The sequence below is a fragment of the Pyrus communis genome, chromosome 13 (assembly GCF_041283825.1).
Source record: "Pyrus communis isolate YQ-2024b chromosome 13, ASM4128382v1, whole genome shotgun sequence".
Classification (NCBI taxonomy): Eukaryota; Viridiplantae; Streptophyta; class Magnoliopsida; order Rosales; family Rosaceae; genus Pyrus; species Pyrus communis.
In genome coordinates this window covers 1,758,175-1,829,138 of record NC_142577.1, presented here as the reverse complement: position 1 = coordinate 1,829,138, position 70,964 = coordinate 1,758,175, and the positions used below count along the sequence as shown (strand labels likewise).

The 70,964-nt window shown below is 40.1% G+C and overlaps 5 protein-coding genes and 1 pseudogene across 8 annotated transcripts in view; 4 read left to right on the top strand and 2 right to left on the bottom strand.

The window, feature by feature from the left end:
* LOC137737779 (vacuolar protein sorting 38-like) overlaps positions 1-9,395 on the bottom strand; it is a 10,106-nt gene extending 711 nt beyond the window's left edge. The window contains exons 1-5 of one of the 3 annotated variants that reach the window (XM_088682982.1): positions 8,954-9,395; positions 8,241-8,447; positions 7,363-7,543; positions 838-986; positions 422-649 (exon numbers count right to left, since the gene is read on the bottom strand). In XM_088682982.1, the coding sequence (XP_088539108.1) occupies positions 422-649; positions 838-986; positions 7,363-7,543; positions 8,241-8,447; positions 8,954-9,133 (945 nt within the window). In that variant the 5' untranslated portion in view covers positions 9,134-9,395. Of the gene's footprint in view, positions 1-421; positions 650-830; positions 987-7,362; positions 7,544-8,240; positions 8,448-8,953 lie in introns of all 3 variants that reach the window. The other 2 variants (XM_088682983.1, XM_068477332.2) reach the window with 2 other exon arrangements.
* Positions 9,396-12,898: 3,503 nt separating this feature from the next.
* Positions 12,899-14,347, top strand: LOC148691565 (uncharacterized; annotated as a pseudogene).
* Positions 14,348-39,231: 24,884 nt separating this feature from the next.
* LOC148691564 (uncharacterized) lies at positions 39,232-39,906 on the top strand. The gene has a single exon (XM_088682879.1). The coding sequence runs from the start codon at positions 39,232-39,234 to the stop codon at positions 39,904-39,906; it is 675 nt and encodes a 224-aa protein (XP_088539005.1).
* Positions 39,907-42,401: 2,495 nt separating this feature from the next.
* LOC148691563 (uncharacterized) lies at positions 42,402-43,701 on the top strand. The gene is made up of 4 exons (XM_088682878.1): positions 42,402-42,492; positions 42,568-43,067; positions 43,141-43,188; positions 43,462-43,701. Exons 1-4 carry the CDS (start codon positions 42,405-42,407, stop codon positions 43,699-43,701), a joined length of 876 nt encoding a protein of 291 aa, XP_088539004.1. The 5' UTR covers positions 42,402-42,404.
* Positions 43,702-45,420: 1,719 nt separating this feature from the next.
* Positions 45,421-46,638, bottom strand: LOC148691562 (uncharacterized). The gene is made up of 2 exons (XM_088682877.1): positions 46,391-46,638; positions 45,421-46,312 (listed from the first exon to the last, which is right to left on the bottom strand). The coding sequence occupies exons 1-2, from the start codon at positions 46,636-46,638 to the stop codon at positions 45,421-45,423; spliced, it is 1,140 nt and encodes a 379-aa protein (XP_088539003.1).
* A 4,628-nt stretch (positions 46,639-51,266) lies between these two features.
* On the top strand, positions 51,267-59,477 carry LOC137737617 (uncharacterized). Of its 2 annotated transcripts, XM_088682744.1 has the most exons (13): positions 51,267-51,711; positions 52,255-52,402; positions 53,163-53,258; positions 54,264-54,340; positions 54,995-55,074; positions 55,628-55,688; positions 56,216-56,283; positions 56,431-56,512; positions 56,742-56,793; positions 57,632-57,715; positions 57,823-57,900; positions 58,515-58,634; positions 59,106-59,477. In XM_088682744.1, the coding sequence occupies exons 1-12, from the start codon at positions 51,544-51,546 to the stop codon at positions 58,586-58,588; spliced, it is 1,068 nt and encodes a 355-aa protein (XP_088538870.1). In that variant the 5' UTR covers positions 51,267-51,543; the 3' UTR covers positions 58,589-58,634; positions 59,106-59,477. The 2 variants fall into 2 exon arrangements, with proteins under 2 accessions (XP_088538870.1, XP_068333253.2); XM_068477152.2 differs by lacking the exon at positions 56,742-56,793.
* Positions 59,478-70,964: the final 11,487 nt, after the last annotated feature.

The following is a 70,964-nucleotide window of genomic DNA, read 5'->3' as shown; positions in this document are numbered from 1 at the left end:
AACAAAAAAGTCTACTTGTTCTAGTTATGCTCCTCTTCTCTCTAGGAATTGTTCTTAGCGCTCCAAAATTGTCATTGTTCACTTACCTTTATTTTTTCCAATACGGAGGAGCACAGGATAAGTATTTTGGACTGCTAACAACTACTCCATTTCTCCCTCTCTTGTACTCTTTCTTCATCTCTTCTACTTTCTCTCTCTATTCTACATTAATTGGGTATCAGGGTAAACTTTGTTGTAAATAACTTAAGTTACCAAGGTTACCATTACCGAAAAGCCCATTCAAAAGGACAACTTTAGCGCACACAAATGCACGAATGTCAAACAAATGAAAAGATAATAACCACACACCAAATAATAGGAATTACTCTAATCTGAATAGGTGTTATGGACCCCAAGGCAAAAGATATGAACAAATTTGTACCTTGTTTAGTAAGAATAGAGCATATGCGGCTCTCGTTGTGTCTTGGCCATCTAGAAAGAGAGGGAACTCCACATGCTTCACATCCGTTGAAACCACTGTATGTGACGACACATCAGATGAAGTAGGCTCTACGGATGGTCCATAATCAATAATATAGGAATGAGAACCACCCAAACGCAATGGATAACGCAATGGAACTTTTAAGTACGAAGCTATAAGTAAGACAGCCTGCATTCAAAATCAATATAAATAGGGCATTCTTATTTAAAACAACTACGGCTAAACAAACAAAACAAATAGGCCCCTAAGTAATGCACTTGAACATGACAGCATCTTAAAGTAGAAGCTGCCAAATTCATCATGTATGAATTAGTAACTTAATAGTTTGTATCAAGCAAAGAAAGCGTACTACGCACATGACTGACATATCCAAGGGCTGTTGCAGACCTCTGAACCTCCTTTTTGTCAGTGAAAAAACTCATCATTTTAAAAGGCAGCATTGTCAAATGGAGACCTAAAATTGTCAATGTTCCTTGATTTGCAGGTTTAAATCGAGCAGAATTACCTGTAAAATTTGAAGAAGAAACACAAGAAAAATATAATCTGAGTACAGAAGAATACATTACCAAAGGTTATTACCCTTGACATGAAGCACATAATGATTATTTCAAAATAAATTTTCTTCAAGAGAAAATAAAACTGGATATGGATATTTTGATACTGTAGCCAATTAAATCATTAAGAATATATATCTCTATCAAACAAATAGATAAAACATTGCCATAGTAAACAAATATGATGTATGTGAAAAGCTTCAAGAGCAAACATCCGCATTGTGGACAGCCCTATTGTTCGAAAGGTACTGCGTTTTTTAATTTTCATTAAAAGTTTTGTTTATGACTTGATACTTAGTTTATCTTTAAAGTGTACAATAGAGTTTAAGGGTTACAGTTTGTTTAGTTCTAGGGTGTAGGGCATTAGCCCAAACTTAAAATCTTAAACCATGGATGGAAGGGGAAATAACATAAATATTGAATAGCACAGGACATTCCAGTGCTGACATCAGTTGAGAGGCAGCCTCAAGTTCTATTGAAAAAACCCGCCCACTGGACCTTGTTCTTTGATGTAACCAACGACAATAGACTAAACTAGCAAATATAGGAAACTTGGAAACACACAGGACTTATACTGGTTCGGCAGAACTTATGCCTACGTCCAGTTGTGATTTCCCTAGGTAGAGAAATCACCGCTTCTTTGATTAATAATAGAGATTACAGAACTTATGCAAACCCTAGAACTAATCTCAAACACTCACTGCTGTTTGACTGTTTTTTCTCTGCAGAAATCAGTCTTGCCGCACCCTATTTATAGATATAGGGTTGGCTTACATGTCCTTTACAGATTATAATTCCTATTCTAAGTGGAATAGGAAATTAGACTTCCTTTCCAATTCCAAATAGACTTCTAGGATTTCTAATCTAAATTGAATCAGGAAACTAAGATTCTTTCCTAGCCCTTTTAGGAGAAGAATTGGTGCACCCTTTCCCTAAAACAATCCTAAACAGAAAAGGACACAAATTTGACGAGCCAAAAACTAACAATCTCCACCTTGGTGAGTCAAACCAAGTCTTGATCGTTTGCACCCCAGAGTATCTTTGAACCTTCTTGAAGTAGCTCTGGAAAACTTCAAGAGTCTTCACCTTGGCAACCTCCTTCTTGCCTCATTGCACCTCAGGTGAGGAGGTGCTCCACTTTAATCAATCAACGAGATTGATCAAGTTCAAACAATGCTTGAACTTCTTGGCCGGCACTATCTTTGTAAGGAAATCTGCGGCATTGTCATCCGTATGAACCTTTTCAATCCAAATTTCCTTAGACTCCACCCAATCTCTGATTCTGTGATACCTTGCTTCAATGTGCTTTGATCTTCCAGAAAAAACCTGGTTCTTTGCCAAGTGAATGGCACTTTGACTATCACACTTAAGCTTCACACAATCTTGAGTGATTCCCATTTGACTTACCAAGCCACTAAGCCAAATTGCTTCCTTTCCAGCTTCGGCCAATGCAATATACTCTGCCTCTGTGGTTGATAAAGCTGTAATTGGTTGCAGTAGTGCCCTCCAACTGATTGGTCCTCCTGCGCATGTAAACACATAACCAGAAGTTGACCTTCTCTTGTCCAAGTCCCCTGCATAATCGGCATCCACATATCCTAACACCCCTGCATTTTCCTTTTGCTTCTCAAACATAATCCTTTGTCGCCAAGAACCCTTCAAATAACGCAAAATCCACTTGACTACATCCCAATGTTGCTTTCCTGGATTTGCCATGTATCTGGAAACGACACTGATTGCTTGAGCTATGTCAGGACGTGTGCATACCATTGCATACATGAGGCAGCCCACGGCATTAGCATAAGGCACCTTCTTCATTTCTTGTTGCTCTTCCTCGGACGTAGGACACTGTTGTCCACTTAACCTGAAGTGAGCTGCCAAAGGAGTCGAAACTACCTTTGCTTCTTGCATGTTGAACTTCTCAAGAACCTTCTGAATATACTTGGCTTGTGATATCCAAATCCTTCCAGCGGTCCTATCTCTCTGAATTTCCATGCCAAGGATCTTCTGTGCGGCACCTAGATCCTTCATGTCGAACTCCTCGCTCAACATCCTTTTCAAGTCTTGAATTCTAGACTTGTCTTGACAAGCAATTAACATGTCATCCACATATAGCAATAGCAATATGATCATCCCATCTTGGAACACATGATAGTACACACAACAGTCATACAAACACCTTCTAAAATTAATTTTCAGCATGAATGAATCAAACCTCTTGTACCACTGTCTTGGAGACTGTTTCAGGCCATACAGGGACTTCCTTAGCTGACATACTAGGTTTTCTTTCCCATATTCAACAAACCCTTCTGGTTGAGCCATGAATATCGTCTCCTCTAAATCCCCATGAAGAAACGCTGTCTTCACATCCATCTGCTCAATCTCCATGTCATGCTGAGCTGCCATTGCTAAAAGCAATCGGATAGAAGTATGCTTGACTACAGGTGAAAAGATCTCATCATAATCCACCCCTTCCTTTTGCGAGTACCCCTTAGCCACGAGCCTTGCTTTGAATCTCACGGCATCTTGTTCATGTAGTCCTTCCTTTTTCCTAAATACCCACTTGCATCCAACTAGCTTTCTGTCTTTGGGTTTAGGAACCAACTCCCAAACAGAGTTCTTGTAAAGAGACTCCATTTCCTCTGTCATAGCACTTATCCAACTATCTTGCTCATCACTTGCTATAGCTTCTCGATAAGTAGTTGGATCTCCTTGACTAATGTTAAGAGCATAATTAACTTCGTTTTGGTCAAACCCAAACCTGTCAAGTTTCTTCTTGTTCCGCTTAGGTTTGTCCAGTGCTATGCATCTTTGGAATGCAGGTGGATTGTTGGGTGGAGTTTGACTCCTTTGGGATATCTGGCGGATTGGAGTACCTTCAATCTGTCCTGTTTCTTGCTCCACCTGATTCCTAACTGGTGAATGATGCTGATGCTCTTCTTCTTCCTCAAAACCATCAGATTCGGCTTCTTGCTCAATTTGCTCCACCTGAGCTTCTTCTTCATCTGACCTGATTAACGGAATCTTTGTTGCTTCAATTTCAGCATCATCCTTCTTCTCCCTACTGCTCTCGACTTTATTCAGAGGCATGGTTGTCTCATCAAAGACAACATCTCGACTGACAACCTTTTTCCTGTTGTTGAAATCCCAAAGCTTGAAACCCTTCACTCCTTTCTCAAAAACTAGGAATATGCAAGGTATAGACTTCGGTTTTAGCTTGGACCTTTCATCACTTGGAATATGTGCATAAGCACTACAGCCGAACACCCTGAGCTTGGAATAATCCACCGGCTTCTCAAACCATACCTCTTCTGCACTCTTAAAACCGAGAACTGTAGATGGTGATCTGTTAATCAGATAACTAGCATGATTAACAGCCTCTGCCCAAAAACTATCAGGCAATCCTGCATGAAATCGCATGCTCCTTTCTCTCTCCATGAGAGTTCGGTTCATCCTCTCAGCAGCTCCATTTTGTTGGGGATTCTTCTTTACTGTGAAGTGCCTTATGATGCCTTCCTGCTTGCAGTAATCGGTGAACTCATTACTTGTATATTCACCTCCATTGTCACTTCTCAGATACTTGATCTTTCTTCCAATTTGATTCTCGGTTTCTGTTTTCCATTCCTTGAACTTTGCAAAAACCTCGGATTTCTGCTTCATGAAATAAATCCAAACCTTCCTAGAAAAATCATCCATGAAAGTAACAAAATACCTGGCTCCACCATTTGATTTAGTTGGAGCAGGACCCCAAACATCTGAGTGAATATAGCTGAGTTGCTCCTTACTTCGGCTATCTGCACTGCTACTTGCGAATGATACCTTTCTTTGCTTCCCAAGAACACAGTATTCACAAAAGTCCAGTTTGCAAGCTGACACGCCTTCCAACAGGCCTTGCTTGTGTAATTCTTGCAATCCCTTCTGGCTTATGTGCCCGAGCCTATGATGCCATAGTTCAGTCTTGTCTTCTATACTTTGATTTACAGAAACAGCTGCTCCCCCGACTATAGTGGTCCCAATTAACTTATACAACTTATTGGGTTGTAGGTCACCCTGCATTACCACTAGCGATCCTTTGGTTACCCTGAGTCTTCCTTTTTTAGATTTGTACCCATAACCGGCCTCATCTAAAGTACCCAAGGAAATCAAATTCTTTCTTAGTCTAGGGACATACCTGACGTTCCCCAAAGCTCGTATCATCCCATCGAACATTCTGATTCGAACAGTGCCGATTCCTCTTACAGGACAGGAAGAATCATCCCCCATTAAGACTTCCCCGCTGCTGACTTCTTTGTAAGTATCGAACCATTCTTTTACTGCACACATATGAAACGTGCATCCAGTATCCAAAATCCAATTGGAAGCCTTGGAGCCCGATGTTACCGAAAGAAGTTCCCCGTCACTCTCATGTTCGGTGACTGCACTAGCGGAACCTGAGCTTCCTTCCATCTTGGCTTTCTTTTCTTTCCAAATCTTGCAGTTCCTCTTCCAATGATCGGCTGAACCACATTCGAAGCAACCTTCCTTCTTTTCCTTTTTCTTCTTGGATTTTGACCTACCTCTGTTGCCAGTTTTCTCTTCCCTTGTCTTTTCCCGCCCCCTCTCCTTGCCTTTGGCATAAAGGCCTTGAGAGCTTTCAGTTATATCATCTAGTTTAGCATATGACTGAAGAGCTTGAATTACGTCTTCAAGCTTCAAGGACTCTTTTCCAAACATTAGAGTTGTTCGAAAGTGCTTGAAAGACGAAGGTAGAGACCTTAGCAGGATGATAGCCATATCATCATCTTTGTAAGTTTCTTCGACTTTCTGAAGATTAGCTATGCAATTCTGGAACCTGCATACGTGATCTTCAATATCACCTCCTTCTTCTAGTCGAAGCCCGAATAGTTCATCCTTTAGAAAAAGTTTATTGGACACGGTTTTGCCCATATAAACATTCTCCAATTTTTCCCATGCTTCCTGGGCAGACATCTTTTCGGTGATGTGTGACCGAACTGATCTTGTGAGATGGATCTCGATGGAACTCTTGGCCTTCTTAAGAACCTTATTCCATGCTGCTTCTGTCATGCTTTCCGGCTTCTTACCATCAAGTGCATCATCCAAATCCTGCTGTATCAGTACGTTCTTCATCATCCTTTGCCAGTCCGTGAAGTCATCCTTGCCGTCAAAGGGTTTTAACGCAGGCCCTTGATCCGCATTCATCTTCCCTTTTAACATCGTAGAACACCTTGATCCTAGCTCTTGATACCAATTGTTGAAAAAACCCGCCCACTGGACCTTGTTCTTTGATGTAACCAACGACAATAGACTAAACTAGCAAATATAGGAAACTTGGAAGCACACAGGACTTATACTGGTTCGGCAGAACTTATGCCTACGTCCAGTTGTGATTTCCCTAGGTAGAGAAATCACCGCTTCTTTGATTAATAATAGAGATTACAGAACTTATGCAAACCCTAGAACTAATCTCAAACACTCACTGCTGTTTGACTGTTTTTTCTCTGCAGAAATCAGTCTTGCCGCACCCTATTTATAGATATAGGGTTGGCTTACATGTCCTTTACAGATTATAATTCCTATTCTAAGTGGAATAGGAAATTAGACTTCCTTTCCAATTCCAAATAGACTTCTAGGATTTCTAATCTAAATTGAATCAGGAAACTAAGATTCTTTCCTAGCCCTTTTAGGAGAAGAATTGGTGCACCCTTTCCCTAAAACAATCCTAAACAGAAAAGGACACAAATTTGACGAGCCAAAAACTAACACTACTCACATACACGCGCGCGCGCGCGCACACACACACACACACACACACATAATCTACTTCTAAAACATGATCCTGCATTGGAGATTGTGCACCGTCGACCAGCAAGAGATCCTGAGATCCGAGCAAGGAAAAGCTCACAATCCCAATCAGCAACACCATAAAGAATTGCCCATATTTTGAATAGAGATCTAGGTCATGCATTGAGAACTCGAAGAAACAATTTTAATAACAACACATTTATACTCAGACAACATTGACAAGTTAAACAAGCACTTATACAATTTAGGCACAAGAGAAACAAAAATTAAATAAAAATTAATTCAAATGAAAGCCACATTTTATGACAGTTGGGATTAGCAAATTTGCCATGATATCCAGAATTTCATGAATGTGGATAGATAACATAGGAAAGAGTTGTAGTGATTGCTTGAAACATTAGCCTTTCTTTTCCTCAATTGAGCCATATGGGTATTTACTGATTTTTACCTCAGTTACTCTCTTTCAGATTCCACAAATTAAACAAGATATTGTAAGACATAAAACAATATCTCAGTAGCATTTACCTGATCTACTAGTGTTAGGAAATGATTCAAGTTCCTGTTCTTGTGCAGGACCCATAGTGAACTTTACAGGATATAGCAATGAAACTTGTGATATCATATGTTGTTGTCGCCTTCTTAGCATCTTTTGCAAGTTTTTAAGATTAACATACCCCTTGTCACTGGATAGTAGCTGATTTGACTCCTGTAACAAAAGCGTAAATCAGATTTTCCACCAGACTGCTTAAATCAATTACTAAAATGTAACAGTAACTTTTAAACTTGAAAAAGTGCATTGAGAAGAAAAGTTATCGATTTTGCAGAAAAGTATAGCAAGCCAAATTTGGATTTTGTGGAAATGATCATAAAGCAAAAATAACATTAAAAGTGATAAAAAGAATCAGCCATGAAATGAAACAAAAAAATAAAGATAATCAAGCATATGCATGTATATACACAACTACAACTAGTTTTTGAATTCAAAAGTGACCCAATCTAAGTAATTAACAGTGCTTCCTAGTCATATATATATTATTTACTAATGGTAAATCTTAAATTAGTCGCAATGAGATTTTGAAAGAGAATATGCAATAGCAAAAAGTTTTTGTTTTCCAATACACGTCACAACCCAAAAATGTCTAGAGTTTATAATTCTTTTTTTTTTTTAGAAGAAACGATAACACTTTAACAAAATAATAACATGAATTACAAAATAGTGGATAAGAAATCCACCATCTAGCAAAACTAGCTACGACCTCTCAAGTAGATATATTTACAAGTACATAACCTCCACCAAAATCATTTTACTGCTGCTAAGACCTCTCAAGTTTATAATTCATTAGTATACAAACTCTCTTGCGCCCAATGACAGTTTGGTACATAATAATCATAATCAATTTTACCTCCAACCGCTTCCTAGCAACAGATAGAGCTGTCCCAGCAACCAAAAGTGACCTAAGCTCTATACTAAGTTGCTCCTCTTTCTTTTTTGTATCCTCCACAGCAAGCATAGAATACCTTGACATGTTTGCCATCACCATTTTTCTGGCCTCCAGTTTCTGCTGCATCTCCTCAAGCTCATTTGATCGTCTCAATGACTCAGCTTCAACCTGTCAACAACAATGCCGCCCGCTAACCCGCGGGCTAATCAATTAAGGCCCGATCAATCAAGTAACAACACAAGGTGCTAGTGACGAGTCTGATGACTTTGTGCACAATCAGAAAACAATTTCAATTAGTCCTCAATTTTCGTTTCTTACATCCACTCCGCAATCAAGGACAGAAATATTCTTTTATAGAATTAAATTACAACGTCCACAATTTCTACTTTCAGATCCTAATACCAGCAGTTTGGCTGAAACAAGATAAAATTATCAATAATATAATATAATAATCGCCTTCTCATACTAACACCGGAACAGTTCTAACCAATTCCCCAAGTCTGTTAATCCAGCAATCACAACAACCCAGTTATATCCAAATAACCAAGTAAAGAACTATTTAAACTTCAATTTCAAACTCCACAATAAATAAAATAAAACCTCCATAACCCTAATAAACTGCATTTTCTCAGAACATCAAAAGCACGAAAGTTGAGCATGCACTAGAACCCTACCTCAATGAGAGACTCGAGATTCCGCTGAATACTTTGCTTCTTCTCCTGAGCTTCGCTGAGAGCAGAAGAAAGACTCCATAACCTCACAATCTCTTGCTCGAATTCCTCCCATTCGATCACCTTCACATTTTCGAGATCGCTCTTCTTCGGCTCTGCAGGCTGGGCTCGATCTCGTTCCATTAAAAGTTGGAGAGATAGTTTCGATGCGGCTTGAATTTCAGACAAGGCCAGGGGATAGACTTCATCGTCCCAGAATCACCAATTAGGGTTCAGGACACATTTTCTCGGGAAAATGTTTTGGGGTTTTTTTTTTTCTCGGGAAAATTTGTTTTTTTATGGGTCGAATCGAGAAAATTTTGATTAGGATTCTTTGACCAGTTTGAAAGAAGGGTTCGATAAGCAAAGAATGACAAGTGGAAGAGAGACTGGAAGTTGGCGACGATTTGAATGTCAATTTAAGCGGACCAAGCACACTGCTTTCAAAAAAAAACAAAAAAAAAAAAAAGCAGATCGCTGTGCTAGTAATGTGCAGTAGAGAAACTAGCTTTCATACACAACTAATTTAATCACATTATTATCAACATGCTAAAGATATATTTTATAACCGACATCACACACCACTTAAGATGTTTTATAACACTAAAATCACTATTCACAACATCTGATTGAATCACATTATTGCTAGCCTATTATAAGGTACTAATTTTTTTTTCAAAAAAAACTTTACTAATCTATCAACGGCACTACGCACCTCTTAAGATGTTTTGAACACAATATTCATGATTTTTTTTATTTTTTATTATATTTTTGTTTCCCCTTTACGTGGATACCATCAACTTTTACTCATCCTTCCATTTTTTTATCCTTCAATATTATATTTTATGATGACCAAATTACCCCTGCATTATTTGATATATTATAATGGGCTGGTTTTGGATTTTTTTGGTTGAGGGGCAATTTTTTCCTAATATTTTTGTTGAAGCCGTGACACCAAAACTGGCCTCCAACTTTATACATCGATTTTCATACGTTGGTTGCTGAAATAGAAAGAGAGATATGAATGATAAAGGCTGCTTGACTGTGGCCATGAGCAGGACTAAATTTTTTATAATGTTTTTAGGCTCGAAAATGGTGGATAACTGTGGCTTGCTACTAGTTGTCCCCCTTTAGTTAAAAAAAAATGAATGATAAGGGTGAAATGATGAAAATGTCTAAAGTGCTCATGTATAGATGTAATATTGAGGTAGTGTGGATATTGTTGTTACGATGTTCGTGTAGTATTAAGATAATGTACATAATGTTGTAGTCGATTATGTATAGGATACTGAAATATCTTTTAGATAGTTTCCTAGTTGTAATTGTATTACTTGGAGAGCAAGTTTTCTCTCTCCCATATTAGTATAAATAAAGACACAATGCATGAGAAATAATGTGTAGCAAAAATCCTCCGTATTCAATCTTGACAAATTTGTACCTACAAAACAAATAAACACATTTGATCAACGGCCAACGCCACATGTGCCCATGATGTGGGGGGTTTGGTCAATGGATATCTAATGTCTGAGTCAATTTCTCTAAAAAGAGAGAGTTTAGGGATCAATTGTGTAGCCAAAGCTTACCAGAAATTAGTGAAGATGGGATATATATCTATAGGAGCTAGACCGCCTACATATGTGGGTTTTGCCTAGACATGTGTTGGCATTCGATTGGCCAAGTTAAGTCATCTGTAGGATCGATGGGGAAATAATTATCTCAAAAATATTATTTAATAAACAATATCTTAGGATTATGTTGTAGTATCTATGATTGTGATTGCTTGCTCAATTGAGTTGGTCTCCATTTAGGAGAGTAATAAATATAAGATTTTTTTTTTTTTTTGAAAACATAAATATAAGTTTTAGTAATTAGTCATACCTTTAATACTTTTGACTTTTCTCCTTGCCACGGGCAGAAGAGCTTGATGAGGTTGTGACATTTGCTCAAGTCTTAAGGGATGTTGTATTGTGCGTGGATTAAATGTGGCCTTGCCAATTTAATAAGGGTATTCTTGTCTTCTTCGAATCAAAGTCTACATGTTAGTTCCATGATTTTTTGCTCCACAAATGTCCTCACACGGGCTATATTGCGCCCAGGAAAGGGCAGATGGTGTAGAAATCCCAAGTTGAGTGGATAAGCCAAAAGTTGTTTATTGATTTTCCTTAGATTATAAGATTTGACTTGAAGTTTAAGTCTTGTAGAAAAGGAAAACCAACCGCCTCCAAAACTTATTTAAGTCTACCTTAAGTAGAGGGTTAAAGAAATTCAGACAACAATTACTCCTAACAAGAAAGAGAGAAAACTAGGGAAATTGCAGCCCCTCTGTGGAGCCAAAAATAATCAAAAGGCGACACGTGGATTTTTGGACAAAAAGGACAAAATTACCCTTGAGGAGCACCGGAATTCCTATGCGTGAGCAGTGGACAAACATCCCACAATCAAGTCAAAAGTGTCCAAATTGGTATTTATTTTTAAACCTATTTCATCCATCCTTATCAAATCTTCTCTACAAGGTAACCCACAAAACATTTCTTTTAAATTATGTTAATTGGCTAATTAATGCATTTATTACCTAATTAATCTATTAATAGCCAATTAAACCACCAATTACACCCAAAAAATACACAAAAGGCCGGTCACCTTCTCTCCCAAAGGGACCGGCAATGCACTATATATTCAATCTCATTTCCTCTAAAAACCTAGGTCTTGACTCTTGCTAAACACTCAAAAATTGCACAAACACTTTTCTCTCAAAATTCTAACCTTGGCATCGAAGGTTTTTCGGCCAAAGCCCCCCCATTCATCGTGGATGCATGAGGCTCTTGGCCTTGACCATAGGTATTATTTATTTTGTAGGTGCAATTTTGTCCAAGATCAAGGAGGAAGAAATTTGCATCCACAAATTGGTGCTTTCATTGAGAGTTGAGTCACACACTCGCAGAAGACTCTCGCATCCAAGGTTTTCTATTTTCTTGTCCATTTGTAGATTTTTCGTACGTTCTTATTTTTAAAAAAAAATTATTTGCAAAATTTCTTTGATAAAACATAAAAGAGAAGTACAATGGCTAGAAATTTAGAAAATTCAACAAGTGAAAATTCCAATATTCAAGAGATGGGACCACGGCAATCCACAAAGTTAAATGTGACAATAAGTGGAGCGAAACCACCCCCACGAGTTTCCACCACGGGAACCACCGTGATGGCCACCATGGTAGCCACCCGCGGCAAGGTCCATGGTGTAACGCCCCTGCCCCAAAATTTTTTATATTCGGGGAATATTATTGGTGATAGGCCCAAACTAAATACTTGTTTAGTTATCTACCATTAATCCCGATTAAGCACTTTAAATTTATAACCTCACATTCAATTTATAACCAACATTTAATTATCAAAGCATAAGGATAAAACTCAAGTTATTAACCAAATTGCCTTCTCTTAGTACAATTGTTCAACAAAAGATTAATCTTGATTATTCAACTACCACTTAACGTGATACTTCCTTTATAGTCCTTGTCTCCAACTATGATCCATAATTACAATTTCTCAATCAAGTGCACCAAGGCCATGGCTCAAGCCATGTCACTCCAATCCCAACGCGAGCCCAAAGCGTTGTCAAGCCGAGACCATGCCGAGCACCCACGTATGCCACGCGTCGAGCAGCCCATTCCCGTGGCCCAGCCTGCTCCCGCCAAGCAGCTTACTCTCGTGGCCCAGCCTGCTCCCGTCGAGTAGCCCACTCTCATGGCCCAACCTACTCTCGTGGCCCAGCCTGCTCCCGCCAAGTAGCCCACTCCCGTGGCCCAGCCTGCTCCCTCCAAGCAGCCTACTCCCATGGCATAGCCTGCTCTCGTGGCCTTCCAAGTAGCCTAAATCGATCCAAGATTAGTTTTACCATCCTGGCTCTAAATTTCCGGACCAACGATCGAACTGGGAGCATTTTCACCATATTTTTCTGCGGATTTGACATTTCGCAACTCAAATCTCATGCCCAGAGTCTACCACACTTCCATTGCTCAACGAGACACATTCCTTCCAAACTATTCCGACCCAAATGGAGAACAACACTTGTCTCACAGCAGACAACTTTGGTGAACCAACTCTTGCAGCACACCGAGATGCAATGTGCCCCAGACGAGGTGTCCCAAAGTAGGACAAGGGCAGACAAAAAACCTCTCCAGTAGCGTCCTGACAAACATCCACTCGACCATCCACGAACCGAGCGTTTAGGTAATGTACACTCCCAATTAGGCCCCCGACATAGTGTACACTCCCGTTTTAGCATGCGGAGGAGCGTGCAATCTCGACTAGGCCCACGGACGAGCATACATACATGGTTGGGGTCACACTCCGATAGTCAACATGAGCAACCTTCCAGGTGAAGTGTTCATTTGCTGCTAAGCCCTCAAGGAGCATCCTGCACCTCACATCGGAGTAGGTAGCACGACAGACGAAGAGAAACAGTCACTCAATCCGGCTCAAGTTCAACTGGTAGCCTGCGAAGAACTCGCTCACCTGCTAGGAATGCACCATACGTATCACATCCACGACATAGATGAGCCAAACACATGGAAGAGCAGCCTAAACCAGTAAGTCACGACTAGGGACAGCCGAGAGCTCCGCTACCCCAACAAAGGCAAATTCAGGAAAAAGTAGAGAGACTATTGACCAAGCGATTGCGTAATTTCCAACGCAACGAGGTCATCGACAAGGCACTATGACGGAACATGACCAACATAAGCAGGTCACCCTTCACGGACGAGATTGAGTAGGCAGAGCCTCCACACGAGATCAGCATGCCACATTTCACATCTTTCAAAGGGGATGAAGACCCGGAGAGACACTTAAAGCACTACCGAAGTGCAATGATCCTCTATCGAAACAATGACGATCTCATGTGTAAGATACACTCTACAACGTGAAGCGCAAGATTAGTTCTACACCCTGCCATCACAATCTATCCAGAGTTTCAACGAACTTTCTTTGGTTTTCACCAAAGAATATTCATTCTATCGCTCGATCAAAAAGAAGTCGGACCATTTGTTCAATGTCAAAAAGAACCTAAAGGAGTCACTTTGCAACTATGTGAAGAGGTTCCAAGTAAAGAAGGCAAGGCTAGTCGGATGCAACGACTCGATAGCTAGAGTAGCTTTCCAAAAAGGAATTCCAGCAAACCATTCGTTATTCAGAAAATTGATCATGAAAGAAGATCTAACTCTAGCAGACTCTTTTGTTATAGCAGAGAAGCATGCACTTTGGGACGAGGCTCCCCGATGCACATTCAAGGACTTGAAGAAGTACTTGACATCACTTCCCTACTATCCAAACTGGAAGCAGCGGAAGACTTATTCACATGTTTGACGATACCTAAAGCAACAATAAGCTCTACCATAATACGAAAAGAGCTGGGGGCCCGACTACCTCAATTCCATAGTTCAAAAGATAACTTTGGTGATATTTGTTGCAACCCGGAAGCTCAAGTTTTACCTTTAAACACACGCAGTCATCCTCATGACGCACTACTCCACCCAATCCAAACACGTGACGATAAATGCGTAGACCCTGGCGAATGCAAAGTTTTCTGACGAATGCAACAACTTGACCCAAAAGACACGCCAAGGGTAGACGAACATTAGAAGGACACATTCGGAAGCAAGTTTTGTCCTCGTCACCCCAAAAGATTCTACATAGGAGCAACATGTACTGGCAATTGAGCACCATCTCCTGTTGCGCATCACATGGCCTTAGCCTACCCTTGCTTCATAATTTAGCTCTATAGCGGTCCAATACCAGTAGTTGAGCATCTCCTGCTATATGTAACATGGTCCCAGCTCCATGACTCCCTACCACGTATTCACGACGCAACAGAGAAACCCAACGAAGCCCGGAAGGTAGTCGAGCATGCCCTAGCTGTGCCTACTCCACCCGACCCCATAGAGAGTTCTGGCATTTGCATGTCGACGGCGCATCCAACTACAAAGGTTCAAAAACAGGCGTAGTCTTTGTCACCCCAGACGATTCGATACCGGAACAGGTGATCCTTCTAAGCTTTAAAGCATCCAACAACAAAGCAGAGTACAAGACCCTACTAGCAGGCCTTTGAATAACAAAAGACTTAGCGGTGAAAAAGCTCATAATTCATTCTAATTCCCAGCTAATCACTAGCCAGACTACTTGAAGTGTTTCAGACTTACACCTCCACTCAAGTTCCACAGGCAGATAATGCTCACGTGGACGCAGTAATCGGCTTAGCATAGAGGCAAAGCCAACTCAAACGCTCTATTTCGGTGGAGTATCTAGACGAGCCAAGCATAGAGGCAAAGCCAGCAACCGAGGTGTCATAGGTTAATACAACTCCAAACTGACAAGATTTCATTGTAGACTACTTGGTCAATGGCACATTCCCCACAGAAAGATTGGAGTCTAGGAAGCTCCAAATCAAGGCAGTACGCTACTACATGTGGAACAGCATTTTCATCTGAAAATCCTACACCGGACCATATCTTCGCTGCCTAACGCCTCCTGATGTCTTAAAGGTTCTAAGCTCAATCCACGAAGACGTTTGCAGAAATCACTCCAGAGGTCGATCCTTAGCACAGAAGGTTCCTAACGTAGGCTATTATTGGCCTACTATGCACCAAGATGCTAAAGAGTTAGTATAAAAGTGCGACCTTTACCAACACTAAAAGCCTGTACCATCACTGCCTGCCAGCGAGCTACACCCGTAGACGAATCCTTGGCCATACATGCAGTGGGCAATCGACCTGCTATTGGGGGCAAATGCATTATGATCGTGGCAACTGATTACTTCACCAAATTGGTAGAAGCAGAGCCCAAGACGACAACGACTTAGAGGGACATAGAGCACTTCATATGGAGGAACATCATTTGTCGATTTGGCATCCCTCAATCTATCATCACCGATAACGGCTTGCAATTCATGGGCAAAGATGTGGCGAAGTTCTTCCAAAAGTATGGCATCAAGCAGCACATGTCCATGTCGAGATATCCTCAAGGCAATAGGTGGGCCGAAGCATCCAACAAGATGATCCTCGACTGCCTTAAGAAATCCCTCTCCAACAAGAAGGGAAAATGGCCAGACGAACTCCCCGAATGTTTATGGGCATAATGCACCACCAAAAGACAAGCAATCGGTGAGACTCTTTTCTTTTTGGTATTTGGCTCAGAAGCAATCATTCATCTTAATGTCATCAAGCTAAGTATCATCACTCTACTACCAAACATTGAGCAAAACAGTAAGGAGATGGCCACAAGTTTAGATCTGGCAGAGAAGAAGCGTGAGCAGACCATCACCCGCATCGCAGCCTACCAGCAGCAACTCCTCTCCAGCTACAACAAAAGGGCCAATATCCGACAGTTCCAACCCGAAGATCTAGTCCTAAGAAAAGTCTTCATCACTGCCCATAGAGAAGGCTCCAAAAAGATGGATCCCATCTGGGAAGGTCAGTACAAGATCAGTAGAGTATGCGACAAGAGTAATTACACCCTTGCTACCAAAAAATGACAAAAATATAAAAAAACAATGGAACGCCTACAATATAAGGAAGTACCATGTGTGACCTCCCACTACATCAAAGCCCAAAGACTCAAGCAGCTCGACGGGCACCACCTCACAAGCTAGGGATTATCCAGTTGTTATGCAGTTCCTACCTAACAGCTTAGTTCTCATTCGTTGCACTCATTTTTCAATGAGGAATTCAGAAGTAATCATAAATTGGCTTGGCTACATGCTTACAACAACTTATCAATCCTACATTTCAAAAGAAGACCGCACCCTTCTTAAAGACTCATTGCAGGAATTGCGCCCCCCGAGGGACCAACCATGTTCTTCAGTGTGAAAGGGTAAATTAATTGTTCTCCAGTGCGAGATGGTAAACCAATTCCCCGACACCCACATGGGTCAGCTCTCCAAGATGGGAGGAGAAACTCTCCAGTTCGAATATCCAGACGTGGATGAGCCTAGCTGCCTTAGTATAACTAGATGCATGATGGCTTGCACCGGGATTCCTAGAAGTAGCCATAATGGTCGTTTTCAAGGCTTAGCTAACTGAAGGATTTTGGGTCTCTTGGCCTAATCTGCGGAGAACCGGGCCCTAGAGACGGAAGGGGCACATTACTTAGTACGTCCTATAGACGGCTGCCTTAGAACCCTAAAGATGTTACCGAGTGCACGAAGGTAGCCTACGATTTTCGGACGACTGCCTATAGCTTGCCCTTCGAGCCATAAAACCACGCTAAACTCATACAACCGCACATTCTTGTGAAAGGTTAAACAAGCTAACGTGCATATATGAAGCTTTATCCACTGCCGACATGCTACATAGTTGATAAACTTCACTTTTGCTAACCCTATGGCTAAAAACTTTGCAAAGTTCTACACCAACACTTATGACTATATAGGCTACGCGAGCCTGTTTGCTTATAGAAAAGTAGCACGCCTGCCACTGGTCTATAAAGTCTAAAGGTTAAGGCATGAACAAAAAAAGCGAAGATGAAGAAATGTGAAGGAAATATGTTTATAAACAACTAGCAAAGGCCAAAGGAGTTTAAGCAAAACAAGAGCTACAAGGAAAAACAAAGACAATCCTAAAGGTTACCTAAAAGACTACACTTCACTAGCTTGGACATCCCACGGCCACTCGGTCGCCACACCTTAAGCAGCAGCGACATCATCCAGCGTTTCACCCCTGGCTGCCCCATCCTGGGCACCAACTTTTCCAACTATTTCACCAATAGAAGCCTCAAAAGTAAAAGCAAGCATGTCTTCTGGAGAAATAGATAAGGTCTCGAAACCTCGAGCAGACCAACATGGATGCGCTGCAACTCATCCACTTCCTTCTTTAGACTTTCGTTGATCTTCAGTACACCTTGAAGTTCCAACACTTGAGGTTCAAGCCTATCGACGATTCTCTTAAAGTGGATCACTTGATTATAAGTAGCAATCAACTCTTCATTCTTTCCTTAAGCAGCGAAACAAAGCTCAGAAACTGCAAACTCAAGATCTTGAATCGGAGGTATGTAACATCCAATCTCTTTCTCTGCACTTTCATACTTAACTTAGATCGCGTCAAGCCTAGTCTTCAAGTCAACGATCTTTTGGCAAGCGGTCTCAAGCTGCAGACAAGTGGGTGCAGAAATATTAGACCCCTTCAAAGCAACGAGCTCAGAATCCAACCTCTTGATCCCCTCGGCCGAGGAATAAGTTTCAGCTGCCACAGTCTTCGCCACCTCCTTGGCAGCCTTGCTATATCTACATTATAGCAAGTAGAGCAATCCTTCTATATTGGGTCGTATGTTTGGCAAAGGAACTTGGGCAAACAAACTTTTCTAACGCCATCAACAAACTTGACACAAACGTCCATGTCTTCAAGCAGATCTGGTTTTAAGAGCACACAGATCTCAGCAGCCTTCCCAGAAGTAGGCTTAGTAGATTTCTCACAGCTACCCACGCGATCAGTCTCCTTCTTCCCAGCAGGCGAATCAGTCTCAGCAGCAGAGGGAGTGGGCCTTAACACCACTTTAGCAACAGAGTTCACCTTATCGCTCTTCATAATAGCAAGCCTTTCCGAAGGAGAACTGGACTTAGCTCCCATTAGACGTCTTGGCATAGACTTCGGCACTGGAAGCATGACAAGACCTCTACACTGAGCAATACTATCAGTAATCGAATTAGCCATTCTCGACATACCATGCGCCACAAGCTCAGATCTAACAGCCTCATGTTTTTTCCCATTGGAAGAAGCCATGTCAATCACAGGCCTCTCGACAGTAGGTGGACCCTCACGAGCAGCGGAGGAAGTCTTCAGTTTTTTCTTAACCAGCATCTCTTGAGCAGAAGGGGAAGAACTCTTCTTTCCACCTTCATTCATAGTAGGCTCCATGACAGCAATCAGACAAGCCAAAGTATCCATCTTGATCATCTTTACCTTTTCTCTCGGGGGCAACCCACATTTTTTCCGGCGAAGAGAACTATGCAGCCAATGCTATTCACGGTACTTAGTAGGGGAACTCAACCCATACTGGTTTTTTCCTCTTTTTTTTCTCTCAGACCAACAGGCAGGAGGCCTGCATGCCCAGCATTCCAGCAGCCCATAAAGCCCGTGACATTCTCATCTCTCTCAATTGCTGGCCTGGCCCCCGTTAGGTCCAAGAGCCCAAAGGACATAAGCCATGCGGCTCGCCTAGCACTGCACCCCAGCGCCTCAATCTGTGACCCCAGCCGCGCAAGCTGCCCTTGGCTCTAGCCAAGCCGAGCAGCCCAAGCAGTGGTCCCTGCCATAACACCTCATTGGCCCATGACGAGCCAACTCCTGGACCTTGCCAGCTGACGTGCCGCACCACCCCGACGGATGTCCCGTGACAGCACTATCCAAGAAGAAGACAAGGAAAATTAATTTTTTCTTACCTTGGTGCAGCGCGGAGAAAACGAAGAAAGCAACGAAAGACGATCCTTTGCACGGACAAGATGTAGAAGATTGCTAAAGGAGGGCGAACAAATATCCTCTAAACTCTCTCTCTCTCTCTCTTGTAAGGTAGAATAAATCGCTCTAGAAAGTTGATTTAATAACACAATTAAGGTGGACTTAAATAGGCTTTGAGAGAAATTTATTTCTCTTTCCTAGAAGGACCTAATTTCCTATTAAAGAGGGAATCAACATCAAAATAGGAAACAATCCTACGTTTCCTAAAGCAAAAAGATCTCTACACCTATTGCCCTTTCCTAAGAGTAGCCCAACATGTGTGGAGGAATTTGTGGAGCCAAAAATAATCAAGAGGCGACATGTGGATTTTTGGGCAAAAATGACAAAATTACCCTTGAGGAGCACCAGAATTCCTATGCTCGAGCAATGGACAAACATCCCACAATCAAGTCAAAAGTGCCCAAATAGGTATTTATTTTTAAACGTATTTCATCCATTCTCATCAAATCCTCTCCACAAGGTAACCCCCAAAATATTTCTTTTAAATTATATTAATTGGCTAATTATTGGATTTATTACCTAATTAATCTATTAATGGCCAATTAAACCACCAATTACACCAAAAAAATACACAAAAGGCCGGTCACCTTCTTTCCCAAAGGGACCGGCCATGCATTATATATTCAACCTCATTTCCTCTAAAAACCTAGGTCTTGACTCTTGCTAAACACTCAAAAATTCCCCAAACACTTTTCTCTCAAAATTCTAACCTTGGCATCAGAGATTTTTCGGCCAAAGCCCCCCCATTCATCGTGGGTGCGTGAGGCTCTTGGCCTTGACCAAATGTATTATTTGTTTTGTACGTGCAATTTTGTCTAAGATCAAGGAGGAAGAAATTTGCATCCACACCCTCCTCTAGTCTTTTTCTTTATTTGCCCTGGAAAGAGTTGATCGTCCTCGTCTTCTTCTATGTGCCACACCAAAGGTAAGAAAAAATAATTTTCCCTTTCTCTCTTTTGTTTTTTTTTATTTTTTTATTTTTTTATTTTTTTTACGGATGAACTAAAGCCTTAGAGCTACTGGTGTGGCTTGGCATAGAGCCAAGAAGGTGGATGGTGTGGCTGGGAGCCACGATGTTGGAAGATACAACTCAGCTAAGGCCAAGGATGAAGGCATCGTGAGTTGGGTTCGGCTCATGGCTAGCTCGGCCCAGGTGCAGGGTTCGGCTCGGCCTGAGGATTTGTAGTCAAAGCAATTTAGGTTGACGCGACTCTGGGCCTGGCTTGGTACGAGTTGGAATAGCAGCCTGATTGAAGGAAGAGAGGCATGGCTATTGCTGGGCTTGGTGCTGACTAAGAGAGAGAAAAAAGAAGTGTCAAGCTTGCCTCGGGTTGGACCTCGATGAGCCGTGGGGGCCTATTGCTAGGTTCCTGCCACTTTGGGCCTGTGGGCCTAGAGAGGGTGGTTGGGCTGGGCCTAGGCGTGTGTTGTTGCTGCAAAATATTGTACCTCTAGACGTGAGGTGTTGGGTTGCGGCCTAGTGCCTCTTTTTGGCTCTTCCCTCTTTTTTTATTTGTCTCTCAAACAGTCTTCTGAGTAGTTTCCTTATGTATTTGCTCAAGAATTTTTCAACATGTCTTCCACTCAAGGTTCTAAATATGCTAGGCGCTAGTTAGGCGATGGACTAGGCTTATGCGGGAACCTAGGCGGATTTAAGTAAAAAATTTAAGGTAATTTAGGCAAAAATCATAAAAACTTTACTATTTATCCATATATCAATGGCATATTTTTGTTTTGGGCTTAATCAATCATATATTTTTATTAATTAGGTATAGGTCAATGATGGATGCTACATGGGCTTTAAGTCATTACAAATAGTTATAACTTAACTTTTCTATTCTTATCTCTCTATTTGAATGTCATATGGTCTTTAAGCTATTATAAATAGTTAGAACATGAATATTCTGTCACTCTCTCTCTCTCTCTCTCTCTCTCTCTCTTTCTCTCTCTCTCCCATCGTTTACATGAAGCAGTCTACTCAACTCAAGGAAATGGAACTAGGAAACAAACACTACATTGTAGTGTGTGAATCTAAATGTAAAAAATTGAACCACGAACACTGCATTATAGTGTTTGAATCAAAAGATAAAAAAATAGAGCCAGGAAACATACACTGCATTCCAGTGTATGAATCCAAATGTAAAAATTAGGAGTCACACAAGGTGTAAGGCACAAGAGTTGTGAAAGTGATGGGAAAAACAAAACTAGAAAACGGGTACTACAATGCAATGTCTGAATCGAAAAGTAAAAAACAAAACTAGGAAACGGACACTGCATTACAATGTCTAGATTCAAATGCAAAAGAGAACATGTAGGAGGCGTGTGAGTGATGGACAAATAAAACCAGTAAATGGACACTACAACTCAGCGTTTGAATCCAGATGTAAAAAACAGAATAAAAAAACAGACACTGCAACACAGTGTCCAATCCGTATTGACTTATTCCAAAAAATAAAACTATGAGAAAGTGGGTGTTAGTTGAAGTGGGTGCCAACTGTAATGGCAGATTTTGTAATTTTTGTTTATTTTAAATGGATTTAAGTATCACAATACATGATTGACCTATTTATAATTAACATAAATATTGTTAATATTGTAACTTTTTATTGATTTTATACAAAATCACCAAAATTTTTATATATAATATAAATAAGTGATTATTTACACTTAAAAAAAATACTTGTACTTGTTGTAAAATCGATGGTGTGTGCAGTGGAATAAAAGAAACCAGACACAAAATTTACGAGGTTCCTCTACAGTCAGTGTAACTGGAGTACGTTCTCGGGATAGCAGTAGTGCTTTCATATATAATTTGAAATCATAAGATTACAAATCTCTACTCTCTCCTCTCTTCTTCCTCTCTGTCGTGAACCTTGTGGTTTTTTTCTCATTTTTCTGCACTGCCGTGCCTTTCTCTTCTATATTTATAAGAAGCATGATCAAAGCATCTACTTCTTTTTGTAGTGGGATAAAATAGTGGAGGACAACTATTATTCCACATATAGTTGAGTGGACATCAACTTATTCACAACACTCCCCCTTGGAAAGCCACAAGTCTTCGATTGACTCGTTAAAATCTTGATTTGTTTTGGATGCTCCCCCTGATGAGTATCTCCCCTTGATTTCAAATCATTTAGGCTGGTAATTGATCATTCTGCTTCAGTCTCTTAGCGAGAAGAGTTGCCGAAAGAGGTGCTTTACTTGTTAACTTTCCACAGTCTTGTTCTTGAACTAGGCTAGAGGGTTTTCTGATTTCCTCCAAAGGTCTAAATTTACTCCTTTTATCTGGAGCTGAATTTGATTCAAGGGTGATGGACACTTGATCTTGAATTGGACTTGTGATTTCTTTAAGGACCTTCGAGGCTTGATCTTGAATGAAATTGGACCATGAGGAGCTTCACGTGGCAAGTGATCTTCGGCTTTCTCAGGGATGAATCAGCATGTGTTTGTTACGCTTGTCTCCACATGCTTCAATGTATCATTTTCACTTGCCTTATATGTTCCCCTTGCAAAAGTGGTATCTTTCCTAGTTTTTCCCCATGCAAGTTTGGCATCTTCTCTTGCAATATTTGCTCACTGATTCAGGAGTGGAATGCAACCCTTGCATTTGGATGGTTCATCACTTCTTGGTGACTCATCCATGTGTGGCAGCTTTAGTGCAAATAGCCAACATCATATCAAAAGTTGAAGATGAGTACTCGAGAGCAATGCAAGGTAAGCAACCAGGCAAAAGTTCCGGGCAATCAGTTCCAAATCATGAGCTTGATTCCATGTGGCGACTGATTGCTCTTTTTCTCCTTATCCTGCAGGTGAGAACAAGGACAAAGGAAAGGACAGGGAGATTGCATGATATGAGATACTCTTACTCTCATCCCTGATGATATGAGATAATCTTACTCTGGTGTGACTGGTTTTGAAGAGGTATTCTCGGAGAGGAAGAAAACTAAGTATTTCGAGATGCTTTATTGAAGATGCATTCTCAGAGATGAGGAAGAGTTAGGTATTCTTGCAAGTCTGCCTTGTTATGGAGAACGAAGGTTGACATATATAGAGATTTTTCAATAGCAAGTAGTAGTGTTGTGCCTTTACTCTTGTCAGCAACTATGGTGTTATTAGAACAATAAGATTTACGCGTTTTCAACTTTGTCAGAGATCTTTGACAAAGTTGCACGCGATATCCAAAAAAGCTGAGATTGTGTCTGAAAAATGCCAACGAACTTTATTTAGGAAAATCTGGCTTTTGAAATTCGAAGAGTGATGCCTCTTCGATCTCTGAATAAGTGGATTTGTTGCCTCTTCTTTTATAGAGACATCAATTGTGTTCAAGAGTATGCTCAGAAAGTTGCTGCCTGTAGAAATTTTCCCCTTCTTGCACTTCTGAGATTTTATTTGACCTCCTTTTTCCTTCATCATTTCTGAAAATGGCTTGCCCGTTTAACATTTGCTTAGATTTGAGTCTTAGGAGTGATACAGACGAGCAACGTTAAGATAATATATGGCACCCGTCCTTCTTATCTTTTAATGGTCATCTTACGGTTGGGGACTCTATGATGAAGAATAACATAACCGCTACTATGGTAGCTAGGAATCTTTTCACTCTAAAGGATAATAGAATCCTTTCAAAATGATCTAATGGGTCGGCCGTTCAAGACTCATTGGCTCTCAGTGTTCAATGTGCGGGCTCTGTATCCAATATGGGCCAACGTCTACTTGCTCGAACTCGCCAAGTTGAATCATTCATGGCAGGGGTGGCAAGTCTTAAGCAAGAGATCAAAGGGTTCAATCACGAGAATAGAGTGTTACACGTGCTTGCAAATAATTACTCGACGAGCATGAAAAGAAAGCTCGACCAGCTACAAGAATCCAAAAGTCAGATTCAAAGTGATCACCAAAGGTTCGTTGCTAGATTTTGAAGGTAACTGATGCCTTCCCCTTCTGGTGTTTTGCCAAGTAATGGGGTGCCACATGATCAATCTCCAGTGCCTCCTCATTCTGGGGTATTGTTGAATACTGAGGCTTCACATGAGCAACTTTGTGAAGGCTTCATCCTGTTTGTTTGTTTTAACTCATATGTATGCACATATCTGTAATTTCTCAGAGATATTAATAGATATGTTTTATTTCATTCAATGTATTGTGCCAAATACAATAAAGCATATACTTCACTAAGATGTGGTACTTCTGGGCCAAATATCAATTTATCTTTACCCTCACGAAGATAAATGATCATTCTTAGTGTCTAAATCATTTGAGTATTCAACTCATAATCTTCAATCCATATGATTCTTTAATATCATAAACATAATGGATAAGATTCGTGTTGACACATTGATCGATTTGCTGTTCGAGACAATATTTCTCTCAACAATTTATACTCTTTCTAGACTCTTCAGGAGTTTCAATTTAATATCATCAACTCTTGCAAGAGATTTTAGTATGTTGCAACAATATCATAATGAAAGTACTCACTAAGGCAATTTATACCATCCATTGGTATTGAGTACATATTTTATGTTTTACCCTTTGGGGCTTACTTCAAATAATTTGAATCCTTCACGGCTTTTCTACACTTCATGATACATTTTCCTTTGGAAGTTATACAGAGCAATTTGCTTCCATGTATATGTGAGGAATTTACGTATGGAGATATGATGTGGGCGACTCATAACCCTTCGTATATAATTCTCCATTCATATGAACTTGTTTATAACCTTGAGTCATATCATGTGAGTTTCACGGTATTACAAGTGCCCATATGTAACCTTCTAGGTTCAACATCTTTTGGCTATTTGTATTCTATTCAAGTATATAGGTCTATTTTTCCACGTTCTTACAAAATTGTAATGGAATTGCCTTTCTCCATTTTGGCCAATAATTTTGTTGACAGAAAAGGAACAGGACTCAATATCAACACAGCTCATTGATGAATTTAGTAGCTCCTTGTAAAAACCAAAATTAACATTGGCTGTCATCAATCATTGATCCTATATTCTCATGTGCATGCACTTGCATAAAAGCTTTTCATTTATTTGGATATCCATTGCCTCTTCAAGGGCATTACACTATCTCTTCCAGGATAGTCATAATTTAGAGAATGTGGATCATAACCTCCTCTTAAGCGTTATAGAGCTTGGATAGTAATCTCCACTTCCAGGAGTTGAGTCATTGGAGCCTATATGTCTATCATGCTTCGTGCATGAGACATCAATATTCCCATGTCCACGGATTGTCCTTTCTAGGACGTATATCCATGCGACGACTGTCATGCTTTTGGCATGCAATAGTTATGCTTCGGGAATGCAATAGTTCAGGAGTGCCATATTCTTCTTCTTTCAAATGACTAAATCTTTTGAGTCTAAAGGTCTGCCACGCTTCAGGTGCGCAACAAATAAATCCAACAAATAAATCATTTGCTGCCTCATTATATTGTCCAACAGGGACATTAATTCTTATAGACACATTTGCAACATGTATATGTGATTTCATCACTTTTGTTGCATCATTAAATGCATTTGGCATTTGATTTGCATATCGTTGCATCATTCAATTATTCTCACTTCGTTTTTATATTGATTGCTTCATAAATCAAAATAAGACAAATTCTCTTCGTTCTTCTTGAACAGTTTTTTCTCATCATTCTTCTAGAATGATATTTTCTCATCATTTTTTTGGAACAAAGTTATTTTCTCCCCCTAACGGCGGGAAAATTGTCTTATCAAAATGATAGTCCACAAACCACGCGGTAAACATATCCCCAATCAAGGTTCTAAATGTTGAATGATAGATGGTGAATCAAATTCAACATAAATTCCCAGTTTGTATTGATGCCTTATTTTAGTACGTTATGGCAGTACAATAGGCACATGTATAACACAACCAAAAACTCGTAAATGTGTAATGTTTGGCTGGTGCTCAAATATGAGTTGTACTGAGAAATATTGATGGTTGGCAACAAGTCTAAACCGAATTAATATTGCATCATGTAAAATGACATGTCCCCATGTAGAAGCTTGGCAATTTCATTTTCATGAGCAGAGTGTGGGTAATCAATTTCATTCGCTTAATAAATACTTCTGCTAAACCATTTTTGGGTATGGACATGAGGAACATGGCGTTCAACATCAATGCCCAGTGATATGCAATAATCATCAAGACTTTGAGATGTAAACTCTCCAACAAATATGCATTATATCATCATTTACATACATCAAGGAACTTCTGGTCCTTATTTAATAGCCTATGGATTGAGACTCTTATGTCCTTTATCACAATTAAGTTGTGGCACTTCGGCTCTTCAAACTTAAGGCACTCATCAAGGAACTTCATGTCCGATCTTGAGGATCTAGGGACTTCATGTCTGATCTTTTTGCATGATGGAACTTCAGGTCCAATCATTTTATGTGATGAGGATCAAGAAACTTCAGGTTTTGACTTGATCAAGGAACTTCGGGTCTAGTATGTACTCATCATAACAAAAAGAAGTACAATAAATAAATTAAAGCAATAGGCGGTAATTCCAACTATGGTAAATAAATTGCTTTTAAGTAAATAAAGCTTATAACAAGGGCTTTGATTCAGCACCATTCACATAAATATCAAAGCTTTAAAGCAAAGGGTAATAATTCCACCCACTGTAAATAAATTGCTTTAAATAAATAGAACTTGTGATATGGGCTTTAATCCAACACCATTCACATAAATATGCCAAAACAGAAAATGCAATGATTAAGTCCTCATCTTTTGCTTTTTCATTTTCTTGGTCTGCCACTTCTTTTGTTTCATTCTTTTTATTTTTGTTTTTATTTCACAACTCTAAGTCCTTTTAGTTACTCAAGAAGTAGTAGTAACTGGTGTGCCTCCTCGATGAGTTTCAAAAAAATTGAAACGGTTCCCATAAGTTTAGGAGACAAGAGTGTCAACAACTTATAAGAAGATCAAACCGTTAGATTTAGCTCAAAATTTAGTATGATATGCATAAGATGATACCGAACAACTTTCGTGAAGAAATAGTTTCGATCTGAGTGACCGAAATGGAGTTTTGGTACTCATAAGGTGCCTGTCTAATTTTCTGCGGAAATTGAAAACTGGTTTGGTATTTCAGGCATCTGCGATGATCGCACCGTTGGCATTTTCTGAAAATTTGATATGTTGTAGGTACTGGGCGGACGAACAACTTTGAAGAAGAAAGTGTTTCAATCTGATATCTGCAAGTTAGAGTTCCGAGACTGTTTACATGGCTATCAGATTCTTTACGAATTTTGAGTTTGTACTCTTTTGCTTCTGCAAAGGATGATATACAGTCATACAACAACATATATATATATTTGCTTCAGGAAAATTAGTAGTACAAAGATTTTAAGATGAAATGAAAAGATTTTCTTATCTGTGAGATTCCAGGCGACAGAGGTGAACAAGATTTGTGGTGTTGTGCTTTCCACTGACACGAGAGCTTCTCGTGCTGATAACGTATTGTAAAATCAATGGTGTGTGTAGTGGAATAAAAGAAACAAGACACAAAATTTATGAGGTTCCTTTACAGTCAGTGTGACTGGAGTACGTCCTCGGGGTAGCAACAATGCTTTCATATATAATATGAAATCATAAGATTACAAATCTCTGTTCTCTCCTCCCTTCTTCCTATCTCTGCTGTGAGCCTTGTGGCTTTTTTCTCATTTTTCTGCACTGTCGTGCCTTTCTCTTCTGTATTTATAAGAAGCATGATCAAAGCATCTACATCTTTTTGTAGTGGGATAAAATAGTGGAGGACAACTATTATTCCACATATAGTTGAGTGGACATCCACTTATTCACAACAGTACTGGACATTTGAGCTTATTATTTTATTTTAAGTTTATTATTTAACATATAACATAAAAAAATATCATACTTATCCGTAGTATGATTTACCGTATACTTGAAATAATTGTTGTAATTGGTACTAGGTTTTCGTACTTATGATTTTGGATGCTATACAAGGTTTACAATGATGGGTTATTATATTACGAAAAACAAAGGTTTTATTGAATTCTTATTTTTGTCCACTAACACTTTAGGTTTTGCACCCCCCAAGGACTTAGTAACTAGATTTCAGTGGCGTGCAAGGGATCTTGGTGGTTTTGGCATCTACTCCAATTAATGCAAAAAATTTATTTCATGTTTGTTGATGCACAAAATCGGCGAGGACTTTGGTACAACAGAAAGTGTCAAGTTTGTGACCTTCGCTAGATTGCTCGTCATTAGTATGGATAAGTATGTAAATGAATAGAGATAAGGAAGCAAACAACACAAGATGTACGTGGTTCACCCAGATTGGCTACATCCACGGAGTATAGGAGTTCTTATTAGTTGTGAAGGGTTTACACAAATACATAGGTTCAAGCTCTCTTTTAGTGAGTTCTAGTGAATAGTTTAGTACAAATGACATTAGGGATTATTGTGAGAGAATGATCCCCTTTTATAGAAGAGAGTTTCTAGCTTTGTTTTGACATTGACACGTGTCGTGTTGTGATTGGCCTTTGATATCGACACGTGTTGCACTGTGATTGACCTCTGATACTGACACGTGTCATGTTATGATTGGCCTCCTGGTTGGAGGAAAAGTCTTGTGGGTCATTGACGGTATACTGTTGACTGGTGCTTAGTAGTTTCGGGATTGGTCAAGTATGGTACAAATAGTGCTCCCCTAAGTTCACGAGTGAGGGAAGCTCCTCAGTTGGGGACTTGCAAGATCTAAGCCATTGAGTAATCACGAAACTTCCAAGTACCGAAGTGTGGTGTCACCTTCACTTGCCTTCTCTGTCCTATAAGTAGATGTGGCATCTTCTCTTGGAAGTACTTTTCCTTCATCCAGGAGTGGTATCTTTAGTTGGCGTTGACGCACAAGGTAATGTATCATTTTCATTTGAAGCTTACTTGTAGTTTTGGGTTTGGTCAAGTGCGATACAAACCATATAGTAGGAGTCCCCCAAGTCTCTAAGCGAGGAAATCTGCCAAAGGAGGTGACAGACAAGGTAAGCAATCAGGGTTCCAAGCAATTAGTCTTAGATCGGTAGATTGATCTTGGGTTTCGACTGATTGTACTCATTCTCCCTATCTCTCATTCAGCAACAAGGATAAAGAGAAGAAACAAGGAGAAGAAATGATATGAGGTACTCTTGTTTTTGGAGAAGACGGACGAATTGGCACGTGCTTTGTTGTACATGACTTTCCACAAGTGTATTCTTGAACTGGGCTGCAGGGTTTTCTGGTTTCCTCCAAAGGAGCGAGCCGACTCTAGAATTTGAGGGTCAAAACAAGTCCGTCAAACCTGGAGTATGTTCGATCCTGATGGTATGGGATACTTTTGCTGTTTGACAAAGTAGTAGATGTGGTATGGTGAAGTTTTGTTCTTCGACGACGGTGCTAGCAAAAGGCTATTGAGGCTTCTCGATCTCTTCAATTAGAGCAATGATGCCGAGCATGGATTTGACTTAGACTCTTCCGTCTGGATTGTGCGGTTCCACAAGAAAGGCGTCATGCTGTAGTGATCTGTGCTAGCTCGTTGTTGAACTTTCTGATTCAATCTTTTGTATAGCAGAAATGGTGCGCAACCTTTGCATTTAAATGGTCATTCAGAGCACTACTTTTCAGTGACTCATCCATGCTTGGCAGCTTCAGTGTAAAGAGCCAATATCGTACAAATTGTTTTGAGGTATTTGCCGAAGGAATTCGTGACCTTGACAATGGTTGAGGATGAGTACTCGAGAGCAATGCTAGGCAAGCAACTAGGCAAAGGTTCCTGGCAATCAGTTCTAGATCGGAAGTTTGATTTCAGGTTCCGACTGATTGCATTCTTTCTCCTTGTTTTGCAGGTAAGAGCAAAGACAAAGGAAAAGATAGGAAAAAAGCATGATATGGGATACTCTTGCTTTCAACCCTGATGATATGAGATATTCTTGCTCTGATGTGGCTGGTTGGCAGGGGTATTATCGAGGGAGAAGAAAACGGAGTATTTCGAGAGGCTAGATTGGGAGTGCCATTTCGGATGTGAGGAAGGGTTGACCATTTTTTTTTATTTGGCAGGTATGCCTAATTGTGGAGGATGGAGGTCGACATATATAGGAATTGTCCCAACAGTGAGTAGTAATGTTGTTCCTTTACCCTTCTCGGTCAGAACAATGTAGTGGTCGCTACAAGGTTCACATGTTTTAACTTTGTCAGAGCACTTTGAAAAAGTGGTCTGTGGTATCCAGAAAGCTGATGTTGCATGTGAGGATTATTGATAGGAGCATATTCATGCGACTTAATTAGCTTGTTCTCGTGCATTTACGTTGTGTTTACTTAGTTGTTTTAGTGTTTAAGGCCACTTTTGTGTATTTTCAGATTATAAGGCCAAAGTGTGCAAGAAGATGCAAATTGGAGCCTTTTGGAGCGAAAGAGGAATGAATGAGTTGAAGACTTGAAGAAACGACGAATTCCTACTCCAACGATGAATTCTTACCAAAACGAGGAATCCTACTCAAACAAGGCTTCCTATTTTAGGAAAGTTGACCCTAAGTTTCCCGTTTTGGTAACCTTTCCTAATCTTAAACGTCCGCATTTTCTAGCCACTCTGAAGTCCTTGTAGGCGCTTTAGGACGCAAAACGAAGGCCCTAGGGCCCTTAACACCCAATGCCGTGGGCTTTAGCCCAAGTCCTTTCCCTTGCCGTGCAAGGGGGGGCATTTTAGGCCCAAATCCATGCATTAAGCCCTTCACCCTAATTGGCCCAAATCCATGCATTAAGCCCTTCACCCTAATTCTTCCTCCTAATTAGTGCATCCCACCATTCCATTCCATAATTTCCATTAGTGCATCCCACCATTCCATTCCATAATTTCCATTAGTGCATCCCACCATTCCATTCACACATAAATGCCCATTATCCCATTTTTTTAGCTTTTAATTCCACACCATCCCATTATCCTTTACATCCACTAAACCATGCATCCACATTCACCTAAATAAACCCTAAATTACATCCACTAAACCATCCATCCACCATAATTCCCACCATCCACACCTTTTCCCATCCACCAAATACCTTAAACAAACATCCATTAACACCCATTCTCTTCCTATAAATACCCATTCATTCCATTCACCAAATCATCTCATTTTCCATTGTAATACACAAACACTTCCCCTTCTCCATCTTCTCCATTTCCACTCCATTCCACACTTCCATCCCATCAACCAACCTATCCTTAAACCTTGTGCTACAACAACGAGGAAGAGAAGAGTGCCTAAACGTTCATACAATTCAAGTTTTGAGTTGTTGGAATGTTTAGGTGTTTCTTTGATTTCAAAGTTATGAGGAACTAAACCCCCTTTAGCTAGGGGGTGATTCGAAACTATGTTTATGTTTGTAATATGATTTGATTACTTTTAATTACGTTTCATAAGTTGTGAATTCAATTTGTTTAACTGTTTGATTGATAACCTATTTATGTATGTTTATTAAGAATGAACGCTTAATTTTCATGCATGAATTTGACGCTAGAATATAAGTGAGTTTCACGTAATAGTTATGAACTTATATTCACAAGTAGTGGAGGTTGCTTATAAACAATCGTGTTAAACATATTCTTGGCATAAGTTTCATGCAATCATAGTAACGAATGCCTCGTCAACACTTATAGTTTTCATGATGCTTAATGATTCTTGCTTGTATCTCTATTATGCAATTCATGTAGGGAACTTGTGAGGAATGTTTTGGATTGTCGTATGCAATCATCCAATTCATTAACTTAAGGAAAACTTGACGGTTAATTTAAGCGGACCTAATTAACCCGGGGCGTTGAGAATTCATGGTTTATTGAAAAGCAATTAGACATCGTTTTGTATGCAAATATAACATATGTGGAGATGAACCCCTTAGCTAGCTTCCCATCCATTCATTTCCGTCAAATCCATATTTACAATTTGTTTTATTTCCAAGTTTCCATTTTTAGTTTAAAGTCGTCCAAATCCAATCCCCATTTACTTTATTGTTCAATTTAGTTAGAAATCAATTTAGTTTGTGTTTTTAAAGCATTTTGAGTCTTTTGGTTTGTCTTAGTGTTTTAACGTTTAGTTTCACATTCTTTGAGTCTAGTTTAGTGTTTTATCTTGTTTTTACGTTTTTGAGTCAGTTTCCAAGGTTTTAGCAATCCCTCCTAATCCCCGGTCCAGAACGATCCCTACTTACATACTTACTACAATTGACGAAAAGAGGGTTTAATTTGTGCGCGTATAATTCTCGCATCAAATTTTGGCGCCGTTGCCGGGGATTAGCAACTTTGCTAATCCCTTGGATTGTTTTATTTTCGTTTGTTTTTATTTTTCCAGATTCTTAAATTTGTTTTGTTTCTTGTTTTAGGTACTAGTTCATGACTCGGAGTTCTCATCCGATTCGTGAACATATCCTGGAGTGATTGGGTTCTTCGTCCGGCTGCAAGACGTAAAAGAAAGCGCTACTTGGGAGGCAACCCAATACAGTAAATAAAACTTTTGCTTGTTCATTGATTTTTTCGATAAATTACAATTGTATCTAAACATGGCAGAAAGATGGAGCCTTTACAAAGGTTGTGTACGTGAGGCCCCACTACGTGGCAACACTCTCGGAGCAAGAGGCATCGGAGCAGGAGGCATCGGAACAGGAGGTCTCGGAGCAGAAGGCATTGGAGCAAGAGGCATCGGAGCGGAAGGCATAGGAGCGGGAGGCACCGAAGATAGATCATTCAAGGCCCCAAACCTTGGTGGAACGCTGGATGACCCAGGAAAGAGGTGCCTCTGGAAGAAAGCTGCAAGCCTTTGACGGTCATCAAGCTCGTCAAGTTTCCTCTTCATGCCTGACGAATAATTGTTGGCAAGCACGTGCAAACTTCGGTTCTCGTACTTAAGCTGTTTGATCTCCTGCTTAAGACTCTCCACCTCCGCCATCAAGGATTCAACTTGTCGGGAGCGAGCAAGAAGGCGTTGGCCCATGTTGGACACAGAGCCAGTGCACTGAACACTCAGAGCCAGGGATTCTTGAACGGCCAACTCATCAGACCGTCCTGAAAGCAGCTGACTGTCTTTGGGAGTGAGGAGGTTCCGAGCCACTATCGTAGCCGTTGTGGGATCCGTCATCACAGAGTCCTCATCTGTAAGAGGGCCATGGGAAGATAAGAAAGACGGGCACCATACCTTACCCTGACGAGACGCGACCGGATCACTGCTTAGACTCAAATCTAAGCAAAGGTTCGATGGGTTGGATGAGCTAGCCATTGTTCACGAAGTTAAAAAAGAAGGGGTGGACGGAGTAGATTTTCAAAAGGGCCGGAGACGAGTTTCAAGAATGGAAAATCTTCAGAGTGTGTAAGTTGGCGGTGATCGATAGCTCTATAAAAAGCCAAGGCAACGCATCCACCAATTCAAAAAGCCTCGGCTTTTCAGAAATCACGTTCAACACGTAGAGGCCATCATCGCAACTACACGTCTTTAGCCGACAAGCGCAAAGTTCGGCGACGCTTTATCTGCTTTTCAGAAAACGCGTGCAGCTTTATCGAAGAGGCGTCTTCAAAGATCGAAGAGTCGTCACTATTCCAAAAAGCCGGATTTGCGGGATCAAAATGTTTGTCGACAACAGTAAAAGAACAGTATCACCACTTGCTATTGAATTCCCTATATATGTCGACCTTCATTTTTTTTTTGGCAAGACAGAACTGAAGAAAATGCCCAACTCTTTCTCACCTCTGAAGGCGCACTCCCAGCAAAGCCTTTCGAAATACTCCATTCTTTCTTCTTCCCCAAAGATGATACCAGATGCCTGGAGTACAGATGACCCAGGAGGAAACAGCACCACAAATACATGTGCTGATTCATTCACCGCTTCTTCAAAAGCAAAGGTATCTCATATCATCAAGGGCAAAAGCAAAGGTATCTCATATCATGCTCTTTCCCTGTCTTTTCTTTTGTCCTTGATATTACTTGCATGGCAAAGTGAAAGAAGCAATCAGTCGGCACTTGGAGTCTATCTGGACTCTATTCCCTGGTTGCTTACCTAGCTTTGCTGAGCTATCCTCTAACCCTCTTCAATACGAATTGGAGAGATTGAACAAAGAAACAGATAAAAGGAGGAAGCTCAGACCTTCGGGGGAGACCAAAGGAAGCCTGCTACCCAGTTCAAGAGTAGCACAAAGGAAAATCAACGATGGGAGCAGCGCATTTCAAGAGTAAGCCTGTGGAATCACTCAAGATGAAGCCTCACTGCAATCACCAAGGAGAAGATGGAATTTACACTCCATAACCAGATTTGCATCTCTAAAACTCTTCTCTTTGATAGATACATTCTGCCATGTTTAGTATGTTTAGTTGTTGTTTTATATGTTTTCTTTTGTTTGGTGTGTTTTAAGCTTAAAACATTGAGGACAATGTTTGATTTAAGTGTGGGGGGGTAATTAAGTATGTTGATGCAAATTTGTTGGATTTTATCACCCATAACTTTAAGTGTTGTTCCTTGCTGTTTTTAAAATGTTTTTAAACTGTTTTAGTGTGTGTTGAATTAAAAATCCGAAAATACCATAAAAATTTGAAAAAAATTGTTTTGAAAAACCCAAAAAGAGTTGTTTTTGTGTGTTTGTTTGTGTCGTAGGTCACCTTCCAACGCAATGATGAGGATTTGGTTTTTAATTGCATGATGGTTAAAGAAAGTTACAAACATGGTTGGACGTTTGATATACTCTTTGGTTTATGCTTGGTTGTAGTTATAGTTTACGAATTCACATGTAATCACAAAAGAAAAAAATTAGTTTTTGTAACATGCTTGAAGGAAGGAACTTAAACAAACGCTACATCCCTATGAGACTTGAGCCTAAACGTTATTTGGAGAATTATAATCTATGCATCATTGTTTTCTAAGTCGTTGTATGATCTCATTATTCATTGCTTGGTTACTACTTAGAAGGCGTTTCATCACTTAGTTCCAAATGCTAGAACTCATGCCCATTTCATTCAAAGCATGTCATTGATTTGCATACCACATATTCAAGATGAAGTTGTGTAGTGACCACCACCATAGCCAAATTGCCATATTTGCCTTTTCATTTGTTTTGTAGGATTTAACCCCGTTGAGCCTTGTGTAGCCTATGTTCTTTGTTAACCCACATTATCCTCACATAGCCTAGATTAGGACCATCCTTACCCTTGTTCTTGAAGCATAGTAAGCAATGAATTCCTTTTGATTAATGTGTTGCAGAAAATAAGTGTGGGGGAAGGATTATGGATGTGAGTTTATGTGCCATACGCATGGTTAAAAAAAAAAATAAATAAATAAAAAAAAATAAAAAATAAAAAAAAGAAAAGAAAAAGAAGTGAAAAAGAGTTGAAAAGTATTGTTTGTTGAAGTAAGGGCCCAAAACAATGAATTAGGCCCTAAGATTTGTTTGAATCTTCCCCATTTGTCTAAAAGTTGATTTCTGCATTCTAAGGGAATTCTAGGTCTTAATTTCATTACTTTACTTACTATTGCTTAAAGAACTTTTGTTTATCCCTACCTTTCCTTGTTAGCCAACACCCCAAGCCCCGTTACAACCCTTGACTTCTATCTTGAGTGTTGTGCATTTCAATTGTGGAGTTTGAATTCAGTATGAGCATATGGTGTCACTGGTTCTCGCATCTAAGTAGTAGCATTCCATTCATGAGATCATATCTAAACACATTTAATTACTCCAGAAATTGCGTTCTTTGTTATAACGTATGTGAGTACTAGTCTTTCATGTTTACATCAATCTGCTCACATATAACTAGTGTAGGGTGTGTAGTCAGAAAATCTGAGTGAAAATTGAGTGCATAACTAGTGAGGAATTGAGGGAATTCTCTAAGGCATGTTACTACATTCAAAATGTGTTTTAATTGATTAAATGCGAACTAGTGAATGGTGACTATGAGTAAGTATGTGCTTGAGGGGAAAGAAGACTAAAAGCTATGTGTGTGATGATCTTAGACATGTCATGTTTCATTGGAAATCCCTGAGGAAAACGTTGGAAGGTTTAGGTTATGTTTTGTTTGTTTTGTGGCGTTTTGTTTACTTTAGTTGTTTTGTTTTGCTCGAGGACTAGCAAAAGTTAAGTGTGGGGGAATTTGATAGGAGCATATTCATGCGACTTAATTAGCTTGTTCTCGTGCATTTACGTTGTGTTTACTTAGTTGTTTTAGTGTTTAAGGCCACTTTTGTGTATTTTCAGATTATAAGGCCAAAGTGTGCAAGAAGATGCAAATTGGAGCCTTTTGGAGCGAAAGAGGAATGAATGAGTTGAAGACTTGAAGAAACGACGAATTCCTACTCCAACGATGAATTCTTACCAAAACGAGGAATCCTACTCAAACAAGGCTTCCTATTTTAGGAAAGTTGACCCTAAGTTTCCCGTTTTGGTAACCTTTCCTAATCTTAAACGTCCGCATTTTCTAGCCACTCTGAAGTCCTTGTAGGCGCTTTAGGACGCAAAACGAAGGCCCTAGGGCCCTTAACACCCAATGCCATGGGCTTTAGCCCAAGTCCTTTCCCTTGCCGTGCAAGGGGGGGCATTTTAGGCCCAAATCCATGCATTAAGCCCTTCACCCTAATTGGCCCAAATCCATGCATTAAGCCCTTCACCCTAATTCTTCCTCCTAATTAGTGCATCCCACCATTCCATTCCATAATTTCCATTAGTGCATCCCACCATTCCATTCCATAATTTCCATTAGTGCATCCCACCATTCCATTCACACATAAATGCCCATTATCCCATTTTTTTAGCTTTTAATTCCACACCATCCCATTATCCTTTACATCCACTAAACCATGCATCCACATTCACCTAAATAAACCCTAAATTACATCCACTAAACCATCCATCCACCATAATTCCCACCATCCACACCTTTTCCCATCCACCAAATACCTTAAACAAACATCCATTAACACCCATTCTCTTCCTATAAATACCCATTCATTCCATTCACCAAATCATCTCATTTTCCATTGTAATACACAAACACTTCCCCTTCTCCATCTTCTCCATTTCCACTCCATTCCACACTTCCATCCCATCAACCAACCTATCCTTAAACCTTGTGCTACAACAACGAGGAAGAGAAGAGTGCCTAAACGTTCATACAATTCAAGTTTTGAGTTGTTGGAATGTTTAGGTGTTTCTTTGATTTCAAAGTTATGAGGAACTAAACCCCCTTTAGCTAGGGGGTGATTCGAAACTATGTTTATGTTTGTAATATGATTTGATTACTTTTAATTACGTTTCATAAGTTGTGAATTCAATTTGTTTAACTGTTTGATTGATAACCTATTTATGTATGTTTATTAAGAATGAACGCTTAATTTTCATGCATGAATTTGACGCTAGAATATAAGTGAGTTTCACGTAATAGTTATGAACTTATATTCACAAGTAGTGGAGGTTGCTTATAAACAATCGTGTTAAACATATTCTTGGCATAAGTTTCATGCAATCATAGTAACGAATGCCTCGTCAACACTTATAGTTTTCATGATGCTTAATGATTCTTGCTTGTATCTCTATTATGCAATTCATGTAGGGAACTTGTGAGGAATGTTTTGGATTGTCGTATGCAATCATCCAATTCATTAACTTAAGGAAAACTTGACGGTTAATTTAAGCGGACCTAATTAACCCGGGGCGTTGAGAATTCATGGTTTATTGAAAAGCAATTAGACATCGTTTTGTATGCAAATATAACATATGTGGAGATGAACCCCTTAGCTAGCTTCCCATCCATTCATTTCCGTCAAATCCATATTTACAATTTGTTTTATTTCCAAGTTTCCATTTTTAGTTTAAAGTCGTCCAAATCCAATCCCCATTTACTTTATTGTTCAATTTAGTTAGAAATCAATTTAGTTTGTGTTTTTAAAGCATTTTGAGTCTTTTGGTTTGTCTTAGTGTTTTAACGTTTAGTTTCACATTCTTTGAGTCTAGTTTAGTGTTTTATCTTGTTTTTACGTTTTTGAGTCAGTTTCCAAGGTTTTAGCAATCCCTCCTAATCCCCGGTCCAGAATGATCCCTACTTACATACTTACTACAATTGACGAAAAGAGGGTTTAATTTGTGCGCGTATAATTCTCGCATCAATTATGGACAAATTTTATCCAATGAAATCCAACTCTTGAAGTTCGGGGAGCGGTGCCTCTTCGATTTCTGAGCAGGCAATCTTGTTGGGGATATGGTTCTCGAGATTCGGAGAGCGGTGCCTCTTCGATTTCTGGGCATGCAATCTTGTTGGGAGTGTTTTCTCAGATATGAAGAAAGGTTGGGCATTTTTGCAAGTTTGCTTTGCCTCGGAGCACAGAGGTTGACACACATAAGGATTTTCCAATAATCAAGCAGTGATGCCGTTCCTTTATCCTTTTGGGTAATAATAGGGTAATTGGGCCTTCAAAATTTACCTGTCTTAACTTTGTCAGAGTTCTTTGGTAAAGTTGTCCTTGGTATCTGAGGAACTGATGTCGCATGTGAAGATTGCTAATAAATTTTAACTCAGGAAATCCGCTTCTCGAAATTCGGAGAGTGGTGCCTTTTTGATTTTTGAACAAGCAGGCCTGTTAAAGATCTGGCTCTTTCTTTTATAAAAGCACCAATTAAGTTCAAGGAGTATGTTCAGAAAGTTATTGCTTGTAGGAATTTTTCCCTTATTTTCGTACTTCTGAGACTTACTGTACCTCATTTTTTCTTCATTTTTTCTGAGAATGTCTGGCCCGTTCGACCGTCATTTGGACTTGAATGCTGTAGAGGAGGTAGCCATGTCTCCTCAGGATAACATATGGTGTCCATCCTTCTTATCTCCTATTGGTCCCCTTACTATTGGGGACTCTGTGATGAAGAATGATATGACCGCTACGGTGGTGGCCAAGAATCTTCTCACTCCCAAAGACAACAAACTACTTTCCAAACAGTCTGATGAGTTGGTTGTTAAGGATTCTCTGGCTTTCAGTGTTCAGTGTGCAGGTTCTGTGTCTAATATGGCCCAACGCCTATTTGCTCGCACCCACCAAGTTGAATCGTTGGCAGCTGAAGTGATAAGTCTCAAACAAAAGATCAGAGGGCTTAAGCACGAGAATAAACAGTTGCACATGCTTGCACATAGCTATACTACAACCATGAAGAGAAAGCTTGACCAGTTACAGGAATCCGAGGGTCAGATTTTAACTGATCATCAGAGGTTTGTGAGTTTGTTCGAAAGACATTTACTGCCTTCGTCCTCTGGGGTTGTACCACATACTGAAGCTCCAAATGATCAACCTCTGGTGCCTCCTCTTTCTGGGGTTCTGCCCAGTACTGAGGCTCCAAATAATCACCCTCCGGTGCCTCCTATTTCTGGGGCTTTGCCGAGTGTTGAGACTTCTCCTGAGCAACCTTTTTGAAGGCGCCCTCCTGTTTGTTTGTTTTGGTTCATGTGTATGCACGTATTTGTAATTTATCGAAGATATCAATAAATAAGCTTTACTTCATTCAACGTGTTGTGTTAAATACACTAAGATATCATTCACTAAGTTCTTTGAATTTTTTTAATTTGTTGAAGTTTGCATATTGAAATTTCGTGGGTGGACCCTGTAGGTTAAAGTAGTGCTCCCTTAATTTCCTGAGTGAGGAAAACTTCTCAGTTGGGGACTTGAAAAATCCAAGGCACTGAGTAGTCGCAAAATTTCCGAGTACCAAGGTATAGTGGTATATGGTAGGAGTTCCCCAAGTCTCCGGTCGAGGGAGTTAACGAAGGAGGTGTCTTGCTAGTAGGCAATTTTCCAAACAAAATTTCACCATTTTCCTTTCTAAGTGGTTGCCCAAAACTCCTCCTTCATATATATTTGGTATGAAAGTTGTTAGGCCCAAAGAAGGGGAGGCCTAGGCTCATTTTTAATTTTTTTTAATGGGTGAAGCTTTGATGTTGAAGCTTTGTAGGTGAAGTTTTTGTGTTGAAGTTTTGTAGGTGAAGCTTTTGTGTTGAAGCTTTATAGGTGAAGCTTTGGTGTTGAAGCTTTTGTGTTGAAGCTTTTGTATTGAAGCTTTGTAGGTGAAACTCTTGTGTTGAAACTTTGTAGGTGAAGCTTTTCTGTTGAAGCTTTGTAGGTGAAACTTTTGTGTTGAAGCTTTTGTATTGAAGCTTTGTTGGGCACCATAAATTGATTTTGCTTCACACTATCTTGATCAAGAGTGTGTGAAGCTTTTGAGAATGGTAGTTGTTCTCCATTGATGAAGCTTTGTTTGATGTTGAAGCTTTTGTGTTAGTCACCATAAATTGGTTTTGCTTCACACTATCTTGATCAAGAGTGTGTGAGGCTTTTGACATTTGTTGTTGCCTTTCATTTGTTGAAGCTTTTGTTGGCATTATAAGTTGGTTTTGCTTCACACTATCTTGATCAAGAGTGTGTGAGGCTTTTGACATTTGTTGTTGCCCTTCACTTGTTGAAGCTTTTGTTGGCACCATAAATTGATTTTGCTTCACACTATCTTGATCAAGAATGTGTGAAGCTTTTGAGAATTGTTGTTGTATTCCATTGATGAAGTTGTTGCGTTCCCCTCTTTTTTTTTTTTTTTTTTTTTGGGAATGGGGTGAACAGAAAATTTGAAATTTGAAATTCCCTAGCTTGTGGAAGTTTGAAGACTTTCCATGTGAGGCTTTCTCATGGTTTGAATTTGAATTTTGAATTTCTTTGATCCTGTTGAACTTATATAAGAAGGACAAGTCTCCACTCTTTACCTTGCCTTCATTTGCTCATTTTGTAGTAATTTTGGAAGACAGAGTGTACTCTAGTTGAGAGGGATTCTGGCATTGCTTTGCACCATCTTCAGGTTGGTAGTCTTCTTTACTAGATCGCATGCTTTCATTCTTGTTGAATTGTTTGCGTGTTCATGTATTTGGTTAAGAACATGATGAACTGGTTGAGCTTTTCTTCATGCCCTAGGAACTTCCTTATGTTTTGATCTTTCATGTAGTGATAGAGTTTGTTTCTGTTTGTTGTAGATGTCAGAGTTTAAAAGTCCTAGTGATGAGGGCTCCCCTAGCTCTAGCTCTAGGTTTAAGCTTGCAATGTTGGAGTCCTTGGGGCCTTTGTTGAAGTCTTGTACCAAAGAAACGTTGAATGATTTTCGCAATTGTCAAACTTTAGCCAATATTGGTTCTTCCTCCTTCATGTCAATGGGTGAGGGGGTTATTTTTTACGCCATACCCATATTTTGCTCTGAGTTCACAGCGGACCTTTTAAAGAAAAACTTGTTAGATAGCGAAAGGCAGCTTAAAGCCCTAAAGCAGTCATGTAGTATCCCCCACAATGTAGGAATGCGTTTGGTACATCATGAAGAATTGCCCTTTGAACCGCCCAAGGGTCATGTTATGTTCTATACCAAAATATTATTGGCCTTAGGGGTGAAGTTGCCTCTGCACCCTTGGTTGCAACGGATGTTATCTTTCATTGGATATGCGCCTGGGCAACTCAATCCTGGTTTTTGGGATACCTTGATCGAGTTTTATATTATTTGGATAGAATGTGGGTTAGGTGAGCCTTCCTTCCATCAGTGGCGTTATTGCTATAAGATGCGCTCGGTGAAAGCATGCCCTGGGTATGCCGAGTGTGCATGTTGGAGTAAGAGAAAGCGTATTGTCTTTGGTAAGAAAAAGGCGTACTGCACTTGGAAAAATCGTTGATGCTTTCTTTATAATGATTGGGAGCATGTTAGAGGTGTCACACCTGAGCGACGTGTTCTTACTCACTTCCAGATTGTAGGTTGTAATGTATCCATTGTTCGCATTGTTTGCTATTTGTTGTGATTTCTTCTTGCGTCTGACATTTTCCTTCATGCAGTGACGCAAAGCAACATTAAATTGTCCGGACAGAAGCTGGCTGATGTAGAGAAGGTGTTAAGAATGCCTAAGGAGGATAGGGGCAAGCTATGGCCTTTGTTTCGAAAGTACGGTTCCCAGCCCCTAGTGTCGGAGTGCCAGAGACGAGCAAGTAAGTTGTGTCCTTTATTTTGCTCCCTCTTTCTTTTACAAAGTTGTATTCTTTACTTTGATTTTTCTTGTTCAGTGGAGAAAGTGAGCAAGAAAGGGGGGACTAGCACCAAGAAAGGGAAAACACCCATGTTAGTTCCCGTAGATGACATTTTGTTTCACAAGGGAGCTCGTAAACACCGAGTGAGGCCAGCCCCTAGACTTAAGTCGCAAGAAGAGGTCCTCAAGATTACTGACTCAAAGAAAGCTGAAGCTGAGGCTATTGGGTGTGCTGCTGCCATAGTTGCAGGGGAGGAGAGACGACTGTTGCCTCCTCTTCCTACCATCGATCTCATCTTTCCTCCAACCATGGAGTCAACTGACCAAGAAGGTGACCCTAGCTCCAGCCGTAAGAGGAAGTATAAAAAAGAGGTTGGCAGCATCCATTGGAAGGATTTGAAGGTTGCCATGCAGCTAAATAGTTTTAGGTATGTCAATAATTGCTTGGCAGGACGTCGATCCACCGTTGACGAGCTTGGCGAGCTGCTAGATGAGAATGAATTAGATCGTGACCGGATGATGAGGCTATCTTTTTATGTAAGTGTTATTCTGTCATTTCTTTATTTTCTTCCCTCTTTTTCTTGGTAGTGACGATCATCTTGTCATGTAGGTCATGACTGAGTACGACGACAGATTACGAGAGGTCAAGCGGTACAAGGTAAAGTAAAGAGAATAACCAGCTTGTGAATGACTCCAGAAAAACAAGCAAAGCTTTGGCTGAGGCCATCCGCCTCAAAGATCACACTTTGAGAGTTTGAAGAGGCGAAATGGTGAGAATGTGAAGCTCAAGAAACAATTGGAGGGGACTGGGAAACAGTTGGAGACTACTATCCTCGAAGTTTCCAAGGTTAAAGAGGAGTTGGATAATGCCTTGATTGAAGTTTATGAGCTAAAAATGAGTATCTCAACTAAGAGAGACGCTGCCGTGTAGGAGTTCTTAGGTTCCCAGGCCTTTCATGATGCTTTTAAACCTCACTGCATCCGGGCGGCTAATTTTGAGAAAAGGAAAAGGATGGCCGTCCTTGAGCGTTACGATAATGGAAGCATTATCCAAAAATACCGTGATGAGATAGATGAGTATCGACAAAGAGGTGAAGCTTTCGTCCTCGCAATTGATCCTAGTACTGAGGATGACTCTGATAATGAGGCTAGTGTCGGTGAGCAGTCTTAGGAAAGTAGGATGGTTCTGGAGATATCGAGGATGGTGGCGATGGTGATGCGGCTGAAACGCAGAGTGATATTGTCAGGGGTTCGGCCTCAGATGAGGATGACTCATAGTGCCCTCTTTTTCTGCATGTACTTTGAATGTAATAGTTTGTTGTTTGTATGACATGTGCCATGTATTCTAAATGTACTAGTTTGTTGTTTGTCTGGCATCTGCCATGTTATAAGGCTGAGGGTTTTTTGTTTGTGTATGTTTGCAACCTTGTACTGTGCGCTTTGATGTTAATTGCCAAGTATTTGTACTATCATTAATAAATGTTTGGCTATGTCTGAATAGATCCCTTGTTTGGATATAAGTCATGTTGACATATACTTGGACTTTATTTCATGTTGTAAGCATTCGTGTTGAAGCTTCAAACCTAAGCGTTTTAGTGATAGGAATGTAAGAGAGTTAGGACCAAGTTGTCTAAATCACCTCTTTATTAAATTGATACCAAATGACCTTCATTACATAAGATGCCGAATGGCCGTAGCTCAACACTTGTACAGTGTGAATCTACTTGTAATAGTACTTCAAGTGATCAGCGTTCCATGGATGGCCAAGGGTCTTGCCATCGAAGCTCCTGAGCTTGTAGGAACCAGGGCGATTGATGCCAATTACTTCAAACGGTCCATCCCAATTTGGGTTGAGCGTGCTTTCACTCGGGACTCTGTCGCAGAGTAGTCTTTTCTTCAATACCCAGTGCCCCACTTTGAAAGAATGAGGTTTGACTCTTGAGTCATAGTAGTTGGAGATGCGTTGCTTGTAGGCGACATTCCTCAAGTGAGCCTGGTTTCTGTGTTCCTCGACTAGATCCAAGTTGAGGGTGAGTTGTTTGTCATTTTCACTTTGCATGTAGTTCTGGACTCGGAATGTTACTTGCTCAAGCTCAACTGGGACAACGGCCTCTGTTCCAAAGGCAAGTGAGAATTGAGTTTCTCCTGTTGAAGTCTGATATGAAGTGTGGTATGACCAAAGAACTTGGGGTACAAATTCTGGCCAACAGCCTTTAGCCTTGTCCAAACTGGTTTTCAAAGTGCACTTGATTATTTTGTTGATGGCCTCAACTTGTCCGTTAGACTGGGGATGAGCTGGGGAGGCAAAACATAAGTTGATGTTGAACTTAGAACTTAACATCCTGAACTTCTTGTTGTCAAACTATCGCCCATTGTCCGTGACTATCGCATTAGGAATGCCAAATCTGCAAAGGATGTTCTTCGATACGAAGTCTTCTATTTTTGCCTCAGTAATGGTTGCCAAGGGTTCTACTTAGGCCCACTTTGTGAAGTAGTCAACTTCAACGATTGCATAACGGACCTTGCCCTTCCCTCAGGCATTGGGTCGATTAAATCAAGTCTTCATTAGGCGAAGGGCCAAGGGCTGATCATAGGAGTAAGAGGCTCGGGAGGGGAGTGATGAATAGTTACGTAGCGTTGACACTTATCACATGAGCAGGATATTCTGATGGCATCTTGGTGGAGTGTTAGCCAGTAATATCTTTGGCGAATAGCCTTGTGTGCTAGGGATCGAGATCCAGCATGATCTCCGCAGACTTCTTTATGTATTTCTCGAAGGACAATTTCCGCTTCCACAGGTGTGAGGCACCGTAAGTATGGTAGGTTAAAACCTCGCTTGTAAAGTTGGTCATTAATGATCAGGTAGCGGGTAGACTTGTATCGAATCTTCTTAGCTTGGACTTTTATCATTTGGGAGGGTGCCATGAACAAGGAATCTATAAATTGGGGTGATCCGACTATCCCCTTGTTGCAAGTTGCACACTTCTGCGACCATGGTGCTTAGTGCTGCCAACAATTTGACATGAATTTTTCTCCCAATCTTGTCTTCCAATGCTGAGGTGAGGCAAGCCAAAGCGTCTGCATGACTGTTTGCCGCTCGAGGGACTTGGGTGATCTGGTAGTGGAAGTGCTTGAGCAAAAGCTGCGTTTGCGCAAGATACGCTGCCATAGAGTTATCCTTAGCGTCAAAGTTGTTCGTGACCTGGTTAACCACCAATTGGGAGTCACTGAAAATATTAATTTGTTTAGCTCCAAGGTGTTTGCCCAAATGTAAGCCTGCTAAAAGGGCCTCATACTGGGCCTCATTGTTTGACGCCTTGAATTTGAAGCGAAGAGTATACTCCATTGCCACTTTGTCAAGGGTAGTCAGGACTAGTCTTGCTCCATAGCCCTGTTGGTTGGATGAGCCATCAACATATAGAGTCCATACTGGGAGTGTTGGTTTTACCTTCCAGGTTTCCAGGGGTGATGAAGTCACTGCCTCAGGTGTAGGAGAAATGTCAACAGGATAAGTGAATTCGGCGATGAAATTTGCAACTACTTGGCCCTTTTCAGCTGGCTTTGGGTGGTAGGAAATGTCAAACTCTCCCAGTGCTATCGCCCATTTGATCATTCGCCCCGAAGTGTCAGGACTCTGAAGTATTTGTCGAAGGGGGTGATTAGTAAGCACGATAATGGAGTGTGCTTGGAAATAAGGGCGAAGTTTCTGAACAGATATGACTGATGCTAGAGCTAATTTCTCAATGTTGGAGTATCGTGTCTCTGCATCTTGTAGAGCCTTGCTAGCGTAGTAGACAGGTCGTTAGATACTACCATCCCTACGAATGAGGACGGAACTGACTGCTGAAGCCGAGACAGACAGATAGACAATTAGGGTGTCACCAACTTCAGGTTTGGAAAGCAGAGGGGCTTTACTCATGTACTCCTTGAGGTTCTTAAATGCTTCGGCATATTCATCAGTCCACGTAATGTACTTCTTACTTCCCTTAAGTGCTTTGAAAAAATGAGCGCATTTGTTTGTGGCCTTAGAGATGAACCTGGTCAAGGCTGCCACCTTGCCAGTAAGACTCTGGATGTCTTTTGAGGTTACTGGTTCTTTCATGTCCATGATTGCTTTGATCTTCTCGGGGTTAGCTTCAATGCCTCATTGGCTAATCATGAAGCCCAAGAATTTTCCAGAGCCCACACCGAAAGCGCATTTGTTAGGGTTCAGCCTTATTCGATACTTCTTCAAGATGGAGAAGGTTTCAGACAAGTTGGCGATGTGTTGGTCAGCATATTTGCTTTTGACTAACATATCATCAACATAAATTTTCATGCTTTTCCCAATCTGTTTAGCGAACATTGAATTGACTAATCTTTGATAAGCCGCCCCTGCATTCTTTAGGCCGAATGGCATGACTTTATCGCAATATAGTCCTCTATCAGTGGTGAAGGCCGTGTGTTTTTGGTCCGAAGGGTTCATGATGATTTAGTTATACCCTGAGTAAGCATCCATGAAGCTCAAGAATTCACACCCTGCTGTAGAGTCTATAAGTCTATCAATGAGAGGAAGGGGAAAGCTATCATTCGGGCATCTTTTGTTTAAGTCAGTGTAGTCAACACATATTCTCCACAAGATCTTTTGAAGAAAAAGACTTTCCTTAGTCAGATTTTTCTTAACAAGGACCACATTTGCTACCCACGTTGGATAATTGACTTCACGGATGAAGCCTATGCTTTTGAGTTTTTCAACTTCTGCCTTCATTGCCTCGTATCGTTCAGCATCATAAGATCTTCGCTTCTGTCTCGCCGGCTTGGTCTTGGGATCAATACTCAAGCGATGACAGATGATATCGAGGGAGATGCCTGGCATGTCTTCGTATGACCATGCGAAGGCTTTAGTGTTCTCTTGCAAAAAAGAGATCAATGCTAACCGAATGGGTGGTGACAAAGTGGTGCCAATCTTCACTATGCGGTCCGGATAATCTTTTGAGATAGAGACCTTCTCTAACTCTTCAGCAGATTGTGCTTGCTGGGTGAAAGAGACATCTCGAGGATCGTCGGATTGACTGTTACCACCGTGAAGATCCAAGTTGGCTTTGTCCGAGCTGGTCTTTATAACTTGGTCATGTATAGAAAGTGTTTCTTTGGGTACATGTAAGTGTTGTTGCTTGACTGAAGTGTTATAACATGATCGTGCACTAAGTTGATCTCTTCTGATGTAACCATTGCCATAGGGGGTTGGAAATTTCATCAACAACATATGTGTGGATACCATGGCCTTAAGATCATTGATGACTGTGCGCCCAAAGATGACATTGTATGTTGTTGGGCAGTCAACCACCAAGAAGTTAGTGGTGATGGTGGTTGTGTATGGGCCTGTAACGATGGTGAAGGGTAAATGTACGCTCCCTAAAGGTTGCACGACATCACCGGAGAAGCTTATCAAAGGAGAAATTGAGTGATTGAGCAAGTGTTCAGCTACATTAAGTGTTTTGAAAGCTTCAGCAAACATGATATTGACTGACGCCCCCGTGTCTACCAGGATTTGTCGTACGTCAAAGTTGGCTATATGAGCTTCCACAATCAGTGGGTCGTTGTGAGGATAGATGATACCTCTTTCTTCCTCAGGGTAGAAACATATTGTATCCCAATTAGGCTTTTGATAGTTACCTCCCCTGATGTCTTCCACGTGAAACACTTGGTGGCCGGGCTTCAACGTTCGTTCATTGTTTTTCATGGCCCTGTTAGAAGATTCAGATATGGGTGTGCCACCGCTTATGGAATATATCACATTCACTTGGCGTTGGTTGCGGTTATCCCTTGGAGGGTGAAGAAGGAAATGATCAATTTTTCCTTCACGTGCCAAAGCTTCAATATGATCACGAAGGGTGATACATTTCTCGCCGTCAGGGCCATTATACTCGTGGTAACCACAAAACATGCATGTGTTCTTCGTGGACTTGTAATCTGGCTTCCTCGGCCTTGGCTTTGGTATCAAATGAGCTATACTGGGGTAAATGGCCGTGCATGTGGCGTTCAAAGGTGTGTATGTCTCATACCTCGGGGTAGGACCATTCTTGACACGTGCTTGGCCCATTGCATTGACTGCCTAGAGGCGGGCATTATTATGGCGATACCCTTGGTTATCGCAATATTGCCCCTTACTTATTTTATTAAAATGAGATTGGTAAGGATGGAAGTCTTTCCTCTTGCCCTGAGAATGATACGCCTGTTGACTTGGCGAGGTATTAGGTAGGGCAGGGGGAAGCGTCACTGCCGTTTGGAAGGCTAAAGTTTTCTCATTCGGTTGGATCTAGCTTCCACTCCCCATTTGCTGATAAGGGATGGCTGTAGGGAGTTTCCCTTGATATGTCTTTGCCTTGGCGAAGGCATGGTTGTAAGCCTATGCCATCAACTCAGAGTAAGTCTTCCAAGTGTTAGCATTGATCATGTACTTGAAGAAACAGTCGCGTAGGCTTACCGTGAAGGCTTTAAGGGCGGTCTTGTCATCTACTTTAGCGCAGCGAGAATACTCATAGCTGAAGCGGCCGTCATACTTTCGTAGTGGCTCGTCCGGCTTTTAGCGAATAGTGTACAAGTCATCTGCGGAATGTAAGCGATCTGTCTAGAAGATGTGTTGAGAGACAAACAGCTTCCTCAGTTCCTTAAATGAGTTTATCGTCTCAGGTAGAAGACGGCAATACCAATTCAGAGCTCCACCAGAGAAAGTAGAAGGGAAAAGAAGACATCGTTCTTCGTCAGTGTGCATCTGATATGCCATGGTGGACTCAAAGAGGTTCAGGTGTTTAATCGGGTCCTTCCTTCCAGTGTAGAGTTGTAAGCCAAGCTTCTGCTTTGTTTTTGCTTGGAGGGGGTGTCGAGGATCCTCCTTGTAAGAGGGCCAGGCCTGGGTTGGTTCCAGTCAGGTATTTCGGCTTGACATTCGGCCTTCAACTTGTTTACTTCCTCAAGGAGTTGTAGGACAAGGGGGTTCTGAATGGAGTCAGGTACTGCTGGATCATTCTTCCGTAAGTCTCCATCTTTTCTTGGAAGTAGGAAAGCTTGATCAAGGGCATGAGATTTTTCTTTGGACTCACCGTACTGACTTCCAGGGCGAGCCTGTCGAAATGCCCCCAAGTCCCCCGTACCTTCATATTCCTCTAGGACATGTCGCTCATTCCCTAGATTGGCAGTTGGCTTGGGGCATGGGAGAGGACTGAATCTTTCAGAAACCCTTGGGTCATTGACCTTCGAGCTTATGTGGATGGGGTTCTCTCGACGTTGCCTCAGAAAGTCTCGACAGTCGCGATAAACAGCTTTTGATTCTTCTACTCCTTCTACAAGATGCCTTCCTCCATTTCTCCTGCTTCGGGTCGAAGCAGCTGGGTCGAGAGAGGTCTCATGTTGATCAACACCTTGATGAGTAACTCGCTCCCCATTAGGGATATCCATGTTGAAAGCAGGTGATCCTCCGTGTTGGGGGGCACCCAGGTGGTGGTTGACTTCCCCGGAGGCGATGAGTTCGTGTGTTTGAGTATGCCTAGCTTCATGGAGCATTCCGAAGAGCTTTTCATACTATTCCTGGAGGATCTCATTCTTTATCCCTATCTTGTTATTCTGAGCCTCTAGCTCATCAACTTTAGCCTGAAGAGCAAACTTCTTTCGTTCCTTTTTTCGTTGCTTTACACTAAGTGCGATGGGGGTGTCGTTCTACGTGCTGTGGCTCCCTTCGCTCCCCATGTTGGAGAGGGGTGCCTGGTCGAAAGAAAGTGTACGAATGGTGGAAACCAGCTTGACAAAGCTGGAAAGAGTAGGAATAAGTGCGTTTCCCACAGACGCCGCCAAATGTTGATGCACAAAATCGGTGAGGACTTTGGTACAACAGAAAGTGTCAAGTTTGTGACCTTCACTAGATTGCTCTGGTCATTAGTATGGATAAGTATGTAAATGAATAGAGACAGGGAAGCAAACAACACAAGATGTACGTGGCTCACCCAGATTGGCTACGTCCACGGAGTAGAGGAGTTCTCATTAGTTGTGAAGGGTTTAGACAAATACATAGGTTCAAGCTCTCTTTTAGTGAGTTCTAGTGAATAGTTTAGTACAAATGACATTAGGGATTATTGTGGGAAAATGATCCCCTTTTATAGAAGAGAGTTTCTAGCTTTGTTCTGACATTGACATGTGTCGTGTTGTGATTGGCCTTTGATATTGACACGTGTTGCGCTGTGATTGACCTCTAATACTGACACATGTCGTGTTATGATTGGCCTCCTGGTTGGAGGAAAAGTCTTGTGGGTCATTGACGATATACTGTTGACAGATGCTTAGTAGTTTCGGGATTGATCAAGTATGGTACAAACAATGTTAATAGTGTAACATCCATCCTACTCAGGATGAGAATATTCTTTCCTATAGTGCCATGTTATGTGTCGCTTGGTATCGTTTGGTATGTAGACGGGACGGGACGGAATGGAATGGGACGGGACGGGACAGGACGGAACGGAACAGAGCGGGAGCAAAGATGCCCTCGGATGGAAACAAGGAGGAAGAAGAAGGAGACGGAGAGGTTATAATTTTTTGTTCCACGGATGTGGAACGAGTCGTTCCAGGGGGGGGTGAGGTGGAACGAAAATTCACCCAAAACTCGTCCCGTGGAACAGCTCGTTCCACCCGTTTTAGGCGCACCAAACGTGGGACGGAACGTCTTGTCCCACTCTGTTCCGTCCCGTCCCACGTACCAAACGGTACCTTGGACACTTCATGCATTTGTGATTAGGGTTCATCCTGCACTGCGTGCTGGACATCATGTTCGTTTGGGAATTGCTTTTGAGAATTGGATTGGGCCTGCTGGGCTGAGAAAAGGTTGAGCTTTGGGTCTTCTGTTGGTCGCAGGGAGCACTTTCGCTAATCCTTTTATCGAAAGAAAAAAGAGAGTGAAAGAAAGGGAAAACTTGTTGAGTGAGAGTCGAGACTCCTGAGTTCCACCGACCGCCGAGAGTGGGTGTGAAAACGAAAACGATCATCAATGGCGGGCGTATCGCTCAAGTGCGGCGACTGCCGGACTCTGCTGAGGTCGGTTGAGGAAGCCCAAGAGCATGCCGACCTCACCTCCCACTCCAACTTCTCTGAGTCCACCGAAGCTGTTCTCAATCTCGTTTGCTCTTCCTGCGGCAAACCTTGCCGATCCAAAACTGTATCTATACTTCTTCATCGAATTTCGAGTTTTTTTTTTTGTTAATTCAACTTTTTTATTTCAAAGGATTTGCTTATCTGGGTCATCTTAATTTTCATATGCATTAGTTGGATTAAGAGATTTGATGAATTTGCTGGTGGATTTCGGAACTTTTTATCGGATTTTATTCTCTATCGGAATTTCAATTGTTTTTTCTTTCAAATTTCGCCTTTTTCGTGATTTGTTTATCTTGTTCAGTAGAATTTCAGCTTAATTTTCATTTGTATAAGTTTGAATTCAGTATTTCTATTGTTAGATTAAGATATGTGTTAAATTATCATTAAATTTTGAAACTTTTTATTTTATTGCTGGTGGATTAAAATTCATTTTCATTTGGATTCGAGAGTTTTTTTGAAAGATCTTTTGGTTATTTGGGGTTAGAGATGAGATATGTACTAGGGTACCGAGTTAAATGAGTGATTACAGCAGAGGTTTATATTTGGTCGATTGGAGATTAGAAGTCTGGGCAATAATGCAAATTGTTTTGGTGCTTTGATTGTGCAGGAAAGTGATTTGCACACCAAAAGAACTGGGCATACTGAGTTTGTTGATAAGACTGCGGATGCAGCTAAACCGATAAGTTTGGAGGTTCCAAAGACTACTCCTTCAGGGTCCGAAGAGGCTGTTTGTGCAAGTAGCCATGCGCCAGAAGGTAATTCTTCCAGTTCAGTGTGATGTAAAAGCATGAAATTTGTAGTTTAATTTTTTAGTTACAAATAGGTTGTTATTTGTACAGTTTTAGGTAGATGTTACATTTCTGTACGAGTTTGTTGACCTTTTGTAACGATAACTAGAGGTTTGCAGTTTGGATGTCTTACCACCCTAAAATGTAGCCACTCACCCGGGAATAATTCCTGCTCAGATCTCAATCCTAGACTTTCTCTCTTCTACGCCGTCCTTAGTCATGTGATTGTTACTTTCTTTGTGCCTTTTTGTGCATGGTTTCTTGCTGTTGGCAAGCCGGATTTGTTTGAAGGGGCTTTGGTTCCTTTTGGATTGATTTTGTACCTTTGGTAGTTGATGACCTTTCACATTGGTTTTATTTTTTTTCTTTTCAAGGAAGATCGTGTAGTTATACTCAAATTAAGAATCTAAATATATGACACATGTAGTTCTAATTGTTGTTTTGTTAATGGTCTTTCTTCCTTTCAAAAATATTAGAGATCTTTCTTCGAAATTATTCATCGGGAAGGTTCTCAGCAGTCAGGGCTTAAAAGTAATGGTTGTAGATCAACATGGAGAATGAACTTTAGTTTTTCTACTCAATTCCTGAATCAGGCTTTATAACCTGTATATTTATGAATGGAAACATACTGCAATTGTTATTTTATTTCTTGATGTTTAGTTATTTTGGCTACTCTGGTTTATTAACTCTAGTAGTACCTGAGTTATTCATTAATTTTTTCATCTAGAAATGGTCATCCCGGAGGTTGACAAAAAGCTGCTTGAGGAACTTGAAGGAATGGGCTTTTCAACAGCACGGGCAACCCGTGCACTTCACTATTCTGGTGAGCTGATGATGAAAATAAAATTTTCTTTCAATTTGACATTGAAGCTTCTGTCTCTAGGCTTGCTTTTAGTGGCTTTATTTTACTTTTCCCAATCTTTTGTTCCTCTGACAAAGATGGTGGGTTCCTATAATAATTAGGAGGCTTTTCATATATATTATCATAAATATCGCCATTTCTAGGGGTTAAGTGTTGGAAAATCTGATGTAACTTCTTTGGTTCTAGACTGAGGAGATGTCTTCTTGAGTAGAAAAGTTTTTTCAAAACTTAGAGTGTGATAGTGTCACAAGTTCAGGATTTAGCTGTTCCTCTGATATTTAGGATGCAGTTTCATTTATTTATAATTTTGGGCCGTTCTTTCTCCAGCTACCATTACACAACTGATGGTGGATTATATGAAATAAAACACATTTTATTTACAAAGAGGAATGAAGAAGCCTAAGAGGTCCATATAAGATAGAACCATAAACGTAGGCTTCAAAGAGGAAAGCACCAGAATTAGAAGTGATGAAAGTTTCTCTGTGCATCTTTTTAATTTTCTTCTCTTATTCTTTTCTTTCACTTTCTTGATTTTAAATGATTGGATAGAAAAACTTGATGTGAACTGAAGACTTGCGGATGCTCCGGTTAGAAATGTGATTATGAGACAGAGGCTCAGGGAAAAAGGTGTAGAGCAAGACCTAGGGAGACCATGTAAGAGACTTTAAGAAAAGACATGGAGTACTTGGAGCTAAAGGGAAGACTTGGCGCAAAACCGAGCGCAATGGCGTTCTAGGATTCATACAGCTGATCCCACTTAGTGGGATAAGGCTTTGTTGTTGTTGTTGTTGTTGGATCCCATAGTTTAGGCAATTCTTTGCATTCTGCTTAGTCTAGTAAAACTGGCGAGCAATAATTTTTTTTGATTTTTTATAGGGTTGTCAGCTTAATTTTCCTTTTGAAACTGTTACACATGATATTAAGTTTGTGATCTTACAATTTTAATTTCTCATTTTGGTTTTTTAGGTAACGCTAGCTTGGAGGCTGCTGTCAATTGGGTGGTTGAACATGAGACTGATCCGGACATTGATGAAATGCCTTCAGTATGATACATTTATTTCGATCCTTGTTTTGAAATATTGCATCTCTCTCTCTCTCTCTCTCTCTCTCTCTCTCTCCCCTTCTCTCTCTCGCACACTTTACAGATGCAAACACTTTGTGATACAAAAGAATGAATAGAGTGGGTATGTGCTTGCATATCTTTTCGGTGATGACCTTAGTTCTATAATATTGGTCAAGGAAATATATTAAAAAAAAAGGTGTCTGGGGTTTTGGAGATATAAGGGGGTTTCACATCCTAGTGCTAACAGTTATACTAATAAACTTGTATAAATTGATCTTCTGGAAGCTCACTAATTTTCTTTGAGTGATTATGGGTTGAAAATTTCTTTTGCATTATTTTGTATCAAGCTAAGTCCAGGAAGTTTTTATTTGGTTTGTTGTTGTGGTACTCTTTGAATAACTTTATGAGGCTATGAATGTGAACTTCTTGAGTCTTTGAGGAGTTCTGTAATAATGGTGTGCAAATTTTAACTTAAATCCAAAACAAATATAATTTACTGAATATTTTGGTAAATATGATTTATTGAATTTTGAACTTGGCTCCTGCATCAGGAGGTGAAAAGAAAGGTTCGAAGAGAGTTCGGTGGTAGGCATAATTTATGTTCGTTAAGAATTGCGATTTTGTTTATGCTCAGGTACCAATAAACAGCAAAGTTGAGGCTCCAAAACCTTCTCTCACGGCAGAACAATTGAAAGCCAAGCAACAAGAGCTTAGGTAGTGCTTCTTTATGCATTGTTAGTGTCATGGATGAGTTCGATCAGACCAAAAAAAACAAAGGATTAGATTAGATCACTTGATACACATTTTTTGCTGATTTTAGTTTCTGCTTGTCAGAATATTGATCTCATTCTTTTTCATGGATGCTGTAGTTCCAGTTTTGCTTGTTGAAGCTGATAATATTAGTATGTGCAAGGTTTAGAATTTAGATTGAAGTTTCCATTTCCTGCTTTCATCTTATAACTGAGAGGTAGCTAATCACTTGAAAATTCATTCCCCCTAGTCTGAAAAATGTACTCTGCTATTGAACGTTTTAATTGATTTCCAATTTCTTTTATTTGAACTTATCTTCTTCTTGTAGCTATCTTTCTAAAATATGTTATGCCATGTTTGCAGTATTTTAAAATATAAATCCTATACTTTTGATCAATTTTTTTTTCTTTGACACTGCGGTTCTGGGCAATACTCATGTTTGAAAATTGCTTTAGACTCGCTCGGTACTTCTCACTACTTAATTTTTGTCTTCTAATTCTTTCCAACCAACCTTAAGGGAGAAAGCCCGCAAGAAGAAAGAAGAAGAAGAGAAGAGAATGGAAAGAGAGAGAGAAAAGGTACTTCTAAATGTCTGCCCACTTGTCCATACTTGCATTGCAGGAGTAATCTTTTGCAACTGTATATACATGTGTGTGTGTGTGTGTGTCAGTCTCATCTTAAAAAAATTGTATTGCAATCTTGAATACTCCCTCTGACCAAAAAGACAGATTCTTGGACATGCTTTTCCTTCTTCACCATTAAGTATTGTTTCTTCATGTGCCCCTATGAAATTTTTTAATCAAAATAATTGAGAATTTATAATATTTCTCCTTATCTTATCAAGACTGGATATGGTGTCAATAAAAGAAGGATTTTCTGATGAGGACCTTTTTTTTTGCTTGTGCGATTCAAGAAACATATGTTTAAATTTTAGTTTCCAAGATATGTATGCTCAAGTATTTCTGGTGGATTCATTTACTTTAAAAACTTATGAGGAACCTCCAGAAACCAGGACTATGTTTACGATATATAATACAGCCTATCAATTTTCAATCTTACTAGTTTTCATCAAGTGCAATCCTTTCCTCTGTATGTGGTTCTTCAGGAGAGGATTCGCGTGGGCAAGGAACTCCTAGAAGCGAAGAGAATAGAAGAAGACAATGAAAGAAAACGGTTTATCTTCATCTACTGAATCTTTTGTGTGATTGATTATTTCTTGTGCTTGTTTTCCAATCTACCAATTAATGACATCAAATGTCCTTTTCCCTCACATTACATGAATTTGTCTTCCATTTGCATGGAGATGTTTCTTTGTGATAGGATTATTGCTTTGCGAAAAGCAGAGAAAGATGAAGAGAAAAGAGCTAGGGAAAAGATTCGTCAAAAGTTGGAGGAAGATAAGGTAAAGATATTTTTAACCACTGTTTAATATTGTACAGAAGTATTCAGTACCAAGTTTTTGGGTGAGTGTTGTATTGTCAGACATGTCCAGTGTTGTTTGTAACAGACTTTAAGTGAAATTTGGTAAATTGGTGGCTCTTTAATCACATGTCTATAACATTCCTTTAGGAGACTCTTGAGTCATACTAAAAGTATATGTTTTGTTTTGTTTTTCCAAATCGAGTCTGAAGTATATTAGCAGAAGAAACCTTGAATTGAGCGAAGCAGACGAAGAAAGAACAGGTAGAGAAAAGCATTGTTTGAATTCTTAATTCAAGGAACATTATGAGATTCTGAGAAAATTAGGTGTTAGTCTGAAGGCATATATAAGGAGATCTGTACTACCAGGCATGTTTGACATTAAAATCCTGACCTATTTTATAGGGCTTATGGAGTTTGGATTACCGTGGAAACTCTGAATATCTTCATTCAGCTTTTAGAGAAACTTTTGCAAGAATTTTCGTCTTTGGTCTCATTTTATTTGTTTGTTTGATTCTCTGGGAGACGCGTAAAGATTTCTTCTGATAACAAGGAGAGATGAATTGTGAAAGGATTGACTTTACTGGTGCATGGGCCATCAATTAGACATTTTTAGTTGGTATGAAATTTACTCTACTTTTGTGCCGCTGGAAAGTATATGAAAGTGAGACCAATTGCATACAAGTCAAGTTATAACGTGCACCCAATGAATTTCCATAGTTGTTCTTATAAGCTGCTAATCTGAAAATTTCGTGTCCTTTCATACTTTGGACTGCAGGAGGGTTAACTAGCATGCATTTGGATTCATATACCCACCTCCCGCCCACCCTCCTTTTAAAGTGAATAGAAAACACTCACAACTTCAAGTATTACATTCACAGGAAAATACTACTTGTTAACCATGATGGCTTTATAATTAAGCCTTGCGACCATGGCTTTACATCTAAGCCTTGCTATATCTCATGTGACAAGTAATGAAACAATCAAAGGTTTTAGGAATTGCTCCGCTCTTATCAGTCTGTATCTATTTCTTATTATTCCTTTTGGTTTTATTTTTATGAAATATAAAGCAGTCTTCTTTTTTCTTCATCATTCTTTACAGGCAGAGAGGAGGAGGAGACTTGGGTTGCCACCAGAAGATCCTTCAACTGTAAAGCCTGCTGCACCTGTTGTGGAGGAGAAAAAGGCACGAGCTTGTTTGTATATGCTATTTACCTAGTGAATGCCACTCAGAAATTGTTTGAAATCTGTACTAATGGATCTCTGTTGTATTATTGTGTATCTATCGTGCAGAGCTCATTACCCATAAGGCCTGCCACAAAAGCAGAGCAAATGAGAGAATGTTTGCGATCTCTCAAGCAGAATCACAAGGTAAAAACAGTTGCTTGCAAGGTCAAATAATTCATCAAGAAAGAAACGATATTATATTTTCTTCATTTTGAGTAACTTTCTAGAGAACCACATACAGGTCTGGTACAAGACACCAAAAGTTAAGTGTCAATTGCTCATTTAGGCCTCATTTGGTGTCTAGGATTGAATTGGAATGGGTAACTTCAAGGTCTATTGAAGGTAGAGGAGAATGATTCTTCATTTTAACAGGATTAGATGTGAAGAAAAACATCTCCGTTTTAGTCCTACCATTTTGGGGAGGATCGGAATGGATAAGTTTTCTTTTGAAGTAATTCATCTCCTACCTCCAAGTTGGTCACAGTTTTTTAGTTTCTTCCTTCAATGTACCTAAATAGTGGCTTATTCATTCCTTTCCAGTCCTCCATATACCCAATGAAGCCTTGGGTATTTTTAATGTCACTCACACACTGACCCTTGAATTTAACCGAAGTTGCTTTTTGAAATGATAAAAAAAGAAACAAACAGAAATACAAAATGATATTTCTTGAAAGGAACTGCTCATTATTTATCTATTCAAAGTTTTGTTGCATGGATTGTGGAAAATGGCCTTACCTATATTTGCTTTCTGTATGTAGGAGGACGATGCAAAGGTGAAGAGAGCATTCCAGACTCTCTTAACTTTTGTAGGGAATGTTGCCAAAAATCCTAATGAGGAGAAGTTTAGAAAGATAAGACTCACTAACCCATCTTTCCAGGTAGAACAACTTATCCTGCACAGAGCACAGCTCACTTTTGAGTCTTTCCCCTCTACAGATTTTTGTTCTCTTTCCCCTTCCCTGTTAAAGCTTGCCTGTACCGTTGTCACCACACTATTAACTGTTGAAAAAAACAATTTGTTTTACTTAGACCTGTCAATGGATTGGTTTTTGATCCGGATCTGATCTGAATCTGATGGAATTTATAAGATATGGATTGACATTCTCAATATCTCATAATCCGAATCCTGTAACCTGTTAGCTAACAAGTAACGAATCAGATATGGATTTGAGTTGATCTAATCCGATAATAATACGATTGATAAATGATCGAGTGTGGATTAGGCCGATCCAATCAAAATCAGATCTGTTTACTGGTCTAGTTTACTGTTTTAATGTTCATGTTTCTTGATTTGGTAACTAACTCAAGTTTCTTTTCTTTTGTTGTCAAATTACTCGTTGCCTACGCAGGAAAGGGTTGGTTCACTAAAAGGTGGGATCGAGTTTCTTGAATTGTGCGAGTTTGAGAGAATGGAAGGGGGAGAGTTCTTACTTCTTCCTAGGGAGAAGGTTGACATGGCAGTGCTGAACTCAGCCGGATCGGAGCTCGACTCTGCAATCAAGAATCCCTTTTTCGGTGTTCTTTAAGTTAAAAAGATTGATGTTTGGATTTGTTAATTACAGCACCATTTTTCTCCTTTTTGATAGAATAATTTTTATATATGTTTAATATGCAGAAACCTAAGACGCATTTCTTACATTCATTTTATTGTCATCGATAATCGTATCGGGTGTCTAGCCTCATATTGTGAATGACCAATAATGCTTAATTTTTGTCAAAAAGAGCTGAGGGAAGGGGCATTCAACTTGGACAGTGATGCTATTTAGTATTACGGTCTAATAGTATTTTTCTTCATTTGTAAGTAAGAGGTTTTAGATTTGATTCTCGTCAATGGGGAAATTGAACCATATTGTTGCTAGTTCGTTGTTAGGCTATGTTCACCCTCTCTTTTCGAGTGTAAATAATATGGAGTTAAAAAAAAAGGGACGGTGGTAGCATAGTTGCATTAAGTCATCTTCCTATTATATATGACCAATTCGGGAAAAGTATGATTATATTCCTTTTGTTAAAGTGCATATTTCGTACCAATAGCTTGTTGAATAAGTGATGTTCTTTCCTGGATGCTTCAATTGGCGGTGGAGCGAAAGCATTCGGAAGGGGTTAAGATGAACCCGCATGATCCAGTAATTCCTCATATTTTCTTTGCTAATGACACACTTATATTTTTGAAGGCCACTAGAATGAATCGTTGCAATTTGGTCAAAATCATAGAAGACTATTGTGCGGCCTCGGGCCAAGCAGTAAATCTACAAAAATTATGCGTTTTCTTTGGTGCTAATATGCCGGTGACTCTGTTGACGGAGCTGGGACAAGTTCTTAATATGTTGGTGGTTTCCGATCCGGGGACATATCTAGGTGTTCTTGCCATGTGGGGAAGATCAAAGCGGCAAGGTCTTGCTTATGTCAAAGGTAGGATTTTGAAGAAAATACAAGGGTGGAAGCAAAGCACTCTCTCTTAAGCGGGCAAAGAGGTACTAATTAAAGCGGTAGCTCAAGCGATTCTAGCATACCCTGTGAATTTATTTAAGTTCCTGGCAGTGGTGTGCAACGAGTTGGATTCTCTGATATCCGGATTTGGTGGGGGGCTATTGGTGCGGAGCGGAAAATTCACTGGGTGTCTAAGAACACTTTGGGTCTCTCAAAGCTGGATGGGGGTATGGGGTTCATGAACTTTAATGATTTTAATGACGCCTTACTTGTAAAGCAGTGTTGGAGGCTGATTCTAAACCCAAACTCTCTATGGGCATTGGTCCTCAAAGCTAGATACTTTTCACATTGTTCTTTCTTAGATGCTTAACGGAGGAGTAGGGCCTTTTGGGCTTGGAACAGTCTTTTGGTGAGGAAGGATCTGTTAATGAAGGGGTCGCACTAGCAAATCATGGATGGGTGTAATGTTCGATTGTGGGTGGATAGGTGGCTTCCCTCCCTCCTGTTGGGTTATCCAATGCCCAATGGGTAGGTGTCGATGACTAGGGATACTAGGGTGGTGTCCCTTATCAGTCATACTTCCCGTTCTTAGGATATAAGTTTCCTTCAACCGTTCTTGTTAGTGGAGGAGAAAGATGCTATATTGGTGACACACATTGGGGATCCTGGGAGGGGCGATATATTTGTTTGGCCTTCCACCAAGAATGGGTTGTATGTAGTCAAGTCTGGGTATCACTGGGCAAGGTCTCTGCTGGGTTCCCTTGTGGATCAACGACCATCCTCTTCTCGTTCTCTATTGAGACAGATTTGGAAAATTATTTGGAAGTTGAGAACCCCACTAAAACTTCGTAATTTTATGTGGTGAGTTGCTCATTGTGCCCTGGCTACAATGGAGAATCTAGTTAAATGGAAATTAGCCCCTTCCCCAAAGTGTCTGATACGCAACAATCATGAGGAATCAATTGAACATCTCCTTTTATTATGCCCTTGGGTGGAGACCGTCTGGTTTGGTGGAATTCTAAATTATAAAGTTGATAGACATGGGATTACTTCATGGGTGGATTGGTTTCATTCCATTGCTACTAGGCGGTTTGGGTCTAAGGATGAGCAAGGCCTTTTGCTTTCTCATGTCGCATTTACTTGTTGGCATATTTGGAAAACGAGGTGCAATTTTCTGTTTAATCAAACTCCAATTCAACCTACCTTGCAATTTCAAATTCTACTAGTGTGTTCCTTGAAGTTATTGGTGAACTTCCTATTCCCCTCCCAACTATATCCACGGTGGATTCTCTTGCTGCCCATTGGTCCCCCCCTACGCCCGGCCCCCTTCCTGAAAGTTAATGTTGATGCTAACTGGTCGGTTTCATCGCGGAACGGTTTTCTGGGGATTGTGATTAGGGGTGCGATGGGTAGGTTCGTGGCTGCGGCAAGGTATGCGATCCAGGCTCCAAATGCAGCCACAACCGAAGCTTTGGCTATTTTGCAAGGATGTGAGTTGGCGGGTGCTTTGGGACACTGTTGGGTAATTATTGAATCTGATTCAAAGGATTCGATTTTATCCTTATCAACTTTATTGGAAAATGGCAGATGGGAAACCTTTCCTACCTTATCAGCTGTTAAGTGGGTAAGGGAGTATTTTCAAGGCTGTCGCTGGTCTTGGGTTCCAAGATTAGCCAATATGGTGGCGGATACTTTGGCGTCATAAAGCAACTCGAAGATATGCAATATCATTTGGGTCAACCGACCTCCATCTTCGTTGTTTCATTTGCTTAATAAAGATGGCTTACCTTGTCTCCCTTGAACTTTTGTGGCAGTCAAAGGGGTGATGCTTGAACTCAATTCTAATGTCTTTCTCCCTATCCCCTTCGCTGCTTTATTTCTGCTGCTTCGTTGCTTGTTGGCCTTAGTGGAGGCTTTCTTTGTGGCTCTCTGGCATCTTTGCCCTGGTAATATATTTCCAGTTTCCAAAAAAAGAAAAAAAAAGTAATCTCTTTCCCTAAAGTTAAAGTAAAATCTCCTTTCATATAGTTAAAGTAAAACTTTTTTTCCAAAAAAAGTAACATAAACCCTTCTCTTTGGTGCCAACTTCATCTCTTATTGTAAAGTTAAAGTGATATGAAGCCTTTTAATGCCACGACCTTTAATGCCAATTGATCGCTTGCTATCCACACCTCTTTTGCTGGGATGGGCAAAAATTGAAACTAAAACACGAATCGAACTGAATCGCACTGAACGGTTTGGTTTTTGTAGTTTCAAAACCGTTTCAATTTGAAAACAAATTGCAAGCTAAAAAACAATTTTTTTTCGGTTCCTAATATATGAAACTGAAAGGAAACCAAACCGAATCACATAATATAAAAAATATTTGCTTTAATAACAAATTAGGTGTTTTAATGTAATGGGTTATTTGGTCCAGTATATACATCTCAACCACATCGTAACATGGCCACTATCCAGACTGTTAGGGTGTAGTCAAATTAGGGTTTTTATGACAAATGGTCCCTAAGATTGATCAAACTCATAATTTTGGTCCCTCACTTTCAAAATCAATCAATGTCGTACTGAGATTCACCACCCCACATCAATTTGGTCGTTTTGTTAAGATTCCGTCAATTATTTTGTTAGTTTGTATGTGGGACGCACAAATCCAATGAAATGGTGACAAGTGGATTACACAAAATAAGGATTTTTATCGCAAATAGTCCCTGACATTCATCCAACTCCTCATTTTGGTCCCTGAGTTTCAAAAATCAATAAATTTGGTCCCTAACTTTTAATACCGCACGTCAATTTGATCCTTCCATTAGAGTTTCGTCCGTGGAACCCGAAGCCAATGAGCTCCCAAAAGGCCTCGTGCTAGGTAGGGATGGGAATATCCATATAAGGATCACTCCCCTGGGCGATGTGGGATGTCACAATCCACCCCCCTTAGGAGCCCGACATCCTCGGCGGCACACCACGGCCAGGGTTAGGCTCTGATACCAAATTGTCACATCCCAGCCCGGGGTCCACCATATCCCGGGCCCGCTCCACCACCTTAGCACGATATTGTCCACTTTGGGCCTCGACCACGCCCTCACAGTTTTGTTTTTGGAAACTCACACGAGAACTTCCCGGTGGGTCACCCATCATGGGAGTGCTCTCGTGTGCCACTCGCTTAACTTTAGAGTTCCGATGGAACCCGAAGCCAGTGAGCTCCCAAAAGGCCTTGTGCTAGGTAGGGATGGGAATATACATATAAGGATCACTCTCCTGGGCGATGTGGGATGTCACAATCCACCCCCCTTTGTGGTAGGGGCCCAAAGCAGACAATATCGTGCTATGGTGGAGTCAGGCCCGAGATATGGTGGACCCCAGGCCCGGATGTGACAATTTGGTATCAGAGCCTAACCTTGGCCATGGTGTGCCGACGAGGACGTTGGGCCCCTAAGGGGGGTGGATTGTTAGATCCCACATCGCCAAAGGGAGTGATCCTTATATGTATATTCCCATCTCTACCTAGCATGAGGCCTTTTGGGAGCTCACTGGCTTTGGGTTCCATGGGAACTCCGAAGTTAAGTGAGTAGCACGTGAGAGCATTCTCAAGATGGGTGACCCACTGGGAAGTTCTCGTGTGAGTTCCCAGAAACAAAACCGTGAGGGTGTGGTAGGGGCCCAAAGCGGACAATATCGTGATATGGTGGAGTCGAGCCCGGGATGTGGTGGACCCCGGGCTGGGATGTGACATTTAGGCTCTTCATTTGACATCTTTGATAAAGAATTTCATGGCGTTTTCTTACTTTAAGAAATTGCTTCAAGATATATACTTTATATACATGTCATCAGTCTCATGTTTAAAGAAACACTATACGTATATGTGGTTATGTCTACAATGGGAGAATATACTATGGAGCCTTATGCTATTAGTGATTTTATTTCACTATAGTACAAAAATCCAAGAATAATCTGTTTTTTTTTTTTTTTTTCCGGGGGGAGGTATATTTCACGATTTTCAATGGCACTCAAAAATAAAATTTTCCTCTTTTCCAATTTGTTCAACCTTTTACTTTGTTGACATTAATGGGAAAACATGACCGAATAGCCCTTGATGATATGAATAGTTACCATAATCAAAATTATAGATTGTCTTCAATTTGTGACCCAAAAATTCTCACTTGCATGCGCATGCTTAATTTATACATATCTCATTGCTGAAGGAATAATTTGTGAAAGCAAGTTCATTTGAGCAACATCTATGCATGCAATTAACAATTAAAGGCAGAATCATTCTTGTATGCACTCAAAAAACAAAACTTTACCCATGAAATTCAAGGCCTAGTAGTTGTGGTGAACCAAGATCAACTCAAATCTTAAAGAAAAGAGTTGAGAAAGTTTTATACCTTTGAAGCACCTCTTTGCTTAGCAAAGGATATTCACCCATGTGAGGACCTTCTTTCCTTAGTCTCCTTGCTCCTTGGCTCCATGGATGTGGATGGAGGAACTTTGCTTCTTGGCTCCATGAAATCTTGGATATGGATGAAGGAATGGATTCTCCAAGTTCCTAAGAAAGGGAACCTCTAAGTTTCCACACCAAGAAGAGCATTGAGGAAGAGATGAGTGACCTAGGAAGAGATGGGTGCTAGTCCATTCTTCCTAGGGTGGCCGGCCTCCTAAGAGAAGAGAGAGCTTTTTTATGTTTTTCTCTTTTCTCTCTAGAAAACCCCTTATGAGGGAATGGGTTATAATTTCCTTTCTATAGCCACTTACATTGAGTGACATAATTGAAATTAAAACCAATTCTCCCTCACACTCTATGGCCGGGCATGTGGGTTCATTGGGCTTTCATGCCCCTTGTGTTTTCAAGTTGTCATACAGCTTGAGTTATTGAACTTGACATTCGAAGCCCATTGGGCCTTGAGGCCCAAAACTAACCCGAGGTCCAAAACTAACCCGAGGTCTAAAACGAACTTATTCTTTTGATTAATTAACATATTAATTAATCCTAGCCATAAATAATTAAACCATTTAATTATCCTTACTCATCTCCGTTGTTTCTTCAATCTTTATTTTACACGGTGTACGATCCATTAGGTTCCTTTTAGCGAGGTAGTGGGCGATTATAACTCTTCAAATTGATGGTGAATTGAAACTTACTTTTCAATTCTCCCTTTAGTGATTATAAACCTTTAGGGCTTCCAAAAACCATGAGTGACACCTAGTAGTATGTCATGGCTACCTAAGCCAATTAGAAGAGGTGGATAACCTATCTAGTTTGGGATTACAATGCAATGCAGTCTTTCTCTAATACAATACTCTTGACCACATTGTTTGATTTGATAGTTTATTCATGTCTACTATCCAATGTGATTCTCTTACTTATATGATTACCTTGAATGTGTTTTGGAACGAATTCCTAAATCTCATTCATACTCTAGCCAGAGATTCTTAATCATATCATAGAGTATTCTCCCTTAAATGATTTGAAGGTTAAAGATCCCTTGTTGTGCATTCACTTGCCTCCATGGCTAAGTGGCCTAGCCCCAACTATATCGTGGACACCCTTTGACGGAGTGACTTTGACATAGTCAAAGATCAAGGACCTAACCATAAGACAACCATGATGCCTCAGGTCAAAGGACTACTTTGCATTATCGCAACCATGAGTTTTCATGTGACATGAGTATGAGAAATCCTTGTTGATCTCGTTCTGTGAACTCGTTCTCTATTGAGCACCTACATGCTTGTCTTGGTGTCAGTCACACCAATGACTCGAGACCAGTCACTCTCTCTAAGAGAAAACATAACATGTACTGATCTTAACGAATTGTCAATGCCTAATTGGCAATCTTATGATTAGGAATGTTGAGGATATGTATACGAAAGAAAATGGTCTCTTGAATCTAACTTCTTCAAATCACATTCTCCCAATTACATATTCCTTGGACTTATCGTTTAAGCATATAACATTTATATGAGACGGCTTTAAATAATAATCTTTGCCCTTTATATTAAACTAGATTAGTTTAACATGTGAAATGTCCGTAAAGTATCATCATATGATTGGCTTTAGGGCACATTTCCAACAATTGCTTGGGTACTATGCCTCTTCGTAGCTTCCATTGTAACTTCTGGGATAAACATCTTAAGACATTTCCAACAATTGCTTGGGTACTATGCCTCTCCGTAGCTTCCATTGTAACTTTTGGGATAAACATCTTAAGATGAACTAATTTACAGAATCAGATCATAACCTCCTATGGAGTGTTATTTTCAGTAGGACGTAAACTTTATTAATCTCTACTTCTGGTGAATTCAAAGCTTAGAACCTAAGCATAATTTACATCATATACATAATATCCACCATATACATCATATACATCAGCTTAGAGTTAGCTGGGACTCATACATAATATACATCATGTATTTAGCGAAAAGAAAATTACAATAAAGGGTAACAAACTAGCTACACCCCTTGAAGCCCTCTTCTCGAACCATTGCCTATACTTTGTAAAAAACAACCCTACCCTGTAGGAATGGTGCATATGGACAAAATAAAACCCAGATAAGCTATGAAGTTAGTGTGAGTAACAATAATACGACATATGTACGTGAAAAGTCAATCGATCTCATTTATAAAACATTTCATAATCTTTTGCGTATAAAAATAATTCTCACTAACAAGATTAAATCCAAACAAGCATTCATCCGACTTTTCTGTTATGACCTATATCTTAAATAAATGTATTTCATTACTGAGAAGTGTGAAATGACTAAAATACTCTTGGGGAGGGTATGTTCAATACATATAGACCTTTGAGTTTAAATTCATTTTTTCATGTTTTCTTATTTTATTCAATTAGTTTTCGTGCTTACGAATGCGTGGGCAAAAGCGGAATTGAAAACGGACTTACAAAGCTAAGTTGTGATTTTGGGTTAGAGAAGGGCAAAATGGTAATTCCATTTTGAGGAAATTTTTGAGTGGGTTTAGGACAACTCTCGGTCACTCTTTCTCTTCCTTCCTCATTCTTCCTCATGTTAACCTATATCAATTGAAGATCTTTGATGTATGTAATGAAGAACAGTTTCTAGAGAGAGAGAGAGAGAGAGAGAAGAGAGAAGAGAGAGAGAGAAATGTATATCTTTTCTTAATGAACAAGTAATACAAGGTACAAAACTATTTATACACACCAATCTTAACTACCTAACTAACACAGCTCCTAATCTTATGACAATCGTAACAATCTTACACTCACTAACTCATACTCTAACATCCCCCCCTCAATCTCTTGCTTTGATAAGCTAATCATGAGATTGTTACAATGAGTTTGAAATAAAGGAGTAGTCAACCCTTTTGTTAATATATCTGTAAATTGTTCTCTGGAGGAAACAAACTACACAAAAAGCTGCTATTTTGCCACTCTTTCCCTAACAAAATGAACATCAATCTCAATATGCTTTGTCATTTGATGTCGTCCAAAGTGGTGTCTTGGGCCTCCAAGAGGGAAGTCCATCGTACATTTGGTACATCCATCTTTGCAGGCACATTTGCTAGTATATATGATCTTTTCACTCAAGTGAGATCTGTGAAAGCATCTGGCATGCTCTGAGCTACGCTCGGAAGATCTAATATGCATTGCACTTCAATTTCAGAATAAGCAGTGTGGGGATCTAAATGAGACAAAGTGGGAATCGTCCACAATAATTCGCGTCATTCATCAAGAACGATGATGTTCTTATCTCTCCTTAACGATAAGAAGACTGTCTTATAGAAGTGACAATCCGCAAAATGAGCGGTAAACAGATCGCCTGTCAAAGTTTCTTAGTAACTAATAATTGAAGGAGAATCATATCTGACATAGATTCCCATCAGTTACTAAGGCCTCATTTTTGTACATAAGGGCGGCGAAATCAACACATAGACCGCACAACCAAAAATGTGCAGATGCGATATGTTAGGTTCGTATCCGGTAGCCAACTAAGGGGCGCTATATGGTTGGGTCGCAACATGCCTTAGGCAAACCAACATGGTTGTGTACAATATTGCATGGCCCCAAGCAATGATCGGGAGCTGGGTACATATAACTAACGATTGAGCAATCATTTGTAAGCACTTAATGAATACCTCTGCCAGGCTATTCTGGATGTGAACATAAGGTAATGGATGTTCAACTTTAACCCCAACCGACATGCAATAGTCATCAAAAGTTTTAGATGTGAATTCTCCAGTATTATCCAATTGAATAGATTTGATCAGATAATCAGGGTGTTGAGCCCTGAGCTTGATAACCTAAGCCAACAGTTTGGAGAATGTAGCGTTCCTTGTGGACAACAAGCATACGTGTGACCAACGTGTAGAAGCATCAACCAAAACCACAAATGTCCCCCTGAATCCTTTGTAGAAAAATAGGAAGATTTGAACGGATCTTGTTATAAGAAGGCTTAATAATAAGCTTTCCCTAGAGCAGGTTTCACATGCGATTCATTGAATCAAACCTAAACTTCGGGTTTTTGGATGCCCATGTGAAGATTTGAGAATGCGACACATCGCTATTCGTCAGGGTGTCCTAAACAATCATGCCAAAGTGTAATTTCGTGCATGGTCCCTGAGGTAGGGCTGGCCACATAGTGGCTCTGTATAGGGTGTTTGGTTGCAGTATACAGACCACTCGGGATACGCTCCATCTTCTCTAAAATACGTTTCTGGCCATATTCGTAGGAAGTGATGTACAGAAATTCTAGTCCATTTTCTACATAGGTTTCAACGTGGTAATTACAATCTCTAAAGTCCTTGAAACTCAACAACGTTCTTCTGGAATGGAGAATAAAGTGCCTCATTAATGGTCAAGATTGTACCATTAGACAACATTATATGTGCCTTACCATATCCTTTGATTAGGTTGGATGGTCCTGAGAAGGTTGTTAGAGATGCATTCTTAGATACAAAGTTGATGAAATAGATGCATTCACGCAAAACGATGTGTGTTGTTGCACTATTTGCCATACAACTAACTTTCCCATTAGTCATACCCAGAAATAAAAAATTAATTTGAATTGGTTACATGCATAAAAGTTCTAAAAACAAATATCCATTCAAAATAATTTAAGTATTCAAGGATGGTAAATAAAAAAAAAAATATCCAAAAACAAATCACCAACAAATAATCCAAACATAAAGGAAAATTGTTCAAATTTAAACCAAAAGTAAAGAAGGGGTTTGACCATTAGGTGGAATTCGGCCCCAGGTGTTCTAAAATTCAACTAAAAATAGTTCATGCCTAAGATTCTAATCTTCCATAGGGGTAATAGCCTCCTGAAAGTCAGAAACCTTCATCTTGGTACTCTTCGGTTCATCTACTTGCATAAAGTTTGATTCAAACTTCTTACGATGAGAATGATGTTCAGCTAAAACCTTCAGGGGAGCATGGCAAACACGAGACCAATGGCCCTTTGAACCATAACGGTATCACATGTCCGCATCCATGGTGTCAGGCGCTTTACCCTTATTCTTGAAATTCAAGGCCTTGGGAGCGAGGTTAAATCGCTTTTGTGCTTGGTTTCCTCCCCTAGACGTGCCTTGGCTTTGTCATGTAGGAGACTTCTCATTTCGGTATAAATGTCCTTACTCTTCTTTTACTGCAATTTACTTATGCCCTAAACATCACTTGTGTAAAATGGGTCAATCCCTTTCACATACACACTCTAGAATTAGTTACTATATGTTTTTAATTTATTCACATTTTCCACATCACTATACTTTATGGCTTCATCACCTTCCAGGAGTCGGCTAGTATATCGCGATTCAAATGTCTAGGTGGACATTCCAAGTCGGGGTGTGTAAGTTTGGGCAGTACTGCATTCATCACACACGTGATGTAAACATTTTCGATTCTTAAATTCTAACATCATAGTTATGCCACCTCATTGAACATGAAATATGATAGCTTTTCATGAATTTTGGGCAACTTGGAATGACTACCGCTGACACTTTTTGACAACTTACTGACCTTCTAGAAAAACATTTTGGGAGCCGCCACTAGATTTTACGTGAAGAAACTATTTGCCAAAGAAAGTTCTGAAATGAAGACGTTTTGTTGACCGTGAAGCAGGGTAGCTATATCGATAATTATGTACTACTGAAAATTTTATCGATCAATCCCAACTACACTCCAGCCATCGTTACCAACCCTTCTTTGTTAGAAAACCGCAAGCACTTTCATCTTTAGTAGTCTTTATTGTGCCACATTCTAGAGTTTCCTCGAGGTTTTGCTTCACCTTGAAGTTTCTGAAAAATGTCTCAAGTGACTATGTTAGTGCTGAAGTGGTTGCATTTAATAGAAGAACATCTGAAGGGCAATCACATTTGGTACCCGACAACGTTAATCTTTCAAACATATCAGTTATGATTTCGGATCTTCAGGAGGAAGATCGAATTTCGATAAATCTCATTCTGAGGTAAAGTTAGCCATAATTCCCATTCTTGAGCTTAGGGCAGTTTCACAAACACTGGTTTCTATAATTACATACCAAAAACAATAATCAATGTTCCCAAAAGCGACAAAATCACCTCATAAGAGCAGTTTCCCTATAAATCTTGCTTAGTCTTTCAACTGTGCCCTAGGTAGTAGCCAGTGACACTAATTGCCACCATAACAAGACTGTCTTGTATCTGAAAGCTGTCATCCATTATTCAGGTGGTATGATTTCTTTATATTGAAAATATAATGCGGTATATGGATATCATACTATTGCCAGGACACTGGTTCACTGTTCCATGGAGACAGACATTACTAGAATACCATAGA

Bases quoted from the DNA above. Each gene is read 5' to 3' on its own strand.
- LOC137737617 (XM_068477152.2), top strand. From the start codon at position 51,544: ATGGCGGGCGTATCGCTCAAGTGCGGCGACTGCCGGACTCTGCTGAGG. The intron at 57,716-57,822 runs GCACGAGCTTGT...TCTATCGTGCAG, and splicing joins CTGTTGTGGAGGAGAAAAAG to AGCTCATTACCCATAAGGCC. The intron at 58,635-59,105 runs GTAGAACAACTT...TTGCCTACGCAG, and splicing joins TCACTAACCCATCTTTCCAG to GAAAGGGTTGGTTCACTAAA.
- LOC148691562 (XM_088682877.1), bottom strand. From the start codon at position 46,638: ATGGACATGAAAGAACCAGTAACCTCAAAAGACATCCAGAGTCTTACT. The intron at 46,313-46,390 runs GTCTGTCTCGGC...CTACTACGCTAG, and splicing joins GACACCCTAATTGTCTATCT to CAAGGCTCTACAAGATGCAG.
- LOC148691564 (XM_088682879.1), top strand. From the start codon at position 39,232: ATGTCTGGCCCGTTCGACCGTCATTTGGACTTGAATGCTGTAGAGGAG.
- LOC148691563 (XM_088682878.1), top strand. From the start codon at position 42,405: ATGCCTAAGGAGGATAGGGGCAAGCTATGGCCTTTGTTTCGAAAGTAC. The intron at 42,493-42,567 runs GTAAGTTGTGTC...TTTCTTGTTCAG, and splicing joins GGAGTGCCAGAGACGAGCAA to TGGAGAAAGTGAGCAAGAAA. The intron at 43,068-43,140 runs GTAAGTGTTATT...CTTGTCATGTAG, and splicing joins TGATGAGGCTATCTTTTTAT to GTCATGACTGAGTACGACGA.